Source organism: Coregonus lavaretus (assembly GCF_964263955.1).
Source record: "Coregonus lavaretus genome assembly, chromosome: 29".
Taxonomy (NCBI): domain Eukaryota; kingdom Metazoa; phylum Chordata; class Actinopteri; order Salmoniformes; family Salmonidae; genus Coregonus; species Coregonus lavaretus.
Window position 1 is genome coordinate 22,759,145 of NC_140016.1, and position 70,709 is coordinate 22,829,853.

General features: G+C 42.4%; 5 protein-coding genes across 9 annotated transcripts; 1 reads left to right on the forward strand and 4 right to left on the reverse strand.

The window, feature by feature from the left end:
- Positions 1 to 12,067: 12,067 nt before the first annotated feature.
- Positions 12,068 to 19,348, reverse strand: LOC311104857 (ubiquitin-like protein 3). Of its 2 annotated transcripts, XM_084146802.1 has the most exons (6): positions 18,363 to 18,658; positions 15,958 to 16,098; positions 15,692 to 15,800; positions 15,249 to 15,335; positions 14,910 to 14,987; positions 12,068 to 14,082 (listed from the first exon to the last, which is right to left on the reverse strand). In XM_084146802.1, the coding sequence occupies exons 2-6, from the start codon at positions 16,003 to 16,005 to the stop codon at positions 14,030 to 14,032; spliced, it is 375 nt and encodes a 124-aa protein (XP_084002928.1). In that variant the 5' UTR covers positions 16,006 to 16,098; positions 18,363 to 18,658; the 3' UTR covers positions 12,068 to 14,029. The 2 variants fall into 2 exon arrangements, with proteins under 2 accessions (XP_084002928.1, XP_084002929.1); XM_084146803.1 differs by lacking the exon at positions 15,958 to 16,098 and having other exon boundaries at positions 18,363 to 19,348.
- A 212-nt stretch (positions 19,349 to 19,560) lies between these two features.
- Positions 19,561 to 37,726, reverse strand: LOC311105244 (cationic amino acid transporter 3-like). Its single transcript, XM_084147327.1, has 12 exons — positions 37,643 to 37,726; positions 28,767 to 29,188; positions 28,152 to 28,313; positions 27,779 to 27,950; positions 27,358 to 27,476; positions 25,381 to 25,603; positions 24,873 to 25,012; positions 24,650 to 24,752; positions 24,232 to 24,467; positions 23,878 to 24,044; positions 23,542 to 23,650; positions 19,561 to 23,367 (listed from the first exon to the last, which is right to left on the reverse strand). Exons 2-12 carry the CDS (start codon positions 29,131 to 29,133, stop codon positions 23,225 to 23,227), a joined length of 1,941 nt encoding a protein of 646 aa, XP_084003453.1. The 5' UTR covers positions 29,134 to 29,188; positions 37,643 to 37,726; the 3' UTR covers positions 19,561 to 23,224.
- Positions 37,727 to 38,229: 503 nt separating this feature from the next.
- LOC311105299 (sorting nexin-12-like) lies at positions 38,230 to 46,547 on the reverse strand. Of its 4 annotated transcripts, none has more exons than XM_084147393.1 (6): positions 45,360 to 45,600; positions 43,623 to 43,718; positions 43,363 to 43,487; positions 43,114 to 43,204; positions 41,785 to 41,907; positions 38,230 to 40,157 (listed from the first exon to the last, which is right to left on the reverse strand). In XM_084147393.1, the coding sequence occupies exons 1-5, from the start codon at positions 45,522 to 45,524 to the stop codon at positions 41,803 to 41,805; spliced, it is 582 nt and encodes a 193-aa protein (XP_084003519.1). In that variant the 5' UTR covers positions 45,525 to 45,600; the 3' UTR covers positions 38,230 to 40,157; positions 41,785 to 41,802. The 4 variants fall into 4 exon arrangements, with proteins under 4 accessions (XP_084003519.1, XP_084003518.1, XP_084003520.1 ...); XM_084147394.1 differs by lacking the exon at positions 41,785 to 41,907 and adding an exon at positions 41,173 to 41,218 and having other exon boundaries at positions 38,231 to 40,157; positions 45,360 to 45,594; XM_084147392.1 differs by lacking the exon at positions 41,785 to 41,907 and having other exon boundaries at positions 43,106 to 43,204; positions 45,360 to 46,547.
- A 2,505-nt stretch (positions 46,548 to 49,052) lies between these two features.
- LOC311105351 (forkhead box protein O4-like) lies at positions 49,053 to 52,231 on the forward strand. The gene is made up of 3 exons (XM_084147478.1): positions 49,053 to 49,567; positions 49,792 to 51,261; positions 51,397 to 52,231. Exons 1-2 carry the CDS (start codon positions 49,142 to 49,144, stop codon positions 51,229 to 51,231), a joined length of 1,866 nt encoding a protein of 621 aa, XP_084003604.1. The 5' UTR covers positions 49,053 to 49,141; the 3' UTR covers positions 51,232 to 51,261; positions 51,397 to 52,231.
- Positions 52,232 to 59,685: 7,454 nt separating this feature from the next.
- Positions 59,686 to 70,541, reverse strand: LOC311104741 (sestrin-3-like). The gene is made up of 9 exons (XM_084146635.1): positions 70,398 to 70,541; positions 64,878 to 65,078; positions 64,397 to 64,579; positions 63,823 to 64,068; positions 63,564 to 63,678; positions 63,320 to 63,444; positions 62,924 to 63,090; positions 62,535 to 62,679; positions 59,686 to 62,345 (listed from the first exon to the last, which is right to left on the reverse strand). The coding sequence occupies exons 1-9, from the start codon at positions 70,461 to 70,463 to the stop codon at positions 62,256 to 62,258; spliced, it is 1,338 nt and encodes a 445-aa protein (XP_084002761.1). The 5' UTR covers positions 70,464 to 70,541; the 3' UTR covers positions 59,686 to 62,255.
- Between the last annotated feature and the right edge of the window lie 168 nt (positions 70,542 to 70,709).

The window sequence follows — 70,709 nt, forward strand, 5'->3', positions numbered from 1 at the left end:
TTTAGGAGTTAGGTTAAATGGTTAAGGTTAGGGGAAGGGTTAGCTAACATGCTAAGTAGTTGCAAAGTAGCTAAAAAGTAGTTGCAAAGTAGCTAATTAATGAAAACGCTAAAGTTATCCGTGATGAGATTCAAACACACAACCTTTGGGTTGCTAGAGGGTTATACTCCCACTCATCCTCCCTGACCAACCTCCCTCATATCGTTTCTGTCTTAAGTAACCCACTGTCTTTATCTGTGATTGAAATGCACTGTATACAAAATCGTGTACTGCACATGAAAAAATTGACTTTATCGTGTGCCTGTCACAAATTTCCAATAAGCAATTTGTGTCTATTTCACAATAATCTGTGATACTGGGTTGGGGTCATAGTGTCTCCAAAGCAGTAAAACAAGCACTGTTTACAATAAATGTCTCCCATCTACTTTTTCTTCCTGCTCTAGTGTAATACAATTATTGTAACTTTGCCAAAATTCCGAGGTTTTCCAGAATTCTTGCTTGGAAGATTCCAGATTTCCGGGATTTTATAACCAGGATTTCTGGAAAACCTAGGAATTTGGGGGAAAGTTACCGGAATTTTGAAACCCTACGTGTAGGCTATGTGAAGCTGCACAGACTGCTAGCAGGGCTGCAGACGGCGTGCAGACCCCCTGTAGGTGACACTCGTCTGTGAATACTACCATGAGAGGCACGGGCTGACAAAACTGCAGGCCCAAGGCCAGGCCAAGGACCAAGACAGACAGGCTGGGCTGCAGCTGTGTGTCTGTGTTTAAGTTCAACCTCCATTCACCCCTCCATTCACTTGGCTCTTCCACATCAAATATGTTCTTATTCAACAGAGACCTGGGCTTACTGACACTTGGATGGGAACTCACTTGGAATATACATACTAACAAATGGGACAATTTAAGCATACATTCTTTCTCTTTATCACTCGATCTCTCCTTCTCTCTCTCACTCACGCAATGTTAATAGTAAGGCATTTGTTCATTTTAATCGCATTTGGGAGACAGAGTGTGTCCGTTCAGCACCTTGGGGACAGATGGAGAGGATAAACCGTGTGGATAAGTGGACTGTGAATCAATCACCTTGGCCCGCAGGGTCTCAGGCAGCATGACAGAGGTCTGCAGACTGAAGCCACTGACCTCCTCCAGGACCCAGTTTGCTTAACCTGCAGGCTGAGTCCAAATCAGAACCAGCTGCCATATAATATGCAACACTTCCTATTAGCGACCCACAACAATCAATTCAGTGACGGGCTGCCTCGGTTCACTTCTTTACCTTTCCTTGAAAACCGCTGACCATCATTGCTAACAGGGTGCTTAGCCCTTCTAGGAAAAGAAAGTGAATGTCTGCTTTCTTTTGTGAGTACTGTATATTTCGACTAGCTTTTCTTTTTGCCCAGGTCCCGTGCCACCAACCTGGTCCCAGAGCATTTCGTATTATTCTGTACATAAATCCGAGACTCTCCATTTAGTATGATATGTTACGTTTCGTATTATATATATTCATTTGTGGATGTCCATCACCCATTTCGTATAATATGTTATGAATTATAATTCGTCTTATATGTACGAATTTGCAAAACGTATGATATGTTACGAATTCCAGCTAGATGGCTAACGTTAGCTAGCTCGCTAACGTTAGCTAGGCTAGGGGTTAGGGTTAGGGGTTAGGGTTAAGGTTAAATTTAGGAGTTAGGTTAAAGGGTTAAGGTTAGGGTTAGGGTTAGGGGAAGGGTTAGCAAAGTAGCTAAAAAGTAGTAAGTAGTTGCAAAGTTGCTAATTAGCGAAAATGCTAAAGTTATCTGTGATGAGATTGGAACACACAACCATTGGGTTGCTAGACATTTGCATTATACACCCATCCTTCTTTCCCGACCAATCTCCCTCCTATCGTTTCTGTCTTAAGTAACCAAAATTAAAATGGTTTGAACAGTAATTACTTATCTGATACAGCAGTACAAGATGAGATAATTTGTTATATTGTTACACTTAGAATGGCCTTACTGAAGAACTCAGTGACTTTCAACATGGCACCATCACCTTTCCAACAAGTCAGTTTGTCCAAATTCTGCCCTGCTAGAGCTGCCCCGGTCAACTGTAAGTGCTATTATTGTGAAGTGGAAATGTTTAGGAGCAACAACGGCTCAGCCTCGAAGTGGTAGGCCACACAAGCTCACAGAACGGGGCCGCCGAGTGCTGAAGCGCGTAGTGCATAAAAATTGTTTGTCCTCGGCTGCAACACTCACTACCGAGTTCCGAACTGCCTCTGGAAGCAACGTCAACACAATAACTGTTTGTTGGGAGCAGCCACACACAAGCCTAAGATCACCATGCGCAATGCCAAGCGTCGACTGGAGTGGTGTAAAGCTCGCCGCCATTTGGACTCTGGAGCAGTGGAAACGCGTTCTCTGGAGTGATGAATCACGCTTCACCATCTGGCAGTCTGACAGACCAATCTGGGATTGGCGGATGCCAGGAGAACGCTACCTGCCCGAATGCATAATGCCAACTGTAAAGTTTGGTGGAGGAGTTATAATGGTCTGGGGCGGTTTTTCATCGTTCGGGCTAGGCACCTTTGTTCCAGTTAAGGGAAATCTTAATGCTACAGCATACAATGACATTCTAGACGATTCTGTGCTTCCAACTTTACAGAAATGGTTTGTCGAGATCGGTGTGGAAGAACTTGACTGGCCTGCTCAGAGCCCTGACCTCAACCCCATCGAACACCTTAGGGATGAATTGGAATGCCGGCTACGAGCCAGGCCTAATCGCCCAACATCAGTATCCGACCTGACTAATGCTCTTGTGGCTGAATGGAAGCATGTTCCCGCAGCAATGTTCCAACATCTAGTGGTGGCTGTTATAGCAGCAAAGGGGTGACCAACACCATATTAATGCCCATGATTTTGGAATGAGATGTTCGACGAGCAGGTGTCCACATACTTTTGGTCAAGTTTTGTATGTGCCTGTGTCTTGGCATTATGTTGAGTGACTGTTTGCTTAAAAAGAGCATTGGTTCACCAGCTCCACCATCTTTAACTCAGAGTTTACTCCCCAACAATTCACAGATGCCCTCTCACTCACAACAAACACTCTGAGAGAACAGACAAAAACAGGGATGGAGCTAATTCAATTCTCTCTCTCTGTCTCCATAAACAGAGACCTGTGAAGAACCCAAACACAAACCCGCTGTCATTAAATCATAATATCCACAGCTCAGCAGAAATATAGAGTCAATGAGACCTTTACTTGTTGCTGCTATCAGCACCCTGCACCCGCTGCTGCTGCTGCTGGCTTCCCAGTCTCTGAGGCCCAGCAGGACAGAACCCTCAGACAGACCGACAGAGACAAGAGGTATGAACACTCACTGCTAGTTCACATGGAGGTCAATATGTATTGCTTCACTGACTATAATGTAGTTCCAATTGAAGTACTCTATCAAATCCCCCCTGCTTTATCAAATCTATCTGTTGATGTCCCATGACCCATGGGGCGGCGCGCAATTGGCCCAGCGTCGTCCAGGGTAGGGGAGGGAATGGCTGGCAGGGATGTAGCTCAGTTGATAGAGCATGGCATTTGCAACGCCAGGGTTGTGGGTTCGATTCCCACAGGGGGTATGAAAAAAGTAATAATGTATGCACTCACTAACTGTAAGTCGCTCTGGATAAGAGTGTCTGCTAAAATGACTAAAATGTAAATGTAAAAATGTCATAAATAATGCTGAGTAGACGGATGTAAACAGAGAGACTGGTTGGAGATACACAGCATCAAACGGAATAACAAATAGCTCTGGAGTAAACAGTACACGGAACAAGCAAGAGGGAGTGTTATGTGGTGGTGCTGGAACGAGGGACGGCTGAATTCACTTCAGCTGGCTCCGTGTTGTTGGATATTGATGTTTCTTTTCATGAGTCGCCCAGACTCCACGTGACAGACAGATGGGTCTCATGCTGAGCCATGGAGACCCGTCCCTGAATCACCCTTCCCAGCCCAGAGACCCTGGCACAGGGAATCAGTATAGCACACAGATGAAGAATAGAGACCAAACCCCTCAGGGACTCTACACAGTGTCTTCTCCCTTTACTCAGCAATGAGATGCAGCATACTCTCAGCACCGTTCTCTCTCTATCACTTTCCCTCCCCTGATCCTCACCGCTCCCACCCTCTATTTTTCGCACTCTGTTCTCTTTTGGGACGCTTTCCATCCTCTACCCTTTCGTTTTCTTTATTCATCCTCCAAGTGGTGTTTTTGCCCTTTTCTTTGGCTGTAACACCAGGAAACTGCAGAGGACATTCAACAATGCAACACAGGACCTTAGTGAAGCCGGGTGGATCTCAGTGCCGTCCAACCTTGTCCTTTAACCCTCTGGCTCCCTACACTCCCTCATCTGAATCAATGCACATTTTATTTGTCACATGTGTCGTAAACAACAGGTGTAGACTAACAGTGAAATTATACCCTCTGATGGAGGTGCTGAGGTGTCAGATTCAACTAGGCCAAGGTTAGGCCGGCCCATGTCTTGATTCTGTGATGACCCTATGCAATCAGTGCGGTCAGTCACTGCAAAGTCAGACCACACACAACCAGACCAATCCATTGTGGATCCATAAGGGTTCGTCACTGGACTCAAGTCAATCCCTATACACTGTATGTTGGATGGGAATCCCATTTAAAATTAACAGGTGGAGTTTGATTCATTGGTACTCTCATGCCAGTTTGGAGTTCGATGGAACAACATGATAAATAGTATCATAATGCCTACAGCAGACCATGCAGCCCAAATGTATCCATGCACAGCTGTGGTGGGCGAGGAGCCAGGTATTTCAATCCCCATCACCATTGGGAATCCCACCAAGAGAGCCCATTAGTGGGGATAAGAGCAGTAATGTAGTGTAGAATGGCATGGTTGGGCAATGGGCAGACCTCCGGATCATTCCGCCAGCTGACAGTGAACCCCTTATGATCTCTCACTTACTGGAATATTACAGTTTACAGGGAGGGAAACTGTAATGCACTGACATGTTGTTAGATGCTTTAATGAGCAACATACAGCAACAAGAAGCTAAATAAAGGCAATCAATAAAAATGAAATACAGCACCAATGTTTGCAGATAGTGTGGAAACACCTATAAACATATAAAAACATGTATTTAATTACATAGTAGAGGGAGACACCCATGCTCACAATTTCACAGTAATTGGAAACGCTCTTAAATACTCACACAACTGGGATTAGTTGGTTGGAATGGTGTCACAGACTATTTTAGCCAGGCGGTTTGAGTCCAGTTTAATATAAGTCTATGGTCCAGTCGGGTCTCACGGCACCACAGTTTAGGTCAGTGGATGAGGAGTCCATTGATCCAAAACACAATTAGCACATCTACTAAACAGTCATAGACATGACATGACACCAAACAATGCCTTACCAACACTACTCATCTTTCAGGTGCCTCGGGAGTTGAGCGTCTTAGTCACTGAGGAGATGCAGAAACCAGAGTCACCCATTCATAAATCATCTTCACCATCACGAAAGTAAAACAGAGGGATGAGAAAATGCAAATATGAACCAAATGGAAGCCATTAAATATACATATTCATGACAGCAGACCAGAGATGTAATGAATGTCATCTGATCAAAGCTGGAGAGAAATATGAATCATCATAAGTCAGTATTAAACAATGTTATTTTTGTGGTAAGATTTATGTAAACCAACGACAACAGCTGTCAGAATATCTATACTGAATCTGTATACTGTCCTTATATTGATAGATCATGGCTGTTTGGTGGAGCAGAACCATAACACGCATCCATTGGTAGGCTTCTAAAACCGACAATGGATACATTTACAATACATGGTTGATCAAAACTGATAAACTGTTTTGATTAAGCAAAATAATTCAACTTGCATGACTAAAGTGTAATCAAAGATGGTTGAGAAGTATAGCTGTCAGAGTGAACTGATTATTTATAATTCTGAACCACTCTGAAGACATGCAGTCATCAAGTTTTGGCACAGCTTCTCTTTTTTCATAATTTCTTTATAATGTTTTTCTTCCTATTTTTTTTTCTCCTTTTATTTCAAGGGAAGCCAGAGGAAGAGTTTGGCTAGAAACCAGTCCCCTAAAGTGACCACTCGCCCTGCTCTAACAATGAGCATACAGAGAGCCAAGACAAATAATCCAAACAAATCTCTGGAAAAATGTTACTGTAGAAAAACATCAACCGTCCCTATGTTCACGCATCATCTGTGAGCTATTTGTATTATGATCGCAAGCCCCTAGTGAGGTGGAGAACCCATAGATCACTAATACCTCTGCTAATAGTCATACTTCCACTAACACCAGCGCTAACTTATTATCCTCAGCAAGCTTAATGTGGCTCTTATCCTGGCCATTACATATTGTGCATTCAAAAAGTATTCAGACCCCTTGACTTTTTCCACATTTTGTTACGTTGCAGCCTTATTCTAAAATTGATTAAATTGTTTTTTTCCTCCCTCATCAATCTACACACAATACCCTATAATGACAAAGCAAAACCAGGTTTTTAGACATTTTTGCGAATGTATATAAAAAACACAAATACCTTATTTACATAAGTACTCAGACCCGTTGCTATGAAACTCGAAATTGAGCTCAGGAAGGGGTCTGAATACTTTCCGAATGCACTATATTGCTGTCCTTTTAACCTCTCTCCGATCTTCCTTTCCTTCTGTTCATTTCTACTTTCCTATGCAGTGTGTATTTAGTGTGTATTTAGTGTGTATGGTGTGGGTTACTGTCAATGGGATGGATGATAGTTAAGAAATAAGGCCCAAGGGGGTGTGGTATATGCGGCTAAGGGCTGTTCTTATGCACAACGCACTACGGCGTGCCTGGACTCATCTATTAGCCGTGGTATATTGGCCATATACCACAAACCCCAGAGGTGCCTTATTGCTATTATAAACAGGTTACTAACGTAATTAGAGCATTAAAAATAACTGTTTTGTCATAGCCGTGGTAAATCAGCATTCAGGGCTCGAACCACCCGTTTTATAATACTCTTAATACGCTGGTTGGGGTTCCAGACTAAGAAGAAAATCCCTAAAGGCAGAGTAAAGGAATTTCATTTAAAAGCATGTTTACCAGTGCACACATAAGCAGGACCTAATGATGTGATCTGAGATGATCTAAATGTATGTTGTTGTGTGTGAGAGTGTGTCTGAGGCAGGAAGACAGAATAAGAGGGAGAAAAACAAGAGGCCAATGAGGGGAGAGATAGTGAGCATGAGATTGAGATTGAGACAGAAGAGACCACAAGAAGCCAAGCGTACATAATGGTTTATATTCACTTTACTGTTGATTAATAGGTCTAGCAACCTGTGGGAGCAACAGATTAAATCTCAGGATGCCTCAGACGGGGCTCCCATTCTCAGTATCTGCTCTCTTTAGACTACTCTCTCTCTCTCATTCTCACCCGGTCGCCCCTGCTCTGTGAGGTACAGAGCTTATATTGTTGTCAAGCCCCCCCTGTTCTGGCCTGCCCCCTTTTACAGTGGCATGCTATAGAGCACAAGGGACCATCTGGTCAAATAAATGGCCCAAGAAAAAATTTATGTAGCGAAATGCTGTCTGGTGTTCGACTGGGCGGCTCCCCCCACCGTTCTACAGTGGTGCCGCTACTTCTTGGCTGTAAAAACAGTAGGCCTATGTTGATTGCCATACCCTTCTCCTCCACATGCCAAGACGAACTCCACGTCCCGTCCCTGACTTCTGTCTAGTGTCGGTCCGTTCATGTGGAATGAAGGAGTCATCTGAACTGGTGTAATTTTTCCAATTAAGAGGAGAGGGGATGATTGGAGATGGGAGTGGAGAGAGGAGAAAGACTGCTGAAGTCAGTGTGTGAACACTCACTCACTCACTCATTCACACCTCACTGTGTGTGTGTGGGTGTGTGGTGGATGTGTGTGTTTTCATATTGGCCTACTGAACTCTTTCATAACTCCATTCTCAGTGGGGTTCTGGTTCATAGAAAAAAAAAACAGAGACAAATAAATGCACACACCTTAACAAATAGGCACAAGTGTACAACCACTTTTACACAGGCAGACAGCGACACACATCGAAACAACATTCTCACGCATCCCATCCCACTGGCTTTCTCCCACTACTGTCTAACCAGACTGTACAGAAAGGCTGACAGATTTTTATATTTTTATGGACAAGCCTAGAGTCTGAGGTATCAGTAGCCTGTCCTCAGTCTGTGCTCAATTGTGTGTGTATGCGTGTTTGTGTTTGTGTTTGTGTGCACTCACAGCTGGTTTGAATATAAGTGGGACTGACAAGGCAAAATGGCTCTGCACTAGCCAGAAGCGAGAAGGGGGAAAGGGATTCTGTTAGGCTTAAAAAACAGAGGAAAAAAACATTTCTAAGTCACAACCCCCCTGCTGGTGAAGAGCCTTCCACATCTATCACTTTTATGATGTTGACACACCTATTACCCAGAGTGCCTGCAGAGGGCCTCTGAGAGAGAGAGAGAGAGAAAGGAGGGAAGCAGGAGGAGTGTGAGAAACAGATAGAGCCCAAGGCAGAGGGGAAAGAGAGATGGCTCTCCCAGGGCCTCAGACATCTCTACAAAGACAGTCCTCCGCTGCGCCATGTCACATGCAGCCCCTCTCCCAGATCACGGCTTCCCTGCAGAGGATAGTCCCCAGCCAATGCCAGAGGAAGCTGGGTACAGCAGCTAGACTCCCCCCTTCCCACCCCCACCCCCACCACCACAGCAGCATAGCACACTGCCCCAAGAGATGGCCCAACTGAACCGTGTGGTTCCGTTTCGCTTGGTTGTTAACCCTGGATCAGGGCCCACTCTAACACACTCGACTGACTGACCGCACATGCCCTGGCTCATGCAATACCGCAAAGTTATTCATCCTGAAACAGTTTAGAGTAGCAATGCTTTCAACAGATGCTGCTTCCCTGGGTCCAGGTCAGTTGCTGGTTATCACCTCACAGTTCAGACCCCTCTTATGACCATCTCGCTCCTCTCCCCTCTATGTGTTATTACTACATCCACTGCCAGACAGAGATCTAGAACCTGACAGATGGAGAGACATGAGCAGATGCATGGAAGGACAAGTAGTTTGATTTAAAAAGATTAAGAACGGCACTAGGTTTTAGAATAATTCAGGGGGCTTGATGTTTATTGCCAACGTCAACTGGAAACCTGGAGCTCTCTCGGCTATGCGTCATAACCAGATTTTTCCAAAACAGATGGGAGAGAATATATTGAATAATAACAGCTCAACCAAATTTTACGTCTCTATCATCATAACATGCAAAGCATTTTATATGGGGTCTAAGTCTCAGACAGAATCCAAGACGCCCAAACTTATTTCCAACACTGGAAGCTACACAAATATTTGACAATTTGAACACATTCTAAAACCAACTTGGTGACGGATTACTACATTTTAGATTACCATATGTGGACTTGGATAACTATCAGTCACACTCGTTCTTTATGTCATTTGTGATATTGGAGAGTAATGTTGATCAGTCTACTACTTAACCAATTCATTGCAAAGAACCTCAATAATAGATAACGCCAGCCAACCATTATTAGTCAGAGGAAAACTAGGTTTATATAACAACCAACTTGCATTTTGCCCTTAGAGGATGGCAAAATATGTATTCATCTTATCAGTATGGAACTCAACCAGGTGTTGGAACAGTAACTCAGCCCAGGCCTAGGATGAGGAGAACACTGGGAGAGTATGGAGTATCTACACAACACTGCCACCCAGAGGCAATCCACATGCTTAACTACAGTGTTGGGGAAGATACTCTGAAAATATAGTTCACCAAGCTACCAATTACTTCACACTGAAAGAAGTTAAGCTAGCCTTAAGAAAAATATAGTTTACTTAACTAAAATTACTTTGAAAAAGTAGTTCAATACATCCAAACTACTTTGTGACTTTTTTTTTTTTTTTAATCTGAAATGTCAGACTACAAATTGCAAGAACAGATCACTTTGGGGTCTTACGTTAACAAAATGTTTCTAATGAGAATAAGGCAGGTCTGATGACAAAATGTCAAATGAGAATAAGGCAGGTCTGATGACAAAAAGGAAATGATTGCCTACTTCACCCATATTTTCTTTTTTCAAAAAAAGTAGTGTGTAGTTCCAGTAGTTAGCTACATGGCAAAAAAGTAATTACCTACTGAAAACACTACCTAGATTTGAATTTAGTTCACCTACCACAAAGCTACTGCAAAATGTAGTTAAATTACTAGTTGAACTACATGTAGTTCACTACTCCCCAACACTGCTTAACTAATTAGATTTCTTTCCCCCTATAATCACAAGTCATGACCTCTACAGTGAGGGAAAAAAGTATTTGATCCCCTGCTGATTTTGTACGTTTGCCCACTGACAAAGAAATGATCAGTCTATAATTTTAATGGTAGGTTTATTAGAACAGTGAGAGACAGAATAACAACAAAAAAATCCAGAAAAACGCATGTCAAAAATGTTATAAATTGATTTGCATTTTAATGAGGGAGAAAATAATTTGACCCCCTCTCAATCAGAAAGATTTCTGGCTCCCAGGTGTCTTTTATACAGGTAACGAGCTGAGATTAGGAGCACACTCTTAAAGGGAGTGCTCCTAATCTCAGCTTGTTACCTGTATAAATGACACCTGTCCACAGAAGCAATCAATCAATCAGATTCCAAAGTCTCCACCATGGCCAAGACCAAAGAGCTCTCCAAGGATGTCAGGGACAAGATTGTAGACCTACACAAGGCTGGAATGGGCTACAAGACCATCGCCAAGCAGCTTGGTGAGAAGGTGACAACAATTGGTGCGATTATTCGCAAATGGAAGAAACACAAAATAACTGTCAATCTCCCTCGGCCTGGGGCTCCATGCAAGATCTCACCTCGTGGAGTTGCAATGATCATGAGAACGGTGAGGAATCAGCCCAGAACTACACAGGAGGATCTTGTCAATGATATCAAGGCAGCTGGGACCATAGTCACCAAGAAAACAATTGGTAACACACTATGCCGTGAAGGACTGAAATCCTGCAGCGCCCGCAAGGTCCCCCTGCTCAAGAAAGCACATATACAGGCCCGTCTGAAGTTTGCCAATGAACATCTAAATGATTCAGAGGAGAACTGGGTGAAAGTGTTGTGGTCAGATGAGACCAAAATCGAGCTCTTTGGCATCAACTCAACTCGCCATGTTTGGAGGAGGAGGAAAGCTGCCTATGACCCCAAGAACACCATCCCCACCGTCAAACCTGGAGGTGGAAACATTATGCTTTGGGGGTGTTTTTCTGCTAAGGGGACAGGACAACTTCACCGCATCAAAGGGACGATGGACGGGGCCATGTACCGTCAAATCTTGGGTGAGAACCTCCTTCCCTCAGCCAGGGCATTGAAAATGGGTCGTGGATGGGTATTCTAGCATGACAATGACCCAAAACACACGGCCAAGGCAACAAAGGAGTGGCTCAAGAAGAAGCACATTAAGGTCCTGGAGTGGCCTAGCCAGTCTCCAGACCTTAATCCCATAGAAAATATGTGGAGGGAGCTGAAGGTTCGAGTTGCCAAACGTCAGCCTCGAAACCTTAATGACTTGGAGAAGATCTGCAAAGAAGAGTGGAACAAAATCCCTCCTGAGGTGTGCGCAAACCTGGTGGCCAACTACAAGAAACGTCTGACCTCTGTGATTGCCAACAAGGGTTTTGCCACCAAGTACTAAGTTATGTTTTGCAGAGGGGTCAAATACTTATTTCCTTCATTAAAATGCAAATCAATTTAACATTTTTGACATGCGTTTTTCTGGATTTTTTTGTTCTTATTCTGTCTCTCACTGTTCAAATAAACCTACCATTAAAATGATAGACTGATCATTTCTTTGTCAGTGGGCAAACGTACAGGGGATCAAATACTTTTTTCCCTCACTGTACATTGATCAATATAATTGTTTCAGGGCATATCCCAAATGTGTTATGCATATTCTCCAAGCAAGGGTTTTGATTCTTTTAGTTAAGAAAAAAAATAATATATATTTAAAGCTGTTTATTAATTTATAATATCGTCAAGCAGACCACATTATTATTTTTATTTTATACATATATTCATATTGACCTAATTTCATAGCAGTGACATTGGTTGACATAAACACTAACCAAACGACTCAAAGGAAGGAGCCACACTGTTTCCATGGAAACCACAGCCAGCCAAGACCAATCTGCCCTCCTACTCAATCACCTGCATAGCTATCCCCCAGTTCTCACACACTCGCTCAGTATTTAGGCGCATGCACACACACACACACACCTCACAAACACCCATTACTCACACTCCCTCTCAAACACACTGAGGCTGCGTTTACACAGGCAGCCCAATTCTAAGATTTTTTTTCCAATAATTGGTCTTTGACCTTTCACATCAGATCTTATCAGTACAAAACCAATAACCAATCAGTGGAAAAAAAATATCAGAATTGGGCTGCCTGTGTAAACGCAGCCATACTGTCTCAACACACAGACATTTCCCCAGCCGACCACTCACACACAGAACATGATCATCTAAAATTCATATGCATTCCCAGACATATACATACCAACCCCTGGGACAATCAACCCCAGACAATTAAACCTGAGCAAACAATACAAGACTTTAAAAAATCATTTTTAAATTGCAATATTAACGATTACGGAATAATTCCACAATCAAAGACAAACAAAATCCGACAGCATCCAAACAAAAAAATTGGTAAAATACCACCGTCATCATTTCCCAGAGGGTACCCTCTCCAAGGACTTGCTCCCTCCCATGCCTCTATTCCTAATGTCCTGTAGGAGGCCATGAAACCCTCCCACCACCACCTCACTCTGTTGACTGGCTCCTGGTGTCCATTCCCTTACTCCTCACTCAGGTCAGACGGGGAGTGGAGAGGATAGGGAGCTTCCTCATGAGACTGGATGTAGTATAGTCTAAACGGTCAGAGACGTAAGCCATACAGAATGACACAAAATGGTCACTCAGAAGCACTCCTTAAAATATTTTCACTCTGTTTTTAAAAGAAAATGTAAAAAGCAAGGCTTCACAACCAGGGGGAGGACGTGTAGGAGTTAGTTTAGATTCTTCTTCTAGCTAGACCAGTTCATCCTCTAGGAGGTGATCCAACACAACGTCACACACATACACTCCGGTGTTGACAGCTGTCCCTTTACAACTTTGAACTCTTCCTTGGTGTTGGTCCAAGTCCAGGAACAAACACCTGTGGCCCATGGCACAGAGAGACGCACCACTCCAGTCCACTGGTGCAAGGCAGACTAAACACTCCCCGCTAGTAGGAGGCAACTACTGTACACAGTCTACGTCGGGGACAGCACTTTGTCTAACAGTAGGATATTACTCTCTTCCTCTGAGACGGGAAGGGGAGATTAAGACCATACATAAAAACTTTCAAAGACACACTTTCAAATAAACAACCCAGTTAAGTGCAAGACCCGTGGGAACTCCCATTTCATTAGCAGAAAGATACATGGAGCAAACTGTAAGCCGAGTCTTCAAGGGCAATGCAAACCACTGTATGAACAGTACGGGTCAAAGTTCCAAAGTCATAGTTTGTTAGTGTTTCTTTGTAAGGTGAGTCTTCAAAACCTGTATATTCCCCCTCCCACCCAGGATAGCTCCTCCTGGGTAACCACGGAGATTATATGTACAAATTCTTAACATGATTTTACAACAGAGAGAAGAAAGGCAGAATTTGGCAAAAAGGTGAACGAGAGAAAATCGATTTGAATAAATTGGCACGAAAAAATACATAATTCCTAAGCCACCGATTGGACCAGAGTGCAACAAAAATGTGTGACAGACCACCCGCTGACAGCTCTGTGACACATCTTCCTGTGATCTCCCCAAATCCAGGGATGACGGGCAGACAGAAGCCAAGCAGAGGATGAACGTGGGGGAGGGGCGTGGAAGGAGGGAGAGGATTGTTGTTCGTTGTTGTTTTTACAAGAGCAGACAGCAGTTGGTCTCTGTGGCTTTCTCCCGGTTACGCTGACCTACAAAGACGAGGACGAGACAAAGAAACTTGACATAACACAACAAAATAAAATAGCAAATATCACACCAGGCTTTCAGGTTTAAAGGGACAATAAGGCCTAAAGCTGGAACAATTACAGCTCAACATTGTCCCTGACACTGGTGGTGTTAAGTACTTAACTTGCCTAGTTAAATAAAGGCTAAATAAAATAAAAAGTATTCTTTTTTGGTATCTGTACTTTATTTATATTTTTGACAACTCTTACTTTACTACATTCCTAAAGAAAATAATGTACTTTTTACTCCATACATTTTCCCTGACACCCAAAAGTTACATTTTGACTGCTTAGTAGGACAGGAAAATGGTCAAATTCAAGCACTTATCAACAGAACATCCCTGGTCATCCCCACTGCCTCTGATCTGGCGGACTCACTAAACACACATGCTTAGTTTGTAAATGATGTCTGAGTGTTGGAGTGTGCCCCTGGCTATCTGTAAATTTGGAAAATGGTGCCATCTGATTTGCTTAATATAACACATTTGAAATTATTTACACTTTTACTTTTGATACTTAAGTATATTTCAGCAATTACATTTACTTTTGATACTTAGTTTTATTTAAAATCAAATACTATTGGACTTTTACTCAAGTAGTATTTTATGGGTGACTTTCACTTGAGTCATTTTCTATTAAGGCATCTTTTAGTGAAGTTTGACAATTGGGTAGTTTTTCCACCACTGGTCCCTGAGCGCTAGGATGGGATGGGATGGGATGGTTAGTTAGTGAGTGACAGAGAGAGACAGAGAGAGACACAGAGAGACAGAGAGACAGAGAAGGGTTCTCACCATGGGAGTTAGGCTCTGGCAGGGTCTCTCTGGCAACCAAGTGCATGACAGTTGTTCGGCCAGGGGGCAGCTTTAAAGCTTCGAAAACAAAAGGACAGAGACACAATGAACAATTCATATGGAGAATATATAATCCTCTTTAATTATGGCATTAGTAAACATGCACAGAATGCCCATTCTCCATCTTTGATAAGTTAATTACAGTGAATGTCCTTAACTGTGGCACGTTTTAAATCAAGCTTAATTTCAAAGGACAAAGGTCATACAGTATTCACTAGTGCATTTTAGACAGGGAGGGTGATGTTATGTTATGTCTGTGTAAGAGGGTCCATCCAGTACCTCCCAGGGTGACGCTGGCATGCAGGAAGCGTCCCTGGAAGATGAGGCGCAGGATGCTGGCGCTGCCCACCTGCTCCTCCTCCCATCCTGATGCAGAGATGAGACAACAACATTAGAGCAACACTCAGAAGCAGAGGGGAAAAGTCTAATATCACTTGTGCCAGACAGACACTCACTGGTTGAACCCACAAACATGACTGCCATCGTCAGGGGTTTGAAGGTGGCATATAGCGTTGAGACAAGGCATTGTGTAACAACTTTTCCTATAATAACTGTAAAGTGGTCCCCGTGACAAGAGACAGAAAGCATGTTCCTAAAACCCAGACTAAGAATAATTAAGAAAATTGCAAAATGACCTGATTAATTCTGAAATACAACTCAATATAAAACAAGACAGTGTTGTAGTTGTTCACTGGTCCACCTCCCAAAATGCACAAACTCACCCAAGGGCCAGTTATCAAAGACGTGCTTGGCGATGTCCATGGCCGAGTCATTGGGGGAGAAGATGAAGTCTTGTGTCTTCCCACTGACCAGGATAAGACGCAGATTCACCTGGAATGGCCCAAACAAAACATCTTAATAATCCTACACATGCTCTACAGAAATCCCACAAAATTCCAGAATGATACAGTCTACACTTCCACCCCATCGAGCAATGAGAAGCATGTAGCTTAGCCTAATCACATGGAATCCTTCCGTTTTCTCTCACCTTGAATGACATGAGATGACCCTCGGAAGCCTTCGCCGAAATTGGCATTCCTGTCTAATTAGATTTCTCTGGTGCAGATCTCAGCCCCTTTGACTGGGCTGCTTCCTTCAGAGAGGACTGAGCTCGTTGTGAAGTGAGCCCCTATAGTAGGACAATGCACAGATAAGGGTGGAGCTGGGGGGGATGGGGGTCGAGAACAGTGAGCCTTCAGTGCTGTGGGGCTGGGAGCAGCTCCTCTCTCTGGGCTGTCGGCCTAATGCGATAACCCCAGGTGTCCCAGACAGCCCTGGGACACGTTATTAAATTTACATGGCCAATGCGTAACCCGGGGGTGTAGTGGTGTGTGTGAAGGAGGGAGGGGGCTGGGGAGCTTTTAGAAAATGGGTTTTCCCTGCTCTTCTTTGTACACACCTAGTCCACTAAATGAACCCATTTAAAAGAAATTGAAGTGAAAATGTGTTGGCCATGCTGTTGCACTAATTGTACTAGCACCTTATGACATGTTACCCATAAAGCCTTAAAAAGGCTCTTTAAAAAAAACAGGGACCATTTCATCTTTGTTAGAATCCAAAAGGAAGTTCCTTGTTGACTTTTTAGGAGATTTGGGTAATTGCATTTTTTTTCTTTCATGGATTTCAATCGCTCCTTGGTTTAATGATGACATCATTAACATTGTGTGTGTGCAGAGCTTGGCTGGGAATATATGCTCTCATTGAAAACCAAATGAAGTAAACAAATGAAGATAAGGCAGTTTGTTCAGGGTTCCCAAATGCCACAGAGAATAATTGATGAAATGATTAATAACACCCCCCCACCAAATGATTATTTTGGAGAAATTAGTTAAACACATAGTAAGTCGTATGGATATTGAAATCCATTTGGGCAATAGGGAAAAAACACAATTTCACATGAAGTAGTGCAACTCAGAGGTTTCCTGTCAGATACTCCATATAAGCTATGTAAACGGCATCTGTTAAAAAACTCATCAATTCGACACTCATAAAACATCCGCTACCGGTAAGTAGCCTTAAGCATACACATCAGCTCCTACACAGGAAGAGACCCAGGCTCATAGCCTTCCCTCCTGCGGTGGCAGCAGCCCCAGGTCAGGACCTCTAGTAGTGAAAAATGCTCTGAAGCATCATTAGCCTATGGCCGGAATCCACACTCCACCCCTCTGAATCTCTCCATCAGTTGACAGATCGTAACACGCTGCACAGAGCCACTGCCCCACATAAATAAACCCTTCACCAGAGTAGATATTGGTATCCCACAAATGGCTTGGAAATCATGACAAAGATCCTAACATTACCAACACTATCATATTTTGGATACCAATATCAAAGTTGCGTTAATAAATGAATGGGTAATTTCCCCACATATTAAATGTGTTCATTTATCCCTATACTTTATCTGCTGGTAAATCGGGGAAGCCAGAACAAAGAATCTGTGCCACGAGTTGTGTCATCAGGATAGTCCCACACTGAGCTGTTTACAAACACGCCAACCCTACTAAAAAGAGGAAGTCTCTTCCCCTCCCCCTCCCCCTATGAACTGCATAACCTCTGAGTGGGGTTAGATACCAATGTCATCATTAACAAGCTTTACACCCCCCCCCCCCCCCCCCTTCCCTTCATCCGCAACCAAACAAAACAAACTCAAATCTGCCTAGCAGCCCTTGGTTCTTTTTTTAACCATCAAGGATATCCTCTTAGACTATCCAATCAAGAGACAAACATGAACTTCAAAAACTCAGCTTTGAAGTGAGAGAAAAGGTCTGTGCAACACATGTGTGCAATGGAAACTACTGTAAGTCGCTCTGGATAAGAGCATCTGCTAAATTACCCAAATATCAACATAAATATGACAATGAGGGATTCTACAAAATATTAGCAAAAGTTGACAATAACTCTAGAGCACTACAAGCTGGCATAGGTACAATAGGGCAGGCAGTCTAGAGTAAGCTACCAACCTTTTCATTGATTTGAGATAGTTTGTGATTTAAAATTGACTGGTTCTCCTCAGTCCCTATAAACAATCTCTCCATCCCTGATTTAACACAACAGTGCCATGGACATAGTCCTTTGCCTTTAAACATGTCAACTGGGTTTGTTTGGAGATTAACAGTATCCAAGGGGGTGGAGCTGTGATTTCGGGATAGGAAGACAATCAGTTCACCTCTAGGAAAAAATGTGGGTCAATCTCAAAATGTAGTTTGACAGATGGTGATTACAGAAACAGCTATTCTGTTTGTGAGAGTGTTAACGTTAATCCCTGATCCTAGCCCCTAACCCAGTGACATGGAAAATATAACATGCATTGTAACCATTTCAATATTAGACATACGGGGCACAGCATTGAGTCTTATGCAGTAAGGATTGTGTTGGGTTGCAATGAATATTCACCATATCGAGATCCCGTTGAGTTGTCATGGTTCTGAAGCCGCTCTGAACAGAACAGAGTGTATTGCGCTTCGCTGGTTGAGACGGGGCCAAACCCCTGGCACAGAGCACTGTGTGCGTTTCACTACTCTCGCCCCGCTTTCCTTCTCTGCTTTCCACAGTGTAGCACCTACTCAAGCGCGCTGACCAACGTAAAACAAATTGGTTGCTAGATTTTCCCGTTCATGTGAGATCTGCGAACGATGGCGGCTAGTAGGTAGCAAGGTGACAAGCGTATCTGGCAAATCAACCACTGTCAGTCAGTAGCTATTTAGCTAGCATTTGGCTAGAAATTAGCTAATTGGCCAGCTAGCTTCAGTAGCTTGCCAACACGACCTTAGTTAGCTGGCTATTAACAGTCACAAACACATTAATTAGATGGCTCTAAACTCGTTGCTTTAACCTTAACGGATTTGTTATTTTTTACTCAAAACCCTCTGCTACTGCCGGTCAATATATGTAACTAGTAACATTGCTAGCTAGCAAGGAGCTAAGTTAGCTAGCTAACGTTACTTATGGGTTGTGTTGCGCAATTTACAAGGTTGGTTTCTTGAAGAAAACATATACTTCACTAACGATTAAGTTTGAGTGAAGAAGCTCATTACGGAAACATTGACAGAAAGGTAAAGTTAACTTATTAGCTAGCTAGTTACCTGGCTAAAATCAAAAAAGCTAGCTAAGGATAGTTGAAAATATCGGACTGCGGCAGAAAAGCGGAACTGTGGGAACAGAAAAGACAAACAGCGATATCTCTACCCTTAATCTTACTAATAACCTCACAGTTTCGAAGACCGTGCCGGTATAAAACAAGTACTTAAAAGATTTAGCTACGCATCCCAATGGTTAATTGTATCCAATGTTCGAGGGTTTCATTCTGTCAAAAAAAACATCGAACCTAGCTGCTGCTTGTTGAAGAATAATGGCAGGACATTTAAAGACACAGGAAAATCAGCTGGTTGTCAACATAGGAAACGAAAATACACCACAACAAACTATGTCTGGGAGTTGCAGTCTTGCCATAAGATTCCATTTTGATTGAACAAGTTAGGACACCAAGGCAACAATCAACATACATTTGGATAATTTGTGTTGAAGCCACCTTTTAAAGAAAGCCTGGAAAAATAATAATAAATGAAAGTTAAGACAAATCAGATTTCATTTTGAATAATTCAAGTTTACTTACAAAAGTCATTTCTCTCGACACATTTACAGATATAAAATAGTATAACAGTACATGTTCTCATGAGTGAGAATACAAATGGACATGAAACAGTCAGTACACAATCATCTTGTTATTTAAAAAAAAATACTGTTCTGATGACCTCAAGGTTGTCTGTTAAAAGCAATGTTTGTAAACATCATATTATAACTTACTCCACAAAACATTGTACGGAGACACTTATGTAATGTGCAATGCTTTGCTTTGCAACATGATGCTTTAACAAGCTTTGAGCCCTTTGGAATAATAAAAAATGGTTAAAAAGAACTGTAACAAAACAAGCAGGCCAAACAGAAATACCAACAACAAAACACAATAGAATGTATAATTAAGCAATAAGGCCTGAGGGGGTGTGGTATTTGGCCAATATACCACGGCTAAGGGCTGTTCTTAAGTGCGACGCAACGCTGAGTGTCTGGATACATCCCTTAGCCATGGTATATTGGCAATATACAACAAACCCCCGAGGTGCCTTTTTGCTATTATAAACTGGTTACCTACGTAATTAGAGCAGTAAAAATAAATGTTGTCACACCCGTGGTATACGGTCTGATATACCACTGCTTTCAGCAGGTCTCCAACCACCCAGTTTATAATGTCTTATGAATTAAAAGGATTAGCAAACTGCTATACACATGTACTTGAAAGTAAACAGTTCAACTGACAAAACAACATTGTAAAAGCTCAACCAGAGAAAGATCAAGCACAAACGATATTCATTGTCAATGGAATCATAACCTCTCTTTACAAAGTTGTTTTTAGAAACAATGACAGTCTGAAAATATCCCCACATTGTAGACTTTCACTCATAGCTATTTGTAGTTTGTTTTCTAGCCCATTTTTCAATAAGATTGGACTGTCTTCATCTTAAAATCTTAATTTGATACCAATAATAGGGGATATAAATTGTAATTGATAATCTATCTGTGATGTGGCCTCCTGTAGCTCAGTTGGTAGAGCATGGCGCTTACAACGCCAGGGTTGTGGGTTCGATTCCCACGGGGGGCCAGTATGAAAAATATATGCACTCACTAAAACTGTAAATCGCTCTGGATAAGAGCATCTGCTAAATGACTAAAATGTAAAAAAAAAAATGTAAAATGTGACAATTTCCAAATAACATTAACAGGCATAGAATACAAATAACCGTTTCATACCCTTGAAGTGAGCAACTGAAAATGTAGACTGAGGCACATAGTTAAACAGCAAAAACAGTAAAAAGTAGATATAAACAACACCACAGCAAAGTTTCTTGAAACAAAACTTGACTGAGGCTGATGGGCTTTTCAGTTCAAGTTATTACTACATTCAGTTACACACTCAGTAGAGTTGGCGATTAAAACCCTGGCCCCTCTTTCAATGACACAATTAGGACAATTATATACAAACAGTTATGTACAAAATGATACATGGAACCAATCATGTGGGTAACATGTACCACAAGCTTAAGACCTTCAAACAGGAATGTAACCTGAAAGCCTTTTCATGCACTCCAGAAATTATACTAGGTTAATGTATTGGAATCCCTTCTCTGTCAGTTTTGGGCTGAATGTAATATAAGACTTTTTATTCAGTGTACCTTTCTATAGACATCTCTCTCTATTTGGTAGTTTGTATATCATCATGGTACAAAAATAAGTTATTTCTCTCGTTACACAATCTCTACCTTTAAGCCTTTAAGAGCATCATTTTATACCAAATAATTATTTGGGCAGCTTAAAATAATAAAACATTTTAACATACATAAATATTTATGTATCCAACAAAAATATACATGCATGTTTCTGTATAAATATTAAAACAAAAAATAGTATTAATGATTGTAAAAAAAAATATTCAATAAAAAAAAAAAAAAAATACTTTTGGGTAAGGACTGTCAATTTTGACAACATTTAATTTAATTGTCAAGCATCTCTCTATAGTGCAGACAGTGAGTTCTGGGTTAGTTTGACCCTCTGCTTGGTATTGCCTGTCCTCAAAGAACACAAATCAAACCATAGTGACTGACCTACATGGACAGGAGGACACACAACACTACATATCCTGTTGATGTGCTTACCGTACCCAGCACTAACTCACAGGGCAAAGACACTAGAGATCAGATGTCATTTGGGGGAAAATGGCTGAATTGAGGCAGAAACAACCAGGTACTAGAATAACACGTTAAAGTGGAGAAACTCTGTTTCCTTGCATTTGTACCACCTAAATGATATCATCATTGAGACACAGAACCCTTTCAACGTTTAGATATGCAGAAATTTGGCAAGTTCATGTTGACAGAGTATATACTATATACAGTGCATTCGGAAAGTATTCAGCCCGCTTGACTTTTTCCACATTTTGTTTCATTACAGCCTTATTCTACAATGGAGTACATCGTCATTAGAGTACATTCTCTGTACTTTGCTCCATTCATCTTTCCCTCAATCCTGACTAGTCTCCCAGTCCCTGCCGCTGAAAAACATCCTCACAGCATGATGCTGCCACCACTATGCTTCACTCTAGGGATGGTGCCAGGTTTCCTCCAGATGTGACGCTTGGCATTCAGGCCAAAGTGTTCAATCTTGGTTTCATCAGACCAAAGAATCTTGTTTCTCATGGTCAGAGAGTCTTTAGGTACCTTTAGGCAAACTCCATGTGCCTTTTACTGAAGAGTGGCATCCGTCTGGCCACTCTACCATAAAGGCTTGATTGGTGGAGCGCTGCAGAGATGTTTGTCCTTCTGGAAGGTTCTCCCATCCCCACAGAGCAACTCTGGAGCTCTGTCAGAGTGACCATCGGGTTCTTGGTCACCTCCCTGACCAAGGCCCTTCTCCCCCGATTGCTCATTTTGGCCGGGAGGCCAGCTCTAGGAAGAGCCTTGGTGGTTCCAAACTTCTTCTATTTAAGAATGATGGAGGCCACTGTGTTCTTGGGGACCTTCAATGCTGCAGAAATTTTTTGGTACCCTTCACCAGATCTGTGCCTCGACACAATCCTGTCTCAGAGCTCTATGGACAATTCCTTCAACCTCATGGTTTGGTTTTTGCTCTGACATGCAGTCAACGGTGGGACGTTATATAGACAGGTGTGTGCCTTTCCAAATCATGTCCAATCAATTGAATTTACCACAGGTGGACTCCAATCAAGTTGTAGAAACATTTAAAGGATGATCAATGGAAACAGGATGCACCTGAGCTACATTTTGAGTCTCATAGCAAAGGGTCTGAATACTTATGTAAATAATCTGTTTTTTATTTTTAATACATTTGCTAACATTTCTATAAATCTCTTTTCCCTTTGTCATTATGGGGTATTGTGTGTAGATTGATGAGGGAAAACATTCATTTAATCCATTTGAGAATAAGGCTGCAACGTAACAAAATGTGGAAAAAGTCAAGGGGTCTGAATACTTTCCAAATGTACTGTATATCCAAAATCTATTTAACATTTGATGTCCTCTCTAAATCACAAGAATGACCTAATAACAGAGACGGAAAGTTAAGACAGTCTGTTGTGGCACAATGCCCAGACAGTTGAAAATGAACGCAATGAGAATATACACCTGTTCAAGGCTTTCGTGGTATGTCGTTGGGGCGGAAAGCATCTACTCCACCACTATTCTCCTCTAAGGCGTCATCCCTTCCACCTCACTGTCATCCTCTGCTAGGTAGATGGGACTCTTTGATCGGAGGACTGGCTCAAATTTACCGCGGTTGGGTGTGGCCTCTGAGCTGTTCTTAATCCCGTAACCAAAGTAGATGAGAAAACCTAGGCGAAAGAGGGAAGAAGGAAGAAAAACTGATTTAAACAGTGATAAACTACAGCATGCCAAAGGTGAAGCTCAGTGACACACTGTACTTGCGTAACACGAAGTTCCTTAATAACACAGATAAGCACAAGAGCAAGAGGCAAAGAAATAATAGGGGTGGTAATCTCACTAACCAATAGCCATCCACACTGCAAAGCGACACCACGTTGGCCCATCCAGCTGCATCATGAGGTAAATGTTGACAAAGATACTGACCAATGGCAACACTGGGAGTAGGGGTACCTGAAGGGATTCAAAATGTTTATTTTATACATTAAACCACACACTGGACATAATCAAGTCTAACAACTACAACATATTTTCAAAACCACTTTTAAGCTAAGAGCTGATGATCCAAGTACAGACAGACCAAGTGGTTACTAGGAGAATGAGGAAACCTATAGTAAATAGGAACAGGTTTCTCAGGAACATTTACGTGAAATAAGTAGTGACTGAAAACTCCCTCATACCTTAAAGGTGAGTGACTGTCTGCTCGGGGGCTGTCTCCAGATGATGGCCACACACAGGAAGGAGAGGAAGGTCAGTATCGCACATATAGTGACCCACACGGGGTGGCCACTCACCACCTCTGCCCCCCACACAGCCAGCACTACGCACAGCAGGGTGAACACCACAGCTAAAGAGATAAAAGAGATTGTTAACTTAGCATGTATAGTGGAATCTTATTAAATCAATTCAATGCATTCTCTCATTTGCATTATCAGACAGCTGCTTCCAGTATGCCAAACCTCTCCAAAAAGGCTCACTTAAATATAGCTTTAAACACCATCAACACTTCACCCTGTCAAAAGGGGGAGACTCACAGATGACAGCGGTAGTGATGTAGACGATGAGTCCGGAGGTCTTGGTGGGGACATCACAGCTGGGCACCAGCAGCATCTTGAGGATGAACCGCTCCCTGAGGGGCCTGGTCTCCCCCTCACCCTCCTGGCCAAACTCGTCCCCACTGTCCCCCTCTGCCATGGTTGCCCTCTGCAGACCCACCAGCTCCACCAGCTTCTCACTGGCACCACTGATGCCCAGGGTGCCTGGTTGGTACCTGTGAACAAATGTACATAGGTAGAATTCAGTCAACCCTTATTTTACTAGTTACGTTGACTGAGAACATTTTCATTTTCAGTTGGATACTTGAGAAGAGTTGGATATTTGAGAAATCAAAAGCGTTTGTGCATGACTCTTTAAAAAACTAAAAGTGTGTTAGCCAAGATCCTCTGCACTAACCTGAGGATAAGCACGCACACAGCCACTAATGTGTATGCCAGGAGAGTTCCTATCGACATCAGGTCCACCAGGGCTGCCAGATCAAACAGGAATGCCATCACGGCTGCAGAGAGAAAGAATACATTTCAATTCTAAGTAGCATAGAGTAGCAGCTAAACAGTTGACAGAAAACAAAGTGTTGGTGCACAAAGGAGATACTTAGTAATGCATGGGCTAAGCTTACCTGCTACAATACCCGACACGATGGTGGCTAACAGGGGGGTCTTGGTTTTGATGTTCATCTTTGAGAGGAAGCGGAAGAGCAGGCCGTCCTCAGCCATTGCATAGATTACACGGGGCATGGGGAACATTGAGCCCAGTAAACTGGACAGAGAAGAGAGAGAAAGAGAGAGGGACTCAGACAAAGTCGTCGCCATCACACAGAGGCCAGCCATGTCTCTGGTCAGTCCACAAACAGTGAATGACCTTGAAATATCATCAACATTTAACACACAAAACAAAAACTTTTGGGTTTATATATTCCACATCATAATTTGTGTCCGTTCCTTGCATGCAAATAACAAATAACAACAAAATAAATTGAAAGCACAGTATATGAAAATAAACAATTGTTCAAACCCAAAAATCAACATCAAACTAAAAATAGCCTGCCATCTGGGTGCCTTTCAACCTTTGATAGAAATGCAAACAAGGCCATGAGAAGTCTATGGGAAACTGTCTGTGCCAGTCACCTGGTGGAGAGGGCACAGAGGGAGCCCACAGCCACGATGTAGCGGGCAGGGTCCCAGTGCACATAGCTGAAGGCCTCTGGCAGCGGGCTCTCTCTGTTCAGCAGGTAGTAGGGCATCATGAGGGTGAGGGCCGCAGATACCCCGAAGTAGGCGAAGAAACAGATGAGCAGAGAAGCCACGATACCAATGGGGATGGAACGCATGGGGTTCTTGGCCTCTTCACCTGTGGAAAAAGATCTAGACGGTTTAGATTTGATAGTCGTCAACCACAGGTACAGTGAGGGAAAAAAGTATTTGATCCCCTGCTGATTTTGTACGTTTGCCCACTGACAAAGAAATGATCAGTCTATAATTTTAATGGTAGGTTTATTTGAACAGTGAGAGACAGAATAACAACAAAAAGATCCAGAAAAACGCATGTCAAAAATGTTATAAATTGATTTGCATTTTAATGAGGGAAATAAGTATTTGACCCCCTCTCAATCAGAAAGATTTCTGGCTCCCAGGTGTCTTTTATACAGGTAACGAGCTGAGATTAGGAGCACACTCTTAAAGGGAGTGCTCCTAATCTCAGTTTGTTACCTGTATAAAAGACACCTGTCCACAGAAGCAATCAATCAATCAGATTCCAAACTCTCCACCATGGCCAAGACCAAAGAGCTCTCCAAGGATGTCAGGGACAAGATTGTAGACCTACACAAGGCTGGAATGGGCTACAAGACCATCGCCAAGCAGCTTGGTGAGAAGGTGACAACAGTTGGTGCGATTATTCGCAAATGGAAGAAACACAAAATAACTGTCAATCTCCCTCGGCCTGGGGCTCCATGCAAGATCTCACCTCGTGGAGTTGCAATGATCATGAGAACGGTGAGGAATCAGCCCAGAACTACACAGGAGGATCTTGTCAATGATCTCAAGGCAGCTGGGCCCATAGTCACCAAGAAAACAATTGGTAACACACTACGCCATGAAGGACTGAAATCCTGCAGTGCCCGCAAGGTCCCCCTGCTCAAGAAAGCACATATACAGGCCCGTCTGAAGTTTGCCAATGAACATCTGAATGATTCAGAAGAGAACTGGGTGAAAGTGTTGTGGTCAGATGAGACCAAAATCGAGCTCTTTGGCATTAACTCAACTCGCCGTGTTTGGAGGAGGAGGAATGCTGCCTATGACCCCAAGAACACCATCCCTACCGTCAAACATGGAGGTGGAAACATTATGCTTTGGGGGTGTTTTTCTGCTAAGGGGACAGGACAACTTCACCGCATCAAAGGGACGATGGACGGGGCCATGTACTGTCAAATCTTGGGTGAGAACCTTCCCTCAGCCAGGGCATTGAAAATGGGTCGTGGATGGGTATTCCAGCATGACAATTACCCAAAACACACGACCAAGGCAACAAAGGAGTGGCTCAAGAAGAAGCACATTCAGGTCCTGGAGTGGCCTAGCCAGTCTCCAGACCTTAATCCCATAGAAAATCTGTGGAGGGAGCTGAAGGTTCGAGTTGCCAAACGTCAGGCTCGAAACCTTAATGACTTGGAGAAGATCTGCAAAGAGGAGTGGGACAAAATCCCTCCTGAGATGTGTGCAAACCTGGTGGCCAACTACAAGAAACGTCTGACCTCTGATTGCCAACAAGGGTTTTGCCACCAAGTACTAAGTCATGTTTTGCAGAGGGGTCAAATACTTATTTCCCTCATTAAAATGCAAATCAATTTATAACATATTTGACATGCGTTTTTCTGGATTTTGTTGTTGTTATTCTGTCTCTCACTGTTCAAATAAACCTACCATTAAAATGATAGACTGATCATTTCTTTGTCAGTGGGCAAACGTACAAAATCAGCAGGGGATCAAATACTTTTTTCCCTCACTGTACATTTTACCTGAACTTTTTAGCCATTTAGCAGACGTTTTTTACACTCAGTGTATATCATTGGTGCCAAGAGATGAGAGGAAATGGCAGAAATGGCCTACTTGTGGTTGCGATGCAGTCGAAACCCACAAAGGCGTAGAAGCAAGTTGCTGCACCAGACAGGACTCCACTGAAGCCGAATGGAGCAAAACCCCCGGTACCAAACTTCTCTTTAATGATCCTGGACAAAGAAAGAGAGCAGGGGACTGGTTATCATTTTTTAAATTATTATTATGATTTTTTAATAAAGTTATTGAAGTAGCCTGGGAAATAAACAAAAATGCCAAAGATAAAGATAATCATATCATATTCAGTCTTCAGGAAGAGAACTGGTCTCCCTAATGGTTGATGTCTCTAAAGGTGTTAATATGTTTTTGTAAACAGACTTTCATACTTTCAACTACTCCATAGGGCTGATTTTAAAACATAATTCCTGCTTAATAAACCCCTCCTCATGAGCTCTTCTGTCTGTCGGCGACTCACTCTGCATCAGTGATGTTGGTTGTGTTGACAAAGTCCTCAACAGTGAGGTTCCAGTTTGCGCGGTCTCCCTTCACCAGTCCTGAGATGATGATGAAGCCCAGAACCACCAGGTTGACCCCTGTGAAGATCTTGTTCACCAGGGCCGACTCGCTCACGCCAAACGCCAGCAGGCCTGTGTGGGTGTTGGCAAAGTGTCAGAGCCCCAGACGTGGGCAGCGACCAAGCACAGCCAATCATAATGCTACCCTGAATGGGCACTCTTCGCATGCCCTAAGGCAGGAATGAAGAGCCCTCTTATTGGAGCTGTACTTTCGCTGAGGGTGTGTATAACGCTTTCAAATGTGTTCGGTGTTATGTTAAATGAGAGCCTCACCAGTGAGCAGCAATATCAGGATGAGGGCGAAGAGGTCTGGGTATTCAGCCAGAATCTTCCCAGGGACCTTGATGGACATGGAGGCTCTGAAGAAGTCTGAGATCTTCTGTTCAACCAGGTTGTCAAAGGTGGAGCTCCAGGCCCGAGCAACACTGGCTGTGCCTGAAAGAGGGGGAGAAGAAGAGGAAGAGAGGGAGAGGAAGAGAGGGAGAGATTTATAACGACAGAAGTTGGAGTCACACTTTCAAGGGCCCTTCTGTCAAGAGGCAATCCTTCTAGAGAACCAAGAGCTTGATCTGCCTGTAAAACCTCTTCAGCTCAAGTCCTCATCAGAATCTTAATTATTCAGTCTAATTATTCAGCTACTCAGAATTGCTGATAATCTCAAGTGACTGTCTGGGTATTGCAGTAATATCACTGCTTAGAGTTTTAATGAGAACAATTATGAGAGATTTATATTATCATGGCACCTCTCATATCCTGTTTTTACCTCAAATGTGTTTCTTGCAACTTTATAAAATAAAAATAGATCAAACATTCCCTCCCCCCATTTTGAATCACTTCCCTTCTTAATCTCCAATCCCTCATTTTCACTAACTCCCACTTCTGATTCACCTATGACATAGGAGAGGATGAGGTTCCAACCAGTGATGAAGGCCCAGATCTCCCCCACTGTCACATAGCTGTACATGTAGGCTGAACCAGTCTTGGGCACACGGGCACCAAACTCAGCATAACACAGACCAGCAAGGACGGAGGAGAGCGCTGCAATGAGGAAGCAGAGCACGATGGCTGGGCCGGCCTTCTCCCTGGCCACCTCTCCAGCCAGAACATAGACGCCGGCCCCCAGAGTGGCGCCCACCCCCAGGGCTATCAGGTCCAGTGTGCTCAGGCAGCGGGCAAAGTGGCTCTCTTCCTGGTCACAGTCCAGCGCCCGCCGCCTGAGCAGCAGCTTACCGAAGGAAGCTAGCTTCTCAGCCATGGTAGAAAACGAGGTCACCAAGTCAAGAGGAGATGAAGGATCTTCTTACAGCCGGCTGGGGAAGAGGAGAAATACATAAAATACAGTGCATTCGGAAAGTATTCAGACCCCTTTACTTTTTCCACATTTTGTTACGTTACAGCCTTATTCTAAACACAATACCCCATACTGACAACGCAAAAACAGGTTTTTAGACATTTATTAAAAATAACAAACTGAAATATCACATTTACATAAGTATTCAGACCCTTTGCTATGAGACTCGAAATTGAGCTCAGGTGCATCCTGGGGAAGGGTACCAAAAAATTTCTGCAGCATTGAAGAAGTTTGGAACCACCAAGACTCTTCCTAGAGCTGGCTGCCCGGCCAAACTGAGCAATTGGGGGAGAAGGGCCTTGGTCAAGGAGGTAACCAAGAACCCGATGGTCACTCTGACAGAGCTCTAGAGTTCCTCTGTGGAGATGGGAGAACCTTCCAGAAGGACAACCATCTCTGCAGCACTCCACCAATCAGGCCTTTATGGTAGTGGCCAGAGGGAAGCCACTCCTCAGTAAAAGGCACATGACAGCCCACTTGGAGTTTGCTAAAAGGCACCTAAAGGACTCTCAGACAATGAGGAACCAGATTCTCTGGTCTGATGAACTCATTGGCCTGAATGCCAAGCGTCACGTCTGGAGGAAACCTGGCACCATCCCTACGGTGAAGCATAGTGGTGGCAGCATCATGCTGTGGGGATGTTTTTCAGCGGCAGGGACTGGGAGACTAGTCAGGATTGAGGGAAAGATGAACGGAGCAAAGTACAGAGAGATCCTTGATGAAAACCTGCTCCAGAGATCGCGCAGGACCTCAGACTGGGGCGAAGGTTCACCTTCCAACAGGACAACGACCCTAAGCACACAGCCAAGACAACACAGGAGTGGCTTCGGGACAAGTCTCTGAATGTCCGTGAGTGGCCCAGCCAGAGCCCGGACTTGAACCCGATCGAACATCTCTGAAGAGACCTGAAAATAGCTGTGTAGCAACGATCCCCATCCAACCTGACAGAGCTTGAGAGGATCTACAGAGAAGAATGAGAGAAACTCCCCAAATACAGGAGTGCCAAGCTTGTAGCGTCATACCCAAGAAGACATTATATATATATATATATATATATATATATATATATATATATATATATATATATATATATATGTCAAAAGTTTGAACACACCTACTCATTCAAGGGTTTTTCTTTATTTGTACTATTTTCTACAAGTACGGTAATCTTCTCTGATGAGTCCAATTTTCAGCTTTGCCCAACACCTGGTCGTCTAATGGTTAGACGGAGACCTGGAGAGGCCTACAAGCCACAGTGTCTCGCACCCACTGTGAAATTTGGTGGAGGATTGGTGATGATCTGGGGGTGCTTCAGCAAGGCTGGAATCGGGCAGGTTTGTCTTTGTGAAGGACGCATGAATCAAGCCACGTACAAGGTTGTCCTGGAAGAAAACTTGCTTATTTTTGCTCTGACATTGTTCCCCAACTCTGAGGATTGGTTTTTCCAGCAGGACAATGTGCCAAGCCACACAGCCAGGTCAATCAAGGTGTGGATGGAGGACCACCAGATCAAGACCCTGTCATGGCCAGCCCAATCTCCAGACCTGAACCCCATTGAAAACTTCTGGAATGTGATCAAGAGGAAGATGGATGGTCACAAGCCATCAAACAAAGCTGAGGTGCTTGAATTTATGCACCAGGAGTGGCATAAAGTCACCCAACATCAATGTGAAAGACTGGTGGAGAGCATGCCAAGACGCATGAAAGCTGTGATTGAAAATCAGGGTTATTCCACCAAATATTGATTTCTGAACTCTTCCTAAGTTAAAACATTAGTATTGTGTTGTTTAAAAATGAATATGAACTTATTTTCTTTGCATTAATCGAGGTCTGACAACACTGCATCTTTTTTGTTATTTTGACCAGCAAATAAATGCTCTAAATGACAATATTTTTATTTGGAATTTGGGATAAATTTTGTCGGTAGTTTATAGAATAAAACAAAAGTAATTTTTACACATACAGTTGAAGTTGGAAGTTTACATACACCTTAGCCAAATACATTTAAACTATGTTTTTCACAATTCCTGACATTTAATCCTAGTAAAAATTCCCCGTCTTAGGTCAGTTAGGATCACCACTTTATTTTAAGAAAATGAAATGTCAGAATAATAGTAGAGAGAATGATTTATTTCAGCTTTCATTTCTTTCATCACATTCCCAGTGGGTGAGAAGTTTACATACACTCAATGAGTATTTGGTCGCATTGCCTTTAAATTGTTTAATTTTCAGGTAGCCTTCCACAAGCTTCCCACAATAAGTTGGGTGAATTTTGGCCCATTCCTCCTGACAAAGCTGGTGTAACTGAGTCAGGTTTGTAGGCCTCCTTGCTCAAACACACCTTTTCAGTTCTGCCCACACATTTTCTATAGGATTGAGGTCAGGGCTTTGTGATGGCCACTCCAATACCTTGACTTTGTTGTCCTTAAGCCATTTTGCCACAACTTTGGAAGTATGCTTGGGGTCATTTTGCGACCAAGCTTTAACTTCCTGACTGATGTCTTGAGATGTTGCTTCAATATATCCACATAATTTTCCTTCCTCATGATGCCATCTATTTTGTGAAGTGCACCAGTCCCTCCTGCAGCAAAGCACCCCCACAGCATGATGCTGCCACCCCCGTGCTTCACGGTTGGGATGGTGTTCTTCGGCTTGCAAGCCACCCCCTTTTTCATCCAAACATAACGATGGTCATTATGGCCAAACAGTTCTATTTTTGTTTCAGCAGACCAGAGGACATTTCTCCAAAAGGTATGATCTTTGTCCCCATGTGTAGTTGCAAACCGTAGTCTGGCTTTTTTATGGCGGTTTTGGAGCAGTGGCTTCTTCCTTGCTGAGCGGCCTTTCAGGTTATGTCGATATACAGTGGGGAAAAAAAGTATTTAGTCAGCCACCAATTGTGCAAGTTCTCCTACTTAGAAAGATGAGAGAGGCCTGTAATTTTCATCATAGGTACACGTCAACTATGACAGACAAAATGAGAAAAAAAAATCCAGAAAATCACATTGTATAATTTTTTATGAATTTATTTGCAAGTTGTGGTGGAAAATAAGTATTTGGTCAATAACAAAAGTTTCTCAATACTTTGTTATATACCTTTTGTTGGCAATGACACAGGTCAAACGTTTTCTGTAAGTCTTCACAAGGTTTTCACACACTGTTGCTGGTATTTTGGCCCATTCCTCCATGCAGATCTCCTCTAGAGCAGTGATGTTTTGGGGCTGTCGCTGGGCAACACAGACTTTCAACTCCCTCCAAAGATTTTCTATGGGGTTGAGATCTGGAGACTGGCTAGGCCACTCCAGGACCTTGAAATGCTTCTTACGAAGCAACTCCTTCGTTGCCCGGGCGGTGTGTTTGGGATCATTGTCATGCTGAAAGACCCAGCCACGTTTCATCTTCAATGCCCTTGCTGATGGAAGGAGGTTTTCACTCAAAATCTCACGATACATGGCCCCATTCATTCTTTCCTTTATACGGATCAGTCGTCCTGGTCCCTTGCAGAAAAACAGCCCCAAAGCATGATGTTTCCACCCCCATGCTTCACAGTAGGTATGGTGTTCTTTGGATGCAACTCAGCATTCTTTGTCCTCCAAACACGACAAGTTGAGTTTTTACCAAAAAGTTATATTTTGGTTTCATCTGACCATATGACATTCTCCCAATCCTCTTCTGGATAATCCAAATTCACTCTAGCAAACTTCAGACGGGCCTGGACATGTACTGGCTTAAGCAGGGGGACACGTCTGGCACTGCAGGATTTGAGTCCCTGGCGGCGTAGTGTGTTACTGATGGTAAGCTTTGTTACTTTGGTCCCAGCTCTCTGCAGGTCATTCACTAGGTCCCCCCGTGTGGTTCTGGGATTTTTGCTCACCGTTCTTGTGATCATTTTGACCCCACGGGGTGAGATCTTGCGTGGAGCCCCAGATCGAGGGAGATTATCAGTGGTCTTGTATGTCTTCCATTTCCTAATAATTGCTCCCACAGTTGATTTCTTCAAACCAAGCTGCTTACCTATTGCAGATTCAGTCTTCCCAGCCTGGTGCAGGTCTACAATTTTGTTTCTGGTGTCCTTTGACAGCTCTTTGGTCTTGGTCATAGTGGAGTTTGGAGTGTGACTGTTTGAGGTTGTGGACAGGTGTCTTTTATACTGATAACAAGTTCAAACAGGTGCCATTAATACAGGTAATGAGTGGAGGACAGAGGAGTCTCTTAAAGAAGAAGTTACAGGTCTGTGAGAGCCAGAAATCTTGCTTGTTTGTAGGTGACCAAATACTTATTTTCCACCATAATTTGAAAAAAAATCATTAAAAATCCTACAATGTGATTTTCTGGATTTTTTTTCTCAATTTGTCTGTCATAGTTGACGTGTACCTATGATGAAAATTACAGGCCTCTCTCATCTTTTTAAGTGGGAGAACTTGCACAATTGGTGGCTGACTAAATACATTTTTTCCCCACTGTAGGACTCGTTTTACTGTCGATATAGATACTTTGTACCTGTTTCCTCCAGCATCTTCACACGGTCCTTTGCTGTTATTCTGGGATTGATTTGCACTTTTCACACAAAAGTATGTTAATCTCTAGGAGACTGAACATTATCCATGGCAAAGTGTATAGAATTGTAGGAAACTAGCTTTAAAACTGCAACAACAAAAGAAATCTCAGCTCCATGGCAGAATATGTAGAATCCCAGGAAATTTGCTTTAAAAAACTACAACATGTTGACTCAACTGCATGGCAAAATGTGCAGAATTGTAGGAAATTAGCTATAAAAATCAAATACAAATAAATAGAAAATTAGCTAAACAATTCTAAAATGTAGCTGCGGCAACGGCCGACTGAGCTCATTGGCACGCCCCTGCCATGCCCCCTACCACGACAACCACCTAAGGCCCTTTTTGATCCAGAAAAAAACATGATTGGTACAGATTTGGTCCGGTCAGGATCTTGTTTGGGGGTGGAGCTCATTAGAATAATAGACAGTGTGTAGAATAATACCCAAACATGCAAAGGAATATATTACATTTGTCTACCTTTGTGTACCTGTTCAGGATACATCACCATGAAGAGAATTACATTCATAATTATGCATTTCTGTACAGAACAGGGACCCATGATGTCATTCTGTTACCATCATCCTGTTACCGGGTGTTAATCCACTTCACTTACTGTAGTTCAATAACCAAAATCGTTTTTTATCAAACTAACTGAGTTTTTGGAAAACGTGGTCACATAAAAAAACTGAGGGAGATTTTACCAAAATTCTGTTACCTAATTTTACATCTGCACTGTTCTTCAAGAAATTGTGTTTTTGAAAAATGTTCAGTGGAAATTGTTAAAAGTAATCCTTGTGCTTAGGGTTTGTTTAACTTTGCAATCAATTGTTTTTGTTTGGCATACTTTTAAAGCGAAAAATAGGAGGCTCAGAGTCATTCTGTTAACGTGGAATTGCCCATATGCATCCTGTGTCAAACCCCATCCTCTCTGCAGATCTCAACCTGACACTAGGATAGGTTGCTTCTAAAGGCAGTCTGGCTGAATAGTGAATAATGGCAGGCAGCCATTTAGCCTAGACTGTGACAGCTCTGCCCTGACCACTGGCTGGTAGTCCCTCGTGGGAAGAAAGCCATGCAGTAGTGCTGACCAGTACCCTGACCTTTGCAGAGACCATATTGAATCTGAAAGACTGGCTAAGGGAGGGATTTAAGTACCCCATTCATTTGCAGCCAGAAGAAAAACTAAAATAGGAGAATAAAGAAGATAAATAAGAAAAGAGAACAGGGAGAAAGGGGGGAATAGGAGGAATGGCAGCGAAGTTGGCAAAGAAAGCATGGGAGAGAGAGAGAGGGGAATAGAAAAACCTGATGAAGGGCCTCTGACTTGACACACCAGACTGATTACATTTTAAAAAAGCATAAGAAAAATAGAATCGCCACATCCAACGGTGCCCAAATCAGCTACCATTAAACAGGAAGAAATACCCTAGCTGTAAAGGCCAATGTGAGGGTGCCATGGTTGGACATAATAAAGCTCTCCTGTCTGGCGATGGCTCCAGGTTGAAGGGTTGATCCTAGGCACACACACACACACACACACCGGACAGGCCATGCAAGTTTAATCAGGTCGTGTCTGGGCAATACACCTTATCTGGAGGAAGAGCACGTCTATGACGGAAGACAACGCCTACAGGGAACACAGACTACACAGGTGACTGCATAGCATACACCCATATCTCAGGCCCTTGTTCTCAATCTGTAGTGTACACATAACTCAGTCACCAGTTACTACACACACACAGCACTTACCATTTGCTAACCATTTGGCCAGTATCATATTGCTGACAATAGGGATACAGTCAATGGGATTGCAAGTTCTGCCTGTCTGCGTGTTTTAATCTACTAGAATCAGTAGGCTGACATACTAGTCAGGAGAAGTTGGGCAAGACAGCCTCTGGGATCACAACTAGGCCTAAATCAAGCACAGAGTTGGCCTTTCTCCTCCATTAAGAGGATAATCGGCAACGTTACGTAAGCCTTCTAACCTTCTTAGAAATAATTTGCCATGACTATGGGCTCTATTCAAGCTGTAAAGCTGAAGCGTTACAGATTCCGCGATAGAAATGTAAAGGTAATTTCCGTTTGAGCCGACATATGCAGCGCTTACCGTGAATGCGGTCTCCACTAAAGCGGGAACATTGCTTTTAAATCTCAATCACGCTGTTAAACTGAACTTCCACGATGCGGATTGAATAGAGCCCTGTTTGTGTAGCCTAGAAAGACCATGGTGTAGTGTGTGGGCTACACTACACCACAAAGTCTTAGCAATAGGTTGTGGGAGCTGAAGTAATGAGTCGTTCTGGTCATGTATAAGCAGGTGTATTGAGAATACAATTGTAAGATAGAAGAACCATTATAAAGCAGATTTTATGACACAGGAAATCTTCGCTGGGTGCCAGGACATTTACGAATTTAACAACGCTACATTGTTGTCTTGCCATGACTACAAGTCGTTCCATGCTCAGAGAGGGTTTTAATAAATATCAAGAAAAATAACAGTTCTACAGTTCATGATTCAATTTAAACAATTCAAGGAAACAGGCCACTTTCAGAAGACCAACCATCATATGACAATGGAATCATTGCCAATGTTTGCTAAGGAATGAGACAGGGCATAATGCTCAATTTGCAGGACCTGGACGGGTGTTTCCATGGTTACCTCACTTCGCCTCTTCTGAAATGACGCCAGTTGATGCACACTGCATTTGCTATTCATCAGATCCTTGCCTCCAAAAGGGCAATCTAATTATGGGCCTAGATGACAACAGAGCATCAGCACAGAAGCCACCTCATGCTACCTAAAGCCCTCTATCTATTAACGGGTCCGTGTCTCCACAATAATGCAATTCACCAAAAGGCTGAAAGTACTTCTGGAGTGCCCATTCTATACATGGAGGTTAACTCTCACAGTAGGCATATGTCATCCATTTGATCACCTCCAAGAGAGCTGTTTACCTCATCACCCTACCAACACCACACACTATCCTCTCAGCCCAGGGGCACTCACAGGTCTCAAGCAGATGACACTTGCTCAGCCTGTGAATGACTCCTTGGGGTGACACTCCTTCAGCCCCCACGGCTCTTTCACAGTCACTGTAAATTACTAAAACACACAAACATTACTTGGAATCCCAACAGAAGGTAGGTGTGGTAGTTTGATTGGTGGTTAGGTTTCTTGGCTGAAAAAAAAAAAGCTACAGAAATGTTTGACACCAGGAAAAGACATGCCTCAGCAGGTAAACTTCAACATAGTTATGCAAACCATTAAGATAATAGAGCTAAGCCTTCCACAATAGAAAGTGTCAGTATTAATTTTACAGATTAGGCAGCATTGGGATATCCAAGGCTTTATTTGATTCAATATATTGTAGTTGGAGGGACATTATTAGCTAGCTAAGCAAGATTAATACATTCCAGAGTGAAAGGGCTACAGGCATGCACCTCACAGTGCACAGAGCAATGCAGAGGTCAGTGTTTGACAATGAACAAAGTAAACAAACACCCACCTGATTCCAGGTGTACAGATGGCTAGATAGGTCAAATACAGACTGACTGGTCGACACTCAATTATTAATCTAGCTAGCTACATAAAACAACACACTCAGATGTACATTACTAGGCTCGTTTGGGTTCAGCTAGCTATGGCTGACGATGTGAGTCAGAGCACGCGAGTCAACAACTGCCACATTCGATCCAGGTGCTGCTATTCACTATACATCTCCCTATCTTGAATGACTTTCAGAGTTCATTGATTCCTATCGATGAGCAGTCGCATTTGGTTCACTCTTGGAACACATAGCTAGCTAATTCAATCTACATTCGATGCCTTTGGTAAATAATTTATAGATACATACCTGAGGAATTGATGGACACAGAAATAAACTCTTCGATCAGATGGAACTTCTGTCTTTACAGTTCTGAAAAAGGTGCGACTGTCTACAATCTGACACTGTAAGTGACACACATTGGCTGGTATTTTCATTGGCTAAGTGTAAACATCCCGCCTCTACTCAAATCTCATTGGTTTGTCATCTCCCGGAAATAACAAGTTTGTGTGATTTGTCAGACGCCATTGGAATGTATTAAAAGTACCCGTACAATTTCCACATGGAAATAATGTGTAGTAGATACAATTCCTTTAAAAACAAACATGAATAATGTACCTTTCATGGAAGGGACGTCTGCATTTATTGATCTACTATAGTGTAGTAGTAGATACAATTCCTTGAGAACGTATTCATTTTGAGTTTTTTTTTACATCACTATTACACAAAGTATGGTTATTTACTCTGGTCTGGTCGCTTTCTTGCCTTGGCTCGTTCTCTTCTTGACCACTGGTTTGAAATATGAGTAATTGAGGAAAGCAATTTCCACTAAATTGGTGAGACATTATTGGGCCATAATAACATATTTGTTAAATGAGGAGACAACCATCTTTGATAGATTTTCAGTGGTTTAATAAACTAACATTACATTGTGGTCAATAGATGTAAACAAATTAAATCAGAAAAAACAACAATTAGCTTTTATGTATTTGAATGGTGGTCAAATACACATGAACATATAAAACACCAACGAAATGGTTGGCGACCAGCCATTAGTTTAGTTGAGGTGAGGCCGAGGATGTTTCAGGAAGACATTGCACAATCACAAGGCAGCAGGAACTGTCTTTGGTGCTTGATTACATCATTTTCGGGTGCATAAACCTCACCCCACACATTAAACAGATCAGAGTGAACAGATGCATCTAAACACTGCATCCTTCTGAGACAACCCTGTATCTGCAAGTGTAAGCAAAATAAGCATCCTGCTGGACATTCTTGTTATCGATTGACCTTTATTTTATGGTTGGCGACTAGCCATCAGTTTAGTTGAGTTGAGGCCGAGGATGTTTCAGGAAGACATTGCACAATCACAAGGCAGCATGAACTATCTTTGGTGCTTGATTACAGACATTTCCATCTGCATAAACCTCACCCCAAACATTAAACAGATCAGAGAACAGATGCACCAAAACACTGCATAATATTTCCTTCTGAGACAACCCTGTATCTGCAAGTGTAAGCAAAATAAGCTTCCTGCTGGACATTCTTGTTATTGATGGACCTTTATTTTAACAGGTAAGTTGATTTAAAATATTGTAATTTACAACCTACAATAGTTTTTCAGTAGAGGAGAGAGGTTGAGAATGATTTTGTGACCACAGTGGCGAGAATCTAGGTTGGGAGTTTTCCCAACACATTGGGGTTAAAATCCCTACTATTGCAGCAAGTGCCATGGAATCTTTGATGACCATTGAGGTGGTATGAATGAATATTTGTCCCCAAGACTCATCATAATTCTTGGCATTTTGTTGTATACTATGGAATCATTCCTCTATCAAGATTTGTTAAGTTGTCAAGTACATATACATGAATATAAAAATAATCTTAATGGAACGTAATAGAATGCTTTTCTTTGTGTTGGTGAGTCAGGTTGGCCAGGTTTCCCAAGGGAGATCGATCTCTATAACTGAGAAACTGGTTGCTCAGGGAGAAGTATTTTTCACATGAGAAAATGTACACTATTATATTTCGCCAAGCAGAATTCACGAGTTAGGAAGCCAACTTGTGACTAAAACTACTCAGTATTTTCTCATTCCAAAAATTAACATTTTTACATTTACATTTTAGTCATTTAGCAGACGCTCTTATCCAGAGCGACTTACAGTTTAGTGAATACATTTTTTTTTTTTTTTTTTATACTGGCCCCCGGTGGGAATCGAACCCACAACCCTGGCGTTGCAAACACCATGCTCTATCAACTGAGCTACATCCCTGCCGGCCATTCCCTCCCCTACCCTGGACGACGCTGGGCCAATTGTGCGCCGCCCATTAGTCACCCGGTCGCGGCCGGCTGCGACAGAGCCTGGATTCGAACCAGGATCTCTAGTGACACAGTTAGCACTGTGATGCAGTGCCTTAGACCACTGTGCCACTCAGGAGACTTAATTAAGTGTTATAATTATTACCAACTCATTACTCTTACTTAATAAGCCTCAAGTTTAACTCTAGAAAAATCCTGTTGTTTCAAAAGGTAGCTTACTAACTCAGTCGTTTCATAAATTCACCTTCTCCACCCTCAAGCTTCTGCTACAAGATAAATGCTCTGCATGTGAGTATTCCGGCAGCTTCCCCAGACCGACTACAATTAAGATATGTATATATATGTACATAGTATTTACAGAGAGTTCCGGCAGATGCAGTTGTCTAGGAGGATGGGCCACCTGTGGAAGAGAGTGTGGGCTCTAGTGATAAAGCCAAACAGCCAGGTGGTGTAGGGGTGAGTAGCTGGGCTGAGTAGACCTCATCATTTTCATCTCTGGGGCTACTATAGAAAGGAAAACAAATCACAGGTAATTCATGGCCTCATTAGCATCTGAACATTAGTGTTGCCATTTCTACAGTCTCGCTACACTTTTATGTAGACCAAGATTTTAAAGTTTAAACAAAGACATTTACTTGTAGAACAGTAACTCTGTGCCTATGACATATATAAAAAAATGATATCTCAGGGGTATGTTCCATTTCACCCATTATTGTTGAAGAATGGGTTTGAAGACTCTTCCTTTTTATCACAATTGAAAAACTAGAGTCAATGATTCAGAGGCATTGTGTTACCAGTATCAGTGTACAGTATCCGACACAGATTTTAGGGTGCTGGAGATGAGAGCATTGATGTACACTGGTACTTCAAATGTTATAACTACATGTAAAATCGGTCATTTAAAAAACAATAGCATAACAATGAAAAGGTCTAGCCTACATGATATGAATGTTAGATACTGCTCTCTAGGTCTCAGTGCTGACTTGAAAGCCTGCATGACTGGTTTAATGGGACATATACATTTTCAACTTCATTATCTCCAACACCACCCCAACATATGTAGGCAATGCCTACTCATAATTGGTTAAAACACGATGCATACCGATGATGTCATTGGAAACGCTTACCTTCTGTCTTTTTTACTACAAAACATAGGAAAGCGCCATTTTCACATATGTTGATGTTGGGGTGGTGCTGTAGATGATGAATATGAAGTTGAAAAACTGTGACATTTCCCTTTAAGCCAAAAGGGGAAGTAAAGATGAACTGTAAATATTACCCCATGCATGCAACCATATCATGCCAACAGTTACACTTACTCAAGGAAAATGAACAAAGGAGAAAGTTGCTGATTGAGAAAGTAGAGGGGAAGCGAAGAGATGTTTGAGCGTAAATGCATGAATGTATTATTGGTAACCCGCTAAACCAAATCTGAATTTATATATTACACACACAAAAGCGTTTTTTGGAAAATGATCACAATGGTATTAATATGAATAAAAAGCATAACAAAACTTACTTTATTCACACCTAAAAAAAGGGGAAAGACATTGTAAGATAAAAACCTGTGATACAGAGAACAGTATGTTTTCAGGTTTCTTAAACCACTGCAAAATGTAATCTGACAACAGAGAACATAATCCTTTTGTCCCCTTGCTAAGCTATAGCTTCTTAATTTTCACATTTAAAATTGATGAGAAAGTCATCACTAGCCAGGTTTCCATCCAATTGGCAACAGATTTTCATGCGAATATTCTAAAATCTGCATAACAACAATATACACATTTTCCCACCAGAGACGTGTTTATCAAATTTACTTGTTGCGGATAAAAAGCAAAAAAAAAAAACGGCAGCCAAGCATTGATCATGTCACCAGAATAAGACCCTCCGTATTTATTGGAAAGGAGCATCAAGTTCATCACTGTGCACTTTCACCACCCGGTGAAGCGCATCATAACTTATTTCATCTGTAGCCTAATGAACTGCAAGCTTTCCCGAGTCGTAGTGGGAGGACCACATAACATAGCATCGTGTGACTCCAAGTTTACGTCAATATGATGGTTATTATATCAAGATTTGCACACAAAGGCGTTTCCACCACCATTTCTCGCATCATACATTTTACCGACACAAAAAGAGCCCACCTTGTCTAGTGTATTTTGTTTTGTAGACATTTGGAAAGTTTCCGTACAAATTTGCTGTTTCCATCAGGCCTGGCATTTTTATCCAACATGTACTTTACTCGCATGGAAACCTGGTTACAGACATGCATTTACACAATAAATATTATGCATTTAGGTTATGCAAAATTATCTTACAAATCCACACGATTATGCTTCTAATAAGCATAAAATTTGTCAACTAGATAAGACTTGATAGCTGAGGTCATACTTGTGTGTATATATATATATAGTATTTATATTCTTTAGTGTACAAATAAAATGCTATTCCCTATCCGGGGGAGATGGATGAAAACCGCTAAGGAACAGCCAGCACACCCCACCTACTGCCACACCCCTCTCCAACCCAGCCACCCAGTCGGCTAGCGGTAGTTGTCTGTACCTGTGCCAAAACGCCAGTATTTTTCAACCTTTAGCTTGTTCTCCAGCTTTTTAAATAGTGAGCCAACATGTTTTCAGCACTTTTTTTCCCCTGACAGATCAAAACTTGTTTTCTCATGCAGTCTCGTCTCTCTGCAGCAGACATACACAGAGTACACCAAAAATGAGGAACACCTTCCTAATATTAAGTTCCTAAGGTGAATGCACCAATTTGTAAGTCGCTCTGGATAAGAGCGTCTGCTAAATGACTTAAATGTAAATTGCACTCCCCCCCTTTTGCCCTAAGAAAAGCCTCAATTAAATCGGGATATGGACTCTACAAGGTGTCGAAAGCGTTCCACAGGGATGCTGGCCCATGTTGACTCCAATGCTTTCCACAGTTGTGTCAAGTTGGCTGGATGTCCTTTGGGTGGTGGACCATTCTTGATACACCTGGGAAACTGTTGAGCATGGAAATGCCCAGCAGCGTTGCAGTTCTTGACACAAACTGGTGCGCCTGGCACCTACTACCATACCCCATTCAAAAGGCACTTACATATTTTGTCTTGCCCATTCACGCTCTGAATGGCACACATACACAATCTGGCTTAAAAATCCTTCTTTAACCCTCCTCCCCTTCATCTACACTGATTGAAGTGGATTTAACAAGTGACATCAATAAGAGTTCATAGCTTTCACCTGGATTCACCTGGTCAGTCTAATGGAAAGAGCAAGTGTTCTTAATGTTTTGTATTCTCAGTGTATCGTGAGAAATATGTTTGGAACATTAAATCGCAATATCGAATCGCAATACATATCAGCACCTAGGTATCGTTATAATATCATATTGTGAGGTCCCTGGCAATTCCCTGCCCTAGTTGGCACCTCAACCCTAAACCCTGCCCATCCTACTGGCGTACTTTTCCAGGAATGTAGTTTCGGTCAATGGACTCATCCTGAAGGAACATGTGAAGACAGCGCTCATTCTGGGCCAGGGGATGACCTGCGAGTCTGGTGGCAGTGGAGAGAGAAGTAGGTTTCAGGTAATTAGCAATCATAATTGATTATTAGTGGAGTCAAAAGGCAGATGGCTGAGAGTTAATTTGATAATGCACTGAAATGGAGACAGCCATACAGAGAGAAATCATATAGACAGAAACAATACACACCTGTTGATGAACTGCTCCAAGCCTACCCTCCGCTCCTCAATGAACGACTCCTCAAAGATACCCTCATCTCCTCGGAAGGGCAGCTGTCTCTTCAAAGCTTTGCCAGGGAGAGGGGGCACCACAATCTGTAGCAAGCGCACAACTTATCAATAAATCTGTTACTTAGTCACATAGAAACAAACACTTGAATTCCAACAAAATAAATTGGCATTATACTGGTGAGACATTCAGGCAAGTAGTTACGCAGTGTGAGAGCCTACCTTACTGTCTCTCTCCAGCTCATTCTTCAGCCACTCAAAATCACTGTACCTTCTTCGCACAACAGAGTCCTTAAGTTTGAAGATGGGAAGGTTTGTCTGCATGTGAAAACAATTATATTAATCACTACATTAAATGACAGCAATCCAGATTGGGGAGTGGTATTTCCAGTACAGCATCCACATGTCCAGTGACGCGGTCAGACGTCAGTACTTACACCCTTCACTAATGAATAATTTGATCAGCATCTTGTCTCAATTGGTGAACACCACTGTTCAGTTGTGACACTGGTGTGGTGTATCTAGTGATAGTGGATGTTTCATAATGCAACCACATCTTCAGGGAGTAGGGAAACCCAGAGGAGCGTGTCCATGAGATTGTTGCATTAATACATTGAGGTCTGTAGTAGTAAGGGCATACACCAGGGTTGGCCAACCCTGTTCCTGGAGAGTTACCCTCCTGTAGGTCTTCGCTCCAACCCCAGGTGTTACTAACCTGATTCATCTTATCAACTTGCTAATTATTAGAATCTGGTGTGCTAGATTAGGGTTGGAGCAAAAACCTACAGGCTTGTAGCTCTCCAGGAAGAGGGCTGGGCAGTCCTGGTATACACTGTCCAACTATAGTCTCTCTAGACCAGGGCTGCCCAACCCTCTTCCTGGAGATCTACCGTCCTGTGGGTTTTCAGTCCAACTCTAATTTAACACACCTGATTCTACTTATTAGCTGCTCAACAAGACCTTAACTAACTGAATCAGATATGCTAAATTAGGGTTGGACTGAAAACCTACAGGACAGTAGATCTCTAGGAAGCGGTTTGGACTGAAAACCTACAGGACAGTAGCTCTCCAGGAAGAGGGTTGGGCAGCCCTGCTCTAGACCACAGGTGTCAAACTCATTCCATGGAGGGCCTAGTACAGGGTTTCCCAAACTCGGTGCACGTTTTCGTTTTTGCCTAGTACTACACAGCTGATTCAAATAATCATCAAGCTTTGATCATTTGACTCCCTGTGTTAGGGCAAAAACCAAAACGCGCACCGAGTTTGGAAAATGCTGGTATAATGTCTGGGTTTTCGCTCCTCCCTTGTCCTTGATTGATTAATTAAGGTCACTAATTAGTAAGGAACGCACCTCACCTGGTTGTCTAGGTCTTAATTGAAACGAAAAACCCACATACACTAGGCCCTCAATGGAATGAGTTTGACACCCTTACTAGACAGACAATGTACAAGCATGCCCTCGGTCTGTGATTTGTGAGACTAGCTCATGTACAAACACCGTTCTTTCTATACCATGAAGGTTTAACACCCCAGTGGCTGGCTGCCCATCTCATATCTACAGTACTAACTGGCCCAATATTCTCCAATCTTGGTCCTGGGGGTTTACAGGGTTTTCTTCTAGGTTGGAGAAAAAGCCTACACATCCTACATAATTGAATAAACGAGCTAGCTATAGCCTTTGCTAGTCAGTAATGTAGGTTGTCAGAAACACTACCTAATCAGACAACCTTTCACATGCTGGCTATTTGATGTTGGTGGTAGCCATATTAGTAATGACTGCATCAGGAATTTGGATGAAAGGATTACTTAAAATGACAAAGTGAAAGGCTAAGCATTTGAACATCAAAAAGTCGAGTCTCTCCAAAAACACGTCCCAACCCATGTTCCCGCACCATACTAGCGTCACCTACAGGCCCTGCCAAAATCACCGGCCTCGATTTCAATACTGGCGCTCCTCACCTGCATTCGCACTTCATAGGTGGTAAATCGGTTCCGGCCGACTCCAATAGTTTGTGGGTCATAAACGTCGATTTCAAGAAAATTGCTTGGGGGGCCATACGCATCTGTGAGATCCTGCGGTTTAGAGTTTAATCGGCGAGTGTCTGCAACCGTGGGATCCGACATTTTTGGTTTCAGCTGCTGCTGATCTCGAGACGATAAATTGGGGTCGTCCGTCACTAGTTAACACAGCCACAAAGTCATAATTATGGCTAAACCCCGCCCATTTCTAGAATTTATTTTCTTAAAATCTGATTTTAAACCACACTGCTAACATTATGCCTAACCTTAAATTAAGACCAAAAAACTCAGACTGTCGTTTTGGAATCTGACTTTGTGGCTGTGTTATCTAGTGGAAAACCATAAACGGGGTCGTGCTTCTATAGCCAAGTCATAAACCCCGCCCATTTATACAATTGATCTTCTTAAAATTTTAAACCTGACATTTCAGTAATTTAACAGACGCTCTTATCCAGAGCGATTAGGGTTAAGTGCCTTGCTCAAGAGCACATCGACAGATTTTTCTAGTTTCTCATGGATTTGAACCAGCAACCTTACAGTTACTGACCCAATGCGCGCTTAACCGCTAGGCTACCTGCCGCCCTAACCTTCCACTAATCCTTACCTTAAATTAAGACCAAAAAGTGAATTCTTGTAGCAAATTTTGACTGTGGCTGTGGAATCTGACTTTGTGGCTTTGGAATCTGATTTTGTGGCTATAGAAGCTAGTGGAAACGCAAACTGGTGTGAAGGTTCTTGTTCCTCAGCCAATCAAAGCAGAGCAAACGCATTTACTGGATTAATTTTGACCAATTGCAGAAGAGAATGAAACAATTGTGCCAAAATTAAACAAGTGTGAAACAATAATCATACTGACAAAATGGGATTAAAATATTATCAATGAACAGAACGAAAGTATATCATTTGAAAGTCTTACAAATCTACAGAACGGCTTATTCTATAGCAAAAAAATATATACGTTTCCAGAATAAAGATTTAAAGTAGCTTAAATCAGACCAGATTTATATGTTTGCTGTACATAAGTCTATCTCTACTGTATAGGCTATTATTCTGTTTACATCACGCGCTGCATTCGCCAAAGGGTTATTCGGCCAACCACTCCTCAAACAAAGTTCTACTGTAAAATACACTGGGAATTGTAGTTCTTGTGCACACTGTCAGATTATTGTTAAAATAAACACACCATGCTGATTTAGGCTGATCTTCAAAATTTAAATTAGACATGTCGTTTACGTAACAAATAGGGCATTTCTATGCTTTTCTATGTTGGCACTGATATTCTTTACAAAATGTATCAGATCTTCCTAGCCACACAAATAATTATTTGTGAGATACAACAATAGCAACTTTAAAGTAACCTGTCGACAATCTACTTTTTTAAAGACAATGCACCGACACACCGGGACTATTGGTGAAAGTTTGAGTGTCAAATGAAAGAGGGATGCATGTGCTTCAAAACTAGATTGGGGCTGAATAGATCTGTAGCCTAAACCTACTTGGTCAACTGAAATCTGATTTACGATCATTGACGGGTAACTTTCCAGTTTTGGTTTAGGTGTGTGTAGGTGGTGCGTACACTTTAGGAAGTGTTGCATAATCCGGATTTTCAGCACCGAAACAGCTATTTTAGCTCACCAGCCGTTCGTTGTTTACTTTTGCGCTTTAAATCGTCACATGACTGACTGCATTTCCCAGCAATCCTCAACACGCAAGCGCAGTACACGATGTCTGGCAGTGGTAAATAGACGTCAGAAGGGAGTCTTCGCCTCGAGTCAAAACAAAACAAAACCAAAAAAGATCTACGATGACTGAATATTTTGACATCCATAATAGACACAAGTCGAGCAAAACTAACTACTGAAAGGGGCAAATTCCAAAGGAAGGTACTGAAGCCATTTTTCCGACTTCTGAAAGGATTTTTAAACTCCGAAATAACTGGAGTTAGCCAGCTAGCTAGGTGGCTATTACGCTATTTCCACAACTACGTTTGGTGAGAGTGCAGCCGAGGTGTAAGAGAGTAAACTTCAAGAAACCGTGGATTGCGAAGCGTGCTTTAAAGTGTCCAGGGGACGAGGACTGACTCAAGTTAGGCACCTTCTGAAGGTTTATGCCCGCGTGAGCATCGTGTGCTGCCGCTCCTCGGTGTCGAGAAACATGGCAGATGGCGACACGCGCTTGCCCACAATGTGGAGGAGAGTGCAAACCTAAATCAGAAAACCACGGACTTTCTGATTGATTTGTTTCCTCTAATTGTTGTTACAGACCATCATGATCAAACTGTTCAGTAAGGTTTTGCTCTCAACATTTATTTTTGTCAGTCGACTTAAATTACTTAGCTAGCCAAGTTATAATGCTGTAGTGGAAAGAAACGACATCCACCATAACATTACTTTTTGGACTTATTTTCAGCAGTAAACGTGGCATTGGTTAGATAATCAAATATAGCATACTTTTTACTTGAAACATTGATCATCTTATTGCTATAGCTCCATGAATCCACAAAGTAACATTGTTTCACGGGGATCAGTGACAGCTAGATGTATTGTGTATTTTGTTATCAATTAGTTGTTGTTTACAAAATTAATTAGAATGTTGATATAAATGTTGTAACTATATATCGGCTCCAGTATTCTATTGAAGCGCGAGGTTATTTCTACGTGAGAAGGAGCGAGACGGCACGTTGTTTACAAGTGCGGAACGAGGCATCGTTAAATTTAGCTAGTTGATCATTTGTAACGAACGCTCTTTTGTAACAGTGACCCACTGTGTAATCCTAATTTGTGGGTTCTTTGCAAGTATATGTGCTTGAGGGCGACTTTTTATTTTCTAATGGTAAAACACAAAGGGCAATACTATTTTTAAAGGAAGACACAATAAATAAGTAATTTCAATTTATAGTGTTATATAATTGTATAGCTACTTTCCCTTTAATTAGCTCACCTTTTCACAAACGTCGCAGAGATTGACTGTGTCTCCAACAAACTACCAAAACTAAACTGATACGTTTTTTTATATATATATATATATATATATATATATATATATATATACCCCACAGCAACGTTTTACCATAACACGTTATGTGGGTCATCAATTGCATTGTATTGTGATTGCAATCCAGATGTTTTGGTGTGCATTCCTCCCTGAGTTCTCTTTGTTCTTTTATACAAACAAAGGAACCCTCATCCCAGCCTTTCTTTGCTCTGTAAATCGGAAGGTTTATTATAGTTACTATTAAGGAGATTATTTGGGTCCCCTAATCTCCAATCTCAGGATTAACCGACGCTATATTGGTGTGTCCAGATCATTGTGTCTTTCTTCTACTAGTCCCCTTAATAGAGGATGGAAAATAGCATTTTTGTGTACGATAGTTTAAATTGAATTTTTGGTTCTACAATAATTTTATTAGAAAATCTAGTTTGAACATAGACTCCTCAGATAATAATAACAAGCATTTCGCTACACCCACAATAACATCTGCTAAATATGTGTATGTGACCAATAACATTTGATTTAATAGGCCTTCATTTTGGTGTGCCTGTTACAAACACGTGTCGACAAACCTCCCCAGATTATTTTTTAAATATTATTTTTATTGTGATTTAGTTCCGATTTTTCAGTCCTACTATTTATTTTGTCATTTATATTTTAAGTATTATCTCTTAGTTGTCAACATTTAGGATAGCTCAGAAGTGTAGAAAATCTCTGAACAAAACCATACAATGGAGGATTCAAAGCTTCCCACGATTGACCCAGATTTTGAGCCGCAAAGCAGACCTAGGTCGTGCACATGGCCGCTCCCCAAACCCGACATCTCAGCTGTTAAACCGGAGGGGGCAGACGGCCCTGAATCCGCTGCGGGAACCCCGCCCGCCGATGAGGATAAGCAGGAGCAAAAACAAATCATATGTGAGCCTGAGAAAGTTGTGGTCTCAGAGGGAGGAGCCGGAGTGGGTGGAGCCACGCCCCGAAAGGGATCATCCCGGCGCAATGCATGGGGGAACCAGTCCTACGCGGACCTGATTAGTCAGGCTATTGAGAACTCTCCAGAGAAGCGCTTAACCTTGGCACAGATATATGACTGGATGGTGAAAACCGTGCCTTACTTCAAAGATAAAGGAGATAGCAACAGCTCAGCAGGGTGGAAGGTAAAAAAAACGATGTTTACCTTAATGCGCTTCATTATTGTTATACACATTGTTATAACTATGTTATACAGACCCATTTGATGTGATCACATGATACATTATTTCACTGCATTAATTAGTGAACAATGGAAGTAATTACTTAAAATCTATTGTCAATCAAATGATGTTGAATGGTTTCCAATGTTAAACAAAACCCTTTTTCTTTCCCCTTCCCGATACCTCAGAATTCAATTCGCCACAACTTATCACTCCACAACAAGTTCCTAAGAGTTCACAATGAGTCCACAGGCAAGAGTTCCTGGTGGATGCTCAACCCAGAGGGGGGCAAGACTGGGAAAGCCCCCCGTCGCCGTGCTGCCTCCATGGACAACAGCAGCAAACTGCTGAAGAGTCGGATGCGAGCCAAGCAGACCAAGAAGGCAGCAGCAGGCTTGGGCGGGACCACCGGGGGAGACGGCGACGGCGGCGCAGACAGTCCCAACTCCTCCCAGCAGTTCCCCAAATGGGGGGTGAACTGTGGCAGCCCTTCATCCCGCGGCAGCCTAGATGACCCTGACATGTGGACCAGCTTCCGTCCACGCACCAGCTCCAACGCCAGCACTCTGAGTGGCCGGCTGTCCCCCATTGGTCCCGGCCAGGAGGATGAGGATGACCTGCCTGAGGAAGGCCTACTGGGCTACTCCACGGGCAACCTACCCCCCACCCTCACCGAGACACTCATGGAGGAGCTGGACCTGATCGATGGCCTGACGCTGATGACCGAGCAGCAAGGAAGGGCTAGTCCCAGCACGGCCCCCCTGGTGCCCCCCACCCCTCTTCCCTCCGCTTCCACCCTGCTTCCCCGGGGGTCCGGGTTCCCCTCTTTCCGTCAGCTGCAGCCACCCAACCTCTCCCAGGCCGCCAACCAGACTGGGGGACAGTCCTCAGGCACACAATGTGGCAACAATAACAACTCCAAACCCTCAAACTATGGCAACTCCCTCTTCAACCCTATGCCTAGCCCCGGCTCCCGTGGGACTGGTCACTATGGCACCCATGTAGCCTCCAGCTTGGAGGCGTTGCTCACCTCGGACTCCCCGCCTCCCAGTGATGTCATGATGACCCAGGTGGATCCGCTGATGCCCAGTCCGGGTGGTGTGGGGATGATGGGCATGGGGGGGCCCATGGTAGGAGGGCGGGCCAAGCCCAACCAGCTGTTGCTGGGTAAGGGGCTTGAGCCCAACACTGTGGCACCCATGGGGATGCAATCTCAACTCCAGTCCCAGCAGCAGCAGCACTCTCAGCTGGGCCTGGGCATGATTCTGTCAGGTATGGCCCAGGACTCTCCACAGTTCTCAGGCCTCAAAGCCCAGCATGCACAGCTGCCAGGCATGGGGCTTCACCATGGAGGGGGCCTCTCCGCCAATGCAGGAGGAGGTCTGCCAGGCATGGGCCAGTTCGGAACGCCGAGCTGCTTCCTGCCCAGTCAAGACCGCTTGCCCACCGACTTGGACATCGAGATGTTCACAGAGAACTTGGACTGTGACGTGGACTACATCATCAACAGCGACCTCATGGATGGAGAGGGCATCGATTTCAACTTTGACCCCATAATCCAGGGGGGGCAAAGCTACTCCGGCCCTGCGACCACGCAGAGCTCCGCCCACAACTGGGTACCCAGCTAACTTCCCAGCAACCCTTTCAGTGTTAGCCAGGTACGCTGAAATTATACTTTCAGGTTCTAACTATATCACCCTTGTCTTTCCCTATTTGCTTTCTTTATCCTCATCATGATGGCCCTTGGTTCCCTCTCACCTTCACTCACTCCCTGTATCTTTTGCTTTGTGCAGGAGATTAATGAAGAACATCATGAAGTACAATGTCAACATTTGTCTTTGACTCTTTGTTGCGGGTAAGGATCCCCAATCACACACTCAACGACACCCACAATAAAGAACAAACCTGGTGCATTCCCATTCCTCATCTCTCTATCGGCTGAAGATCCGAAAGCTATTTTTTATTTTTTATTTTTAATCTTAGCGTTTGTACTTTTGAGTTTTTTTTGGATTTAAGGACGAAAACAGACCTCAGACATCCATGTCACGTGCCAATAGGAGTGGATGGTCAGGAGATCCATCATACATGAGACCCAGCCCCCATAGTAACACTTGCAACTTTTTGGGAGTTTGCCGTATGTATTTTCTTGGAGTGTTTTTGAGAGAAGTGTGACAGAATTTATTTGGAGTAAAAATACTAAACACAACAAACAACTCTAAACTACTTGGAGTTAATATAACAATTAATATTATTACTATACCAAAGTAGTTTTAGGATTGATATGGTACACCTCATTGATGTCTTTGATATTGAAGGTGAAATGGACGGTGCACACAGGAAAAAATGGCCAGTTTTCGTATAAATTGTAGGTGAACGATTACCGACCACCGCCAACTTAGACATGAATTGAAGCTGCTGCATCTGTATGAGAGAATGGGGTTCACACACAAACTCCTCTGGACTTTCCCCAAGGAAAAGATTGAGAAGATGCAGTGGGACTATGGACGGGTTGGTTGTTAAGCAACAAAACCAACGTGTGAGCAACTATGGGGCAAAACAGAAAGGGTTGCAGCTGTGTGGGCCCAGGCCCACCCACTGGGAAGCCAGGCCCATCCAATCAGATTGAGCAAAAAAATATAAATAATAATCGTATTTTTACCTAAACATGCAAACACCATCAGATAGAATTCATAGCAAGCAGTTAAGGATGCAATTTTCAGTTAGTTTTGCTGCCGACTAACCGACCCTCATTAACCGGTCAACAAACAGTTACATTTTTTCCAAATAGTAAAATTATATCACCAACAGAAAATAGCCTACTATGCATGCATACAAGGAACGGACATTTTCCATTGTGAGCTTAATGGAAACATGCAACAATAGCAAGCCTATCGTCTTGCAGTCAAAAGCCTATAGCCTATTATTGAACATTTCAACTCCTGTAATGAAGCAGCTAATAAAATGTCATTTTCAAACATTTGCCAAAATGCAATTCGCGGTAAAACACAGTTCTAAACAGCACATCTATTGCAAATGGTTCCATATGTGACAGATATCAAACTTAGAAAGATGGGGAATCTAATAGCAACAACTAAGATGGGTTGCTAATATGACTAGCATTGTGTCTTTGGCTTCTGGACAACGAAAGAAAGTTGATATGAAAACCAATAGAGCAGTAGAAAAATGCTGGTTAATGGCATGAGGAAGTCCTTATAAAATAAAAATAAAATTTGCCTCCACGTTTCTATGGTTGGATTTTGGCAAGGCTACTTTGAAGCAAGGTAAGACATTATTTAACGTATTTAACGTAAAGTAAAACGATCAGGTTTCAAACAATTATACTGCCTCAAGCTCACATTGTAAAGTGGTGGGTGACGAGCTGATCGCCTGCCTACCGTTGACAATAGCATATGCACTCAAATGGGAATATCTTTTATTATTTTTAGTCGTGGCCATCAAAACAGTTCACACGCGATTGCATTTAGAATTAGTTGCTGCGCAATGACTGGGCTTATAAAAACACATTTCACTACAGTACCCAGCTTTTTGAGGAGCTACTCTCGCGCTGTCTGACAGGTTATAGGTTATTCTGCTCCTCAAACTAGGCTCTGTCTGCTTGTGATAACTAAGATGCACGCCAATTTAATTCCACTAAATTATGCAAATGAACCTGTAGACTGATAAGCATGACTGGTCAAATGTAATTTCGGCGGCTAACCTATTAACGGTTAACCGTTAACATCTCTACAAGAAGTGCACTGGAATGACATTCACTCTCATGGAATGGTTGGCCAAAAATAACTAACTGAAAGCCACACTCCCAATAAGCCATGAATATGACCGCATTGAGGCATATGTCACTGTGCTTCTGTGGCGATATGCACTATATATATGCATCATACCACCTCCTACTTTGTTCATTTAGCAAACAAGACAGCTCATAATCCAGTGCCTTTATCACAGTCAACACACCTATTTTTTTTAGCTTTAATTCGCTTTTAAAAAAAAGGTTTATCTGCCTCATGACAAAACGTGTAGAATTGCAGTAAATTAGGGGGGGACCAACTAATTTCTGTCTACACTACTGCAGGGGTTGGCTTAGATTGTTGACAACATGTAAACTATATTTCATCTCCAAATGTTTATTGAAAACAAAAACACATTTGCACAATGAGCAATTGTCTCAAATACATTGTTACAGTTGTTGATTAGCTAGCAAATTTTAGCTATATTAGCATTGACATGAAATCGGTCCAAACACCTCAAAACAAGACATGGTATCAAGAACAAGATAAAACTAGCTGAAACAAGCCACCTATGATTCCCCACATGGCAACTTCTTGTCATTGTTGCTAGCCATCTGACCGTTCAGAATCATAACAAAGCTCTGCTTCCGGCCCCATCGATGCGCGTACGTGATTTTCGTGACGTCAGCCAACCCATCTATGACATGGGCAAAGTCTGAAGATGTTTAAGGTCATTGGAGGAGACTGAGTTAAGGATGCTTGATTTGACTTTGGACTCTGCATGTTGACCAAACGCTATTTGGTCGCTTGATGGTACGAAACATGTGCTTTTTGTTTATTTTTCATTGAAGAGCCCGGAGCTGCAAAGTAACTAGGAGTTATTTCAGTGGTAATTCAGTAATTGAACAGTACGGGGTATGTGATTAGTGCTGGGACGACACAAGTATCGCAATACTCCATAGTATTGCGGCAAGGAAATAAAACATGAAGCAGATTTAACTTCTTTAGGAAAACCGCCCTAATGTTGGAAACAAACATCATTATGTTGTCATCCAGAGTCACATGTATTTATTTCCCAAGCTAAAGCACACTATTTTACATACAGCAGGTTTTTAAAGGACAAAAGAGTTGGTCTGCTTCGTCTTTTCATTTTTGCAATGGAAAAAATATTGCGATACTGGTATCGTCCCGGCCACATATGTGATATGCATTCACAGTTTGGCATTCATGACTCTGCCCAGTGTGTGCTAAAGAGCAGGGTGGAAATCACTTTGGGGGAGTATTTTCTTCTCTCCTGATGTGCAATTTCACCAACAATATGAAGAAATGTGATTTGTGTACTTTTTAAAGGGGGCATTCAAAGGTAATTTTATTTGCCAACAAATTATTTGGTTGGCCAAGTGTTATATCATTGAAAGCAGTATTCCTCCACTGCTATATGGGCTGCTTGAAGGTTTTGCGGAACCGGGTTGTGTTTCAAGGCACTTGGGAGTATTCCTGTCAGGTGGCACGTGTACTCTAATGGCAAAAGAAGAGCCTACATCCAAGTTAGGTTGAATCATTTCATCAGAGGAGGAAGGTTGTATACGTGCTATGCACATAGACATGACATGCTATGCAGATCAATCAGGATAACTAAAAATAAGTCTTGAAGGAAATTAAGATCTCCCTTTGAAGAGTTCTGCTATTTAATGTTTTCCTGAAATCGCTTTAAGTAAGGGAAACCAGGGCTTCATGTGGGAATAATTTCTCACTAATTACACTTTGTTATACATTACTAACCGTCTTTTTAATTAAATTAATACAATGTGTGAGAAGTAACATTTTAAAAAAATAATTGTATTTGACTATAGTTTAATATACAATTTAGATGGAGGTTATACGTGAAATATTAACAGATGAATATATTACTAATCAGAATTCTTTTTTTAAATTGGAGAAACTATTTCAAAGATCATTTAATGGTCATTTTCTATATATTCTTTTATTTTTGTAAAAGATGAGATGCATGTAGATTTTATACATAACCAAAGGAACACTAAGAATTGCATGGCAGATAAGGGGGTGCTTGGGACAAAAAGTATTTCAGTGCAGATAAGCTTTGCAAGTGGAGCCTGTTCAAAGACATCTGTCATTTTAACAAATGACAAGGCAGGTGAGGTGAGGCAAAGTGCATGCGTGGACCAGTATACCTTGATTTTCCTAATTGACTTGCCACTTATTTCGTTCATTTGACTTGACTATTGTGAAATTTTAATCCAAATAAAAACCTGCACATGGAATTTACACAATGGAGGATATTTTGCTTTCAGCAGTGATCTCTCATGGTCATTCAAAAAGAATAACAATGGAAACATCTTCCTTAAGGGAGTAATCAGATAATCATCAGAATAACATTTATTTAAGGTGAATTTCTTTGTTAAAATACAAGACTGGAAACCAACAGCCCCTCATGTTCTGCCGTTTTCTTGAGTGTGGCATCCTTGACACAAGTTTCTTGGATTCAAGCCACTTTCAATGTAACACTTTAAGACTGAAGTATACAAGAGATCTTTAGTCGTATATCATAACAATAGTCTCGTTCGAGGTTGTTAAACTGCCAATATTGAACACTATAACATGTTACTCAATAGCAAGATGCACCATGTCATTTTCCATGTTTTTTTTTCTTTTTGAAGATGTGTTTTGTGTTAGACGGAAGTTTGTATTTAATTATTTGTTCATGACAGAAAAAAGGTTATCATTTATTGTAAAGTTGTTTTTGTGTTGACCAGTTTTTCATCTGAAATGCATCCAAATGGAGTTTGACATCATTATTAATAATGTTACTGTAACCATGTGAATACATTAGCTTTTAATTTGTATAAAGCACTCTTTTTCTCACAAATATTTTCCTATTGATCGGTGCTAGTTGTCATTCATGACATACCTTAAGAGGGCCATAATGCAATGGGTGCATATTTAGATTATTTTAGGGCCTTGAATCATTTGTATGCCTCACACGGATGGATATCTTGAGTGAGTATAAAGGTAGTGATTAGTTAAAGGTCCAATGCAGACATTTTTATCTCTCATTTCATTTCTGGGTAACAATTAGGTACCTTACTGTGATTGCTTTTCAATTAAATTGGTAAGAAATCAACAAAAATAGCTTCTTAGCAAAGAGCAATTTCTCAAGCAAGAATTTTGCTAGGACTGTCTGTGAGTGGTGGGGAGGGGAAAACTGAAAACTAGCTGTTATTGGCAGAGAGGTTTGGAACTCTCTTTCTTATTGGTCTATTAACTAATTATGTCACCAGGCCGGCTAAAACCCCATCCCACGAAAAGGCGGTCATTCAAATCTTCATACTTACACTAAAAGGGCATATCATAATTTTCACAATTTCACAGTATTATTCCAACCTCACAGGATATCAAGTTTTTTTTTACTGCACTGGGCCTTTAAAGAAACAAACCTTTATTATTATTTTGTTATATAGTGATCCCCAAACTTTGTCAATTAAAAATAGATTTGAAATAAAAGTGAATACCGTGTAGTTTGAGGTATTTTAATAATCATGTATGAAAGTCCCATTGATAAACAGCAAATCATATTGGTTGCTGTGATGGATTCCGCAGTCATACTCATAGAAATAGAATGAATAGAATGGGCGTCTCCATTCAAGTCAATGATGGCATAATAGGTGGACTTGCAGCCATTGCGAGTGTAACCATAGGAGCCATGCAGGAAGTAAAAGCAGGAAGTGTACCCATCAATATGTGCTGTGATTTGTTGATTCAACTTAACTGACATTAGAAAAAATACATTCCATTGCATGAGCCACATCAGTTAAAAACATTTGAATGAACATTCTACATTACCATGGAAATTATTGCGTCACAATACCAGGCAGCCATTGGGAGTGTAACCATGTCAAATTGCCAGGGTTAGAGATTCCAAGCCCATTCTATTTCTATGGTCATACTATTGTTAACACTATTGGCTGGGTCTTTGAGAGATGTCCTCTCCATATGCATCTTAGTGTGGGTGTGAGCGTTTGATAGGATTGACTGTATGAAAGGGAATGTGTCATTGTCGGACAGTGGTGTAACTGTGTTGTTAAGTGTTGACTGAAAGTATGGTGGCCGTGTTTAAAAGCACGGTATAGGGGACATTCTTCCCATAGACTGTATTTGCTAGGTCATACCTTGAGTAATCTGCTGGAGTTTCCCCCACTGTCAACTACAATTATAGTCTTTTGACTTTGTATCCCCTATTCCCTGTAATATTTCCACTCTTTATATTTTTATTTAATTTCTTTAATACTCATTTTCTCATGATAAAAGTAGCTGTTAGTAATGGCCTTCTTTAAAAAAATAAAAAATGGCCCCACTTTAATAATACAGTATGTGGACAGAGTTACGTTTTTTGTTTGGTTTTTAGAAGGGGTGTGTGATCAGGTGTTGATGAGTTGTGCCTAGCCAAATGTGTTAATTACTTCGATTAATTCTGATCGTTTTTGTCTTATTTTTCTCCCAATCTTACTTTACATATTGTAAAGTAAGCCAAAGATGGCTTTGGAAATAAACGTAATCTGTTTAACTCATTTAGCCGAATCGTTCTTTATTTTATTGGTTCACCAGTATTCACATTTATATTGTTCATGAACTTCATGGTATCAACGAATATAACATTGGGACGTTTTTCATGTTTTAAAGGTCCAATGCAGCCATTTTTATCTCAATATCAATATCAACTAACAATTAAGGTTACTATGACTTTAAAAATGGTCACAAAGAAACAAAAATAGCTTCTTAGCAAAGAGCAATTTCTCAAGCAAGAATGTTGCTAGGACTGTCTGGGAGTGGTTTGAGTGGGGAGGGGGAAACTGAAAACTAGCTGTTATTGGCAGAGATGTTTGGAACTCTCTTTCTTATTGGTCTATTAACTAATTTACCCCATGGTGATGTCACCATGAAATGCCAAAACTCTCAGATTGTTTGGAATTTTACTTCACTGTTAGGCAGTGTTGTGGTCCTCTGTAGTGGTCCTCTGTAGCTCAGCTGGTAGAGCACAGCGCTTGTAACGCCGGTTCGATCCCCGGGACCACCCATACACAAAAATGTATGCACGCATGACTGTAAGTCGCTTTGGATAAAAGTGTCTGCTAAATGGCATATTATTATAAGCATTTCACTGCACCCGCTATAACATCTGCTAAACTGTGTACGCAACCAATAAACTTTGATTTGATTTATAAAACAAAGGAAAATCACATTTTTGACTGCACTGGGCCTTTAACATTAATGCACAATGCTTAATATCTGCCACTAGAGGGTCTAAATGTATAGAAAAATGTTTCTCGGGTGCACCTCGATCCCCACATTTCTAAGAAACTATTAATACATTAACATGTTCTGATGTTATCCAATAGCAACTACAATGGTTTAATCATGTTGTCACAAGGGACGGAGGCCTTTCAAATGTATGTAGGAAATTACCCTATGAATTCATTCAGGCCTCTGTTGCAACCTGCTGGATGTGTTTATGAGAATCAGAAAATAGGAGCATGTGAGGACTCTGTGGGAGTGGAATGGAGAATAGAATAAGAACAAAGCTGAACCCAGTTCATTCATCTTTCATCCGTTCACTTATCATAGCTGGAATCAGTTAGTCCCTCAAAAGCAATCAAATCAACGATGCAGTTAAAAAATAAACTCGAAACAAGAATTAAGCTCTATACAGGCAGTACCAGGATCAGATCAATGTGCAGAAGTCATACTGACTATGCCTGATGTTAGTGAGACATATCAACTGTTAGCAATATGCAGCATGAGCACAACTGCTTGACTGTTCCATATTGCACAACAGCATGATAGGTTAAATGTGGATTTCTCAGTAAGATGATCACAGGGGTGAGGGATCAGAAGGGAACTCGGCCAATGGTCGGGGATGCGTGATGAGTTGATTTCAGACATGCTCAAATCACCATGCCATCTGTCTCCTGTCTCAGATTCTGTTATGGATCCAGGATAGCTCCACCCTTACTCCTCCTCAATGACCTAAGACAACCATCCTTTCAACTTTTCAATGTAAGGACTCCCCCCCTTTGTATTATATTTTTTGGAAATATGTGTCAGTGATGTGGTATTTACATTTCTGAATTGCACTTATTCCAATAGTACTGTGAATGGTATGACTAAACTGGTTTCCTTGATGTACTGCTGTAGTTGAGTCCTTCAGTTGTACGCACTGTTGATTTAGATTTGAATATGAAATGAGTACAGCATATGGCAAATGTGAAAGCACAATCAGGGAACCCCAGTAAAAAGAAAAAGTGGAAACACACTCGCTTGATAGAACATCTTTATAGAAAAAATAAGTCTTCACATTTCCAAAACAAGTTCTTTTTTTATTTTTTTACTTATGTTTTACTATTTTTTTGTTTATTTTATTTTATTGTCCATTCATTTACGTGGTAAATATTGAACAACTGTAACATCCATCTCTGTGTCAGTGGCTCTTATCGTTTTGGTTCCTTGGCCTGGTGGTCGGAAGCTTCAGACAGGAACACAGACTCTTTCGCTCCTGCATTTGGAGCCATAACGATGTCATAGAGGTGTTGACGAGCAGCCAATGAGGACTGTAGTGCTCTTTTGCGCTACAGTACATCTACTTCAACTCATTTTCCCGCAAAAGGTGGGTAGCAGACGAGCTACTGTGCACACTTGTGTCCAGTAGTGATGGCACTGGGCGTTCTATATGGGCCACAGAACACTGTTCCTGAGAAGCCATCGGGGCAGTCTGCTCTAACGAGGCCCTCACTTAGCCCAGAGTAGTCATGTCTGCCCACTCAAGCACCAGTCCAGTTTGGCCTAAAGGCACCTGCGCTAAAAAGCGCTTCTGTTGATATGCACATTTTTCTTCTCTCTCCTGTCATTTCAAACGGTCAAGCCTATTGAAAGGGTCTTCCACCCCGCTGCCTCTAAAATATTCAGGGTGCAGCGCAACAGGCAGGACATAGCAGCGAACCCAGAAGCAACATCAAGAACTCAACAATTATAGTACTGTAATGCAAAGCTTACAAAAAAAGTGTAAAACAAAACAAGAAAGGATCAAATTAAATTTAAAAAATCTAGTTTGCAGTACCTACCCACGCTGTTCTGCTCTGCAAATTGTACCATGACCAGCATCTTTATTTTAGGTCATAAAGCTCACCAAATAAATAATTGAAAAAGACAGACCTACTTTTCACATGCATAAGATCATACACAGACCATCGATGACATTTGATCCTTAGTCTACATCTTCTGTAGCATAGTAGAGTATTCTTAACAACAATTCAAACCCAATGCAGGTCACTTGCGGGGACTTTTATGTTGCAATATTCCAGTTCAGAGTGCTGCAGACCTTCAACAACCACTTAAATGCATCAATGCAGTTTAAGGGATGGTTTTCTTTGAAATGGAGATTCCTTCATATGATCTATAAAAACGGACATTCATATGGCTGAGCTTATTCTTTACTCTACAAAACATTACTTTGTCCACCTCTTTGTGTGTATTAAAGTTAAACTATTTTAAATAGTCATAGCGATTGCAGATTTATCGAAGATACTGAAGTGAGTTGTGATCTCCTTCAGATCTGGGGCCATGGCCTCTGTCAGGTCCATGTGTAGCCCTGCACTACTCCACCTACACAAGAAGACTAGGGTTAAAGGGTGACTGTAGGAGTGGAGATCAGCTGATCTGAATACAGAGGTACCCAAGAAGCAGCCCCAGGATCATTAAGCAATGAGGCCCAAGGAGGTGTGATATAAGGCCAATATACCACGGCTAAGGGCTGTTCTTAAGCACGACGCAACGTGGAGTGCCTGGACACAGCCCTTAGCCGTGGTATATTGGCATATACCGCAAACCCCCAAGGTGCCTTATTGCTATTATAAACTGGTTACCAATGTGATTAGAGCAGTAAAAATACATGTTTTGTCAGCCAATCAGCATTCAGGGCTCGAACCGCCCAGTTTATAATTTCTATTAGACACCATACAGTGGAAAGAAAAGACTCAGACCAACATGGATCTCCATCTCTGCACTACCTACAATATATATCTATATCTAAAAAGTGCTTTTAAAAAGGAACTATAGTTGTGTGATATCGTCTTGCAGTGTTTGGGTTTTGTTCTTGAACTTTCAGTACTAATGCTAAACGTTAAGGGAGCTACGATGAACAACTGTCCATCACCTTTACCACCTACCTACACCAACACTGACTGTCACAAGACAAACTCAATCCAATAAAAAAGGTTGAACAATTGGTTTTGACAAATGCAATGTTGAAAATACAGAAATAATCACAAACCAAGAAAGGGGGTATTGTGTTGGCCATGGGTACACATCTCCTTGCTACACTGCAGAACCAACCGTCTGCTTTCATCACAGTCATCAGAATTGAGACATAGCCTAAACAATACATTACTAAAAATGAAAATAATGAATATCTATTATAATAATATAATTGCACATTAACCATCAATAGCAGATATGTTTGATAAGAGGAAAATACATTAAATGAAGTGGACAGACCAACCTTGCAGAGTGGAAAATGAGAAGGCAGAGAGAGGGGAAGAGAGGGATTGCTTTGACTTTGGCAAAGAGCTTTCCACTGCAGTGTGCATACCACGCAAATAGAGCTTAAATGATTGCATTATAATATTTTCTCTCGTTTTTAACTGCAAATAGGACAGACAGTCGCACATTTGTAGGACATGGCTGCATTGCATGCTGCTCTTTCTCCCTCATAATTACCAGTCTCTTCCCCCATATCCCTGCCTGCTGTAAGAGGTTCCCAACCCTGAGGCCTCCTAGCTGGGTCTTTCTGTACCGTTGGCAATTGTACTTTGTGCCTCTCCCTCCCACCAACTGACCTAAGCTATCATGTACTGGGTTATGGCTCTCAGGGCATAAAGAAGCTCAGCCTGTAACCGAGCCTCCATTATCAGCAAGTTCACATGGATCTAAGAGAAGAGAATAAAAAAAGAGAGGATCACATCATTAGAGAGCACAAGAGATGGAATGTGGTTGAAACAGAGAACACAAAACGACCACTTTGCATTTGATGCAGTAGATTTAGTTCCAATATATAGTTCAGCTGTATATGGACGCAGGGTGTATTGGTATGGGGTGGGGTGAGGTGAGGTGTGTACCCTCTCAGAAGGTTTGAGTGGTGCCCAGGGCAGGGGACACAGTGGGGTCTTGGTGGCGTCAGGGTAGCAGGCCACAGACTTGATATAAAGCTTCAGCTCCTTCTCCAGCAACTGGTTTACCTCCCCATAGTCATAATCGTCATACCTGCAGACAGACACACACACACACACAGGTGTCACATGTCATGCAAACGTGAATGCGGACCAAGCGGGTCCTTTGCAGCGAATCACAAGCATTGAATCCTAGGACCAACCCGGCTGCAATGCATACGATCATGATAGCGTCTCACTTTACAAGAACTCTAACTATGAATGCAGTGTGTGTATGTCTGATGTGCGCTTGTGCCGTTGTATGTATACGTGTGTGTAGACTAGTAGCGTGCCCTCACCTAATCCCCAACATGCAGTGGATGTAGTTCCAGATGGCTCTCTTCAGGTCAGGCCCGTGGGACGAGGGGAGGGCCGTGACGCTGCGGAAACGGTCGTCCAGCAGGTGCCCGATGTCCGAGTACAGCCGGTTGACCAGGGAGAAGCCGTGGTCCTCCCAGGAGTAGTCCTGTCCAGACAAAAACACACACAGTCAAATAAACCTGAAATACTCACATGGTTCCTGTAACACCTCAGTTAACTATAGACCCATAGACATATGAGGCAGTATACCGTACTCACATTCCACCAAGGTTGATTTACTGCTTTACTGACATGGACACCTGTCGCCTCCCAGCAGGGTGTCACATATTCCAACATAGAATATAAGCTGTATATAATATCAGCGGTGTACTTACCTGCACCCGGAATACTTGGAAGTGTTCTTCCTCTCTACGGGCAAACTCCTGGTAGCCGAAATCAGGGTCTGTTATGAAACGAGAGGGGTCTGCTGAGTAGATCATCTCCTCCTTATCTTCCACATCTGGGAGGTGACAGTGAGAGGGGGTCAATAAACATAGTTGAGCAGGGATCCGTCACTCAACGTTCACATGAGTTTAGCTCTCACAACCTCAGGTGTGAAAGTGAGTGGGAACAATGTACCTGTGTGCTGGAGTGTCTGGGTGTGTAGAAGGCGCTCCCCCCTCCTCTCTTTCTCCTCCTGGGATTTCTTGATCCTCTCTTTCAAACACACAATCTCACAACTGGAGTCCAGAGACTGCCAAGACATGAAGAGAACAATAAAACATGTAAACTTGTGAAGTCAAAGAGTGAAGCAACATGAAACTGTGGTTTCAGGCAACGATCTGTTGTGGAATAGCTCTGATGTCATATTCAGTCTGATACAGTACACAACACTTACCCGTCGTCGTGGTGTGTGTTCTGAGGGCGTGGTGAGAGGCGGAGGCACGCTGACGTTTCCGTTGGCAGCGTCACAGAGGCAGTAGCCCGGGGGGGTGCCGTTGGGGGCTCTGGGGAGGGGGACGGGGTCGGGGTCGGTGCCCGAGCCAAAAACAAAACTACAGAGGGAGTGGCAGTGGGCCAGGAGCACTACAGCCTGAACCAGCTCAGCCAGAGACCAGCACTGCTCTCCTGTCTTCAGCAACGCCTGGTGGGGGAAGGACACAGCAGAGTGGGCCTCATGGTGGAGATTAGACAGGGCTGGCAGGTAGCCTAGCGGTTAAGAGCATTGGGCCAGTAACCGAAAGGTTGCTGGTTCGAATCCCCAAGCAGACTAGGTGAAAAATCTGTTGATGTGCCCTTGAGCAAGGCTTACTGCTGTAAGTTGCTCTGGATAAGAGTGTCTGCTAAATGACTAGAATGTAAATGTACTGATCAAGGATATGACACTAAACCACAAAGCTAAGAATCAGCATCCAAATATCTGATCTGTAGGAATGTTACATATTCTTTCTAAGAGCTGGTTCCTGTGGTACCTGTATGTGTGAGCGGGCGGTGAGCCAGGGTTGGTGGGCAAGAACCTTGTTGAGTTGGTCAAGGTGTTGTAGGCGAGGGGGGACTGCTTCCAGCCCCTGTAGCCACAGTGGGTCGCCCCCCACCCTGAGGAACTGGGCAGAGTGCAGAGACACCAGGTAGCCACAGTGATGCCGCGCTGCAGCCTGGGGGGGGAGAGAAAGAGCGAGAGAAGCACTTAAATACAAGTACATCTACAACAATAACAGGCTTGTCTCCAGCATGTTGACCGTGTTTGTGTCATTGTGCGTGGGTGGGTTGAGCCGAGAACGAGTGACTGTTTATGTATATGAAAGTGCTTTGGCGTCCTTGAGTGTGGGTGGATTGAGGTGGTTACATGTCTGTGCAAGTGTGTGCAACTATGCGTGGGTGTGCATGATTGGTGCAAATACAAGATGCATTTCTGTGCATCATGCGCTGTGTGTGTGTGTCCAGTGGCCTCACCATGATGGCGATATAGTGGCGGTACTGCAGGGGCAGGGGGCCGTCCATGTGGAGGATGTAGTGCTGGGTGCGGAGGAAGCTTTCCAGGTACTGGGGGTGAGAGGCCATCTGCTGGGACACGGCGTCCACACACCCCCTGCTGGCCAGAGCCTTCATGCACCACAGCGACGCCCGCTCCTTCTCAGCGTTCACCTTCATCACCTGGACCAGCGGAAGAGGAGGGTGAGACAGGTGGCAGAGACAATATGTCACTGACTGAATGCACACAGCAAGTGCCAACTAGGTCTATGCATCTTCCTCCTTGCCAGGTGAAAATCAATGTTTATAACAAAATGGAAAATAAAATAATTGCAGGATAGCCTCTGTTTTGAAGGTCCCTGTGGTGTCAGCCTACAGTGAGATCAGTATGTGCATTGCAGGCACGTCAGGACTGAGCTGTGGGTTATAAACTTTGAATCAATCCTCGACAGGAGCCTTCTTGTAACAGCAGCAGAGATATTGTACCACTAGACATTCCTCACAATATTCCCCTGCAAAACACAAACAAGGCCGATCTGCACACTTTTCAGGCAGAGACAGACTTGCTGGTAAAGAAAAGAGCCCAGCATCCTACACATTCGCACTACCAGGGAGGATCAACCAAAAGACAAACAGATCAATAGTCATAGGAGGATGCAATGAGATTAGTGAATTAAGAGTGGTACCCTGAATAATACCAAAACTGCTCAAAGTCCTCCATTTTACAATGAGAGGAGTTGATAACCTGAGTAGAGAAGAGCAGAGGAGCTCAGGTGTATGGGAACATACCAGGCTGCAACTGAATGTGGCCTCAATGAGGGAAGAACCACAGCAACGAAGGAGGAATAGCGAGCGAAAGACTGGCTGGGGAGAAGGAGAGAGACATCGGCCAAGAGAAATATGGACTAATAGAGAAAGAGCCTGGTTTTGTAAAGGCTAAAGACATTTATTACCTCTCTCACTCTCATACAACGGCTTCTAGGAAAAGGTGTTGGCACCAGGCCGGAGAGAGAGAGGCTGAGAGCAGATCTTGAGTCGGTTCCCCAGTGTGTGAAATGTGAGAGGCCAGGCCAGCTTACCAAGGGGCCAAGTGGCTCAGCAACCTCTGCTGGCAGAGCCTGGTGTTTTCAGTAACCCACCACTGTAGAGTTATGACCCCCGTCATACCAAAGCTATATCTATATCAGTAGTCGTTATTTATTTCCACCGCCTTATGGAATAGCTCCTTGGCATTTGACCATCAGGTTAGCATATCTCACTGGCTTCTCTGTTTCATAAAAACACTTCACGCCTTACCCAGCAGGTGGCGCAGCTCTTCCTCCAGCATTAGGGACAAAGACCTTCCAATATAAAATGAATACAATGTGTTGGTGGATGTCAAGAGGGGAAACAGGACAGGCATAGGGGGTTTATCACTCAGCTGACAGCCCATGGAATTCATTGCCTCAATGATTAAATGTGGCATTCCATTTCTATGTCCTTCAAGTATGAGTCCTCATTCACAATGACCGTAGTCCGTTTTATCACCACGCAACTGCTATTGACTGTCAATCTCATGGTAAGCCTATATAAAGCATGCATTGTATGGATGTGTGGAGGCCTTTGAAGAGAGAGAAGATGAAGAGATTCAGTGATAGAGAGCGTAGCAAACAGGAGTGAACGCTCCGACATGCAGACTCGGACGCGACCCACTTTCAAGGAACATGGGAACTCAACTCTATGACTGGGGCCTCGCCTGTCTAATATCAATGTCTCTGGCACTGACACAGGTGTTTGTTACTCACAACCATACAGACATGTGTATGCGCATACACACACACACACACACACACACACAAACACACAACTCATTTGTGGACACACGCTCCATGGTAGTATTCTCTCTGGCTTCAACAGGCATCAATAAACAAGCCTCAAGAAACTCCCACTCTTTAAGAACTCAGTCCAACCAAGCCTCCAAGGGTATTTCGAGGAACTTTCTGAGAATCAACTTCCATACAAGCGAATGAAACACGAGTTTCATTTCAGTAGGGGGAATCATGTCAGGGCTCTGCCAGGCTTTTTAAAGCCTGCCATGGTGCTGTGCCATGACACCACATTATTAATGTGTTTTATTAATACTGTCTGTCCAATCGATGCGTTAAAGCTGGAATGACAACGTTCCAGACCAGTCAGTGTCCCAGATAGAACCCCATTCCCAACCAGGATGCTCCGAGCCTTAGACTCCATGCCCCACTCCCCCTGTAAATATATCCCATTTCAGCAGGGCCCGATAACCAAGCCTGACGACACCCCACCTCACGGCTGACCCAGAAAAACAGGCTCCCAGAGCCACAATAAAGACATGTACGTTCAGCACCTCTCAACAAGTCAGTCACCATTTAAAAGGCATGATGAGTGATCTGATTCTGAAGACATAGAACTAGTCATTCCATTCATTGTTGTTGGCATTATTTAATGGGTCACTAATGAATCAAACCAGACCAGACAATCGCAGACACTTCAAACTATCACACCGGCATATATTTGGCCTACATTTTCTATAAGGTACAATTCATCTACCCAGACATCTTGGCATGCTCTAATAGGGAAATTAATCTCCAACATGTTTGGACATGTTCCAATATAAAAAGTTGCCTAGTCAAATTGAAATGGCATCAGTCCCAGACAGGAAATTACACATTACATAAATTCTACATACGTCCATACATTTGTTTATTGATCAGAGAACATCACAAGGTATAAACGAGATGCAAAAGAAAGTGGCAGTGGTGAGGGGAGGGAAAGACGTAGAAGAAACAAACAAACAAAGATGGGAAAAGGGGTTTGGGAAACAGACGAATAGACAACAATGGCCTAAAAAATTGTTGCGTTTACGAGAGGAAATGAGAGGTATGCGGAGATGAGAACAAAGAGTGGAAACATTATGCCAGTAGTCGTTCCAAGGGTAAATGTGGGAGGGAGTGAGGGAGGTAGTGCAGGGGGCTGCAGAGGAGGGGGTCAGCTGCAGATGGAGGAGGAGAGAGGGGGATATTCAATCTGCATTCTGAGTGAGGCTGAAGGGGTCTGTCCTTGTCATGCGCTGCTCTGCTAGTGTCCCAGCTGCCTGCCTTTAACACACTCGTCCCTCTTCACCAGAAACACAAACGGCGAGCCCTGTTTTTGGCTCTGCAACCTGAACCCAGGGAGGAGTGCAAAACAGCCAGCTGCAGCCCGCAGGGGGAGAGGAGGGGGGAGCTGGGCAGGACAGCAGCTATAGACGACCAACACAAACATACCAGAATTCATATGGAGACACACAGGCAAACTTGTATAACACGAAACAGAACTTCAGAAAAGGTGACAGACAGGTAGAGCCAGATGGTATGGTGCCTACATAGAAAGACAGGATAAGACACACACACACAAACCTGCACTCTTGCCAGCCTACATACAGCTGAACATAAAGACTAGAAACACAAGTCCTAATGCACACAATGTATTTCAGAATTCAGGTTACTTTATTTGCTTGATCTAGTTATCTTTTGTAACCTGGTTAGGTACACATTCATAATCCCCCCTTTTCAACCCTCTCTCCGATTTGCATTTTCCCCAAACTAAAACCATGCCTAAGAATGGCCAAATCATATCCATGGCATCAGATAAGACCGTTTTCAACGCCTGCCATTTATCTGTGGCACTTTAATTGACAGGAGATAAGGTGGTAAGGGGACCCTACTTTGGGCAAGTGTGCACACTTTGCAGCAAGCTTATTTATGATGTGACGTTTTTTATTCTGCGCAAAGAGAGAACACCCAAAAACATGATGCAACAATATGCCTGTTGTTTTCTCACCAGAGCCGCAACAAATGTCCAAACTGTAAACCTCTTATAGGATCTTATTTATTCAAATGAGAAATATACCTCACATAAACATGATCAACATATTGCTCCTGTCTAGTGAAATCTGCAAACACCTGGTGAAAATCTCTTAAGGTATTTATCATATATTTATTTATGACAGGTTTGCTGCAGGACATAAAGGTGACGCATCTGACATATAAATAAATTGCATTGAACATAGGTCTCTGAACCCTTATATGCAAGTGCACTTGTAGACGAAGCGTAGGCACAGGTCAGGTCTATCTTCATATAAAATATTAAGGAATTCATGTCACTGATCACATTCCTCTATTGTTCTAGCAACTTCTGAATGTTGAATTGCAGTAAACAAGTTATCCTATCCGCACTGCCCCCTTTCGGCTGTTCATGGGAAAATCAGCACAGAAAAGAGAAAAACAAATTTGATTGGCAGTGCACCCAGCATCACAGAGCACAAAGAAGTCAACATCTTAGTGAAAAAAGACACACAAAATAAATATATTTACCAAACGTTTTACATTATGGCAGAGGACAACGCATGAGGCGGATTGAAACAGAACAGAAAATCAGCTCCTCGAATTCTGATTGTCAACGACAAACCTTTGTTCGTTTGTAACCTAGATTATTTGTAAACCGTCATAAGAGACTGACTAAATGGCAAAATTATAGAATGACATTGCATTAGCAGACACTTTTTTCTGCACGAGCAAATCTCTAGAGATGATGTCATTATCACATTCTCCCACAAAAAGAGAAAAGAGTAGGCGGCTGATAGCACTGCATATCAAACCTGGGCAGGAAAAATACGATTATAATGCAAAGACATCAGGAATTACAGTATTATAGTTTACATATTAACAGGTGTTAGTTGTCAATCCATTTTGGCTAGCTAACGTTACATTCTAGGTAACCACTCAATCCCATTAATTTAGTTGAATGAATATGTCCTGTCCACATAATTTAGACATTTCGCTGAACCGATTAGCTAGCTATTTGACTAAACCATTTTGCAACAACAGCAACTTCCCATTCATTGACTGACAAAATGATTGAAAGCTTATCTTCCACTCAAGTAGCTAGTTACCTAGCCAGACTGACAATGTATGGCCATTGCATTGTTGCCGTTGGCACATTGGCTAGTTAAACTAGTTAACTACCTTAGCTATGTTATTTCAGAGATGAGAAACAATAAGTCACTAGCTAACGTTAGTAAACTAGAGCTAACTTATTAGCTTGCTCATGTTAATTCGCAGGCTAGCTAAACTGCTTGCCACTTGATAGTTAGCTGCTCACCTTCCCCTGGTCAACTGTCATCTAACGTTAGTTATCAATTCAGTTGTCTGAGTTAGCAAGGCAGTTATCTAGGAAATTTAAATAATTAACGTTAGCTAGCTAGCTAGATAAAGTAAAAGTTTTAGCTCGAGCCTAAAACCAACCTCATCATATGAAGTGGTTCTGGAGCCATCTAATTAACGTTAACGTTAGTTTTACATTAGTTTCGTGAAAGGAGACAATATCTGCCTTAAGTTTTTTCAGGGCAAATGAATGAACGAACGACACTGTCGATTTAACTTCATTACTAGCCAGCTAGTTAATCGTAAATGTTAATGTTGACTGGCTTTTTAGTACCAAGAAAAATACCTGCTTCTGGACGCGCTGACATTGGGTTCCGAGGGGGTAATCCATTTTTTTCGTACAGATGATCATTTTCCAACAAGTTAGTGCATGGATACGGCTCTGTATCTCTTGATGTTCACCTACCCAGTTAACAATGCGGATCCGGTACAAAATTAAACTACATGCCTGGGCATTTAGCTAGAGGTAAAAAAAAAAAAAAAGAGGAGAAAAAACTTGCCATACATTGACAACTGCTCCAGTAACAGTGTGCCCAATCAAAGCATATAGGGGCGGAGTACAGAGTAGGCTGTGCAAATGCTAAAGGCCAATCAACTT

What these genes read in the sequence shown, in the direction of transcription:
- LOC311104741 (XM_084146635.1), bottom strand. Translation starts at nt 70,463, where the DNA reads ATGATCATCTGTACGAAAAAAATGGATTACCCCCTCGGAACCCAATGT. An exon ending in AACACACACCACGACGACGG is followed by an intron (nt 63,679 to 63,822) that starts GTAAGTGTTGTG and finishes ATGTCTTGGCAG; the next exon opens with TCTCTGGACTCCAGTTGTGA. An exon ending in CCAGACACTCCAGCACACAG is followed by an intron (nt 63,445 to 63,563) that starts GTACATTGTTCC and finishes GTCACCTCCCAG; the next exon opens with ATGTGGAAGATAAGGAGGAG.
- LOC311105244 (XM_084147327.1), bottom strand. Translation starts at nt 29,133, where the DNA reads ATGGCTGAGAAGCTAGCTTCCTTCGGTAAGCTGCTGCTCAGGCGGCGG. An exon ending in GTGTGCGTGCTTATCCTCAG is followed by an intron (nt 24,468 to 24,649) that starts GTTAGTGCAGAG and finishes ATTTGTTCACAG; the next exon opens with GTACCAACCAGGCACCCTGG. An exon ending in GACAGTCACTCACCTTTAAG is followed by an intron (nt 23,651 to 23,877) that starts GTATGAGGGAGT and finishes GAATCCCTTCAG; the next exon opens with GTACCCCTACTCCCAGTGTT.
- LOC311105299 (XM_084147392.1), bottom strand. Translation starts at nt 45,524, where the DNA reads ATGTCGGATCCCACGGTTGCAGACACTCGCCGATTAAACTCTAAACCG. An exon ending in CCTATGAAGTGCGAATGCAG is followed by an intron (nt 43,719 to 45,359) that starts GTGAGGAGCGCC and finishes TTTCACATGCAG; the next exon opens with ACAAACCTTCCCATCTTCAA. An exon ending in TTGGAGCAGTTCATCAACAG is followed by an intron (nt 43,205 to 43,362) that starts GTGTGTATTGTT and finishes CACTGCCACCAG; the next exon opens with ACTCGCAGGTCATCCCCTGG.
- LOC311104857 (XM_084146802.1), bottom strand. Translation starts at nt 16,005, where the DNA reads ATGCCAATTTCGGCGAAGGCTTCCGAGGGTCATCTCATGTCATTCAAG. An exon ending in CTTTGATAACTGGCCCTTGG is followed by an intron (nt 15,336 to 15,691) that starts GTGAGTTTGTGC and finishes TCTCTGCATCAG; the next exon opens with GATGGGAGGAGGAGCAGGTG. An exon ending in GCCAGAGCCTAACTCCCATG is followed by an intron (nt 14,083 to 14,909) that starts GTGAGAACCCTT and finishes TCGTCTTTGTAG; the next exon opens with GTCAGCGTAACCGGGAGAAA.
- LOC311105351 (XM_084147478.1), top strand. Translation starts at nt 49,142, where the DNA reads ATGGAGGATTCAAAGCTTCCCACGATTGACCCAGATTTTGAGCCGCAA. An exon ending in ACAGCTCAGCAGGGTGGAAG is followed by an intron (nt 49,568 to 49,791) that starts GTAAAAAAAACG and finishes CCGATACCTCAG; the next exon opens with AATTCAATTCGCCACAACTT.